The sequence below is a fragment of the Pyxicephalus adspersus genome, chromosome 12 (genome assembly GCF_032062135.1).
Source record: "Pyxicephalus adspersus chromosome 12, UCB_Pads_2.0, whole genome shotgun sequence".
NCBI classification, from domain to species: Eukaryota; Metazoa; Chordata; class Amphibia; order Anura; family Pyxicephalidae; genus Pyxicephalus; species Pyxicephalus adspersus.
Genome location: NC_092869.1, coordinates 6034161 through 6106249, shown reverse-complemented (window position 1 = coordinate 6106249; position 72089 = coordinate 6034161). Strand labels below are relative to the sequence as shown.

Here is a 72089-nt window from a genome sequence, read left to right as displayed (position 1 = left end):
AGAGGACCCTGCCCTGAAGAGCTTACAATCTAGTAGGTGGGTTTACAATGGAGTTGTGTTCATCGCAGTGTAGTTCTGTCATATAGGAAACTTATAATGTGGAGATTAAAGAGAACCTGTTCTCAGTTGTAAAGGTAATACCTGATTTGTGTGTTCATAATTCTATAACTCACCCTAAAATGTTTTATATTTCCTAATGAATGAAATGCTGAGTGTCTAAGAACTCTTTACCTTGAGTGCACATTTCAAGTGACTTTGTGCAATAAGAAGAAAACACAGACCACAAATGAAACTGACACTGTACATGTTTTATTTAATTTTTTTATTGATGATAAGAATATGATTAAAAAAAAAATAATCTGTTACCCCAGCTGATTATTGTAAAGCAAGTAGTGTTGAGAATGTAGACATGTCTATTGAGTTCACCAATCAGACATAAATCTACAAAATCCTGAACCGGCATTGGATCCAGAAGAAGGGGAAAAACCCCTCTGGACCAAAAGGGAAAATTCCTCTCTGACCCCCCCAAGGCGATCGGATAGTTCTTGGACCCAAAATGGGCGGTGTAACATTGGTGTTGTTTTTAGATTGATACGCCTCTGGCTGCAAAAGCTCTTCCTCCAATGCAGCAGAAACACACAGAAACGCACAGAAACAACCAACCCAGTTCTATCCTGAAGTACTTACCTTCATGTACAAAAAGTTCCGTATGGCCTGAACATAGTTCCACTGGGCATCCTCCAAGATCCTGAAACATAAAAACTTGTATAGGCATAACAGGAAAAAAACAACCAAAACTGGGAAGAGATTTAATGGGAGGTTTGGATATGGTGCCATCACTAATTTATAGCAGACATGATTCTGAACTCCATAGAAATAGATATCCTAAATGAAAACTTAGTTTTCAGCCCAGTTCATGGTCAGTCCTGACCCTTGTGCCAATCTTTTCACCAGAGCAGAGGTGAAATGAGGACCACTAAGGTCTCGCTGTTGGTGCTGTTGATAAAAAAGAGTTTATGTGTTAGCAATAGGAACAAAGACCTAGCTTCAAATCAGAACTGACAGACATACACACTAAAGCTACATACACACTTCCAATTATTATCGTTGGAAAACGAACGACGAACGATCCTGCACGATATCTACAAACTGTTATGTTTTGCGGCTCCAGACTATTTTTCTTTAGTGGAAGAGGAGGCAAAATGGCTCTTTTGATAGTAAAGGTTGCTGACCCCTGTTCTAGGCAATCGAGAAATAGGGGGCGGTGTTTTTAAAAAAAGGGTGTTGCATTTAAAAAAATAACAAACAAACAGAATTTTTACACTTTATAAAACAATCGTCTACCCTTTTATGTAAAGTGAAATTTATAAGTTTAGGTATGCTTTAGGCTTTAATTCTGCTATCTCCTAAATTAAATCTCCACTGTCTCAGATATATATACATATATTCGTATTGAAATCATTTTTGGAGTACTGAAAATACTTCTGATGTATAGAGAATCAGTTGGGAAGGGAATTGTTAAACAACACAGATATCAGCTATGCTAGATAACACTGTGGATCAGATTTGGCTGACTCCTTTTGTCATTATTCTCCTGTTTATTATTATAAATATTATTACTAAACAGGATTTATCAAGCGCCAACATATTACGCAGCGCTGTATTAAATAGGGGTTGCAAATGACAGACTAATACAGACAGTGATACAGGAGGAGGAGAGGACCCTGCCCTGAAGAGCTTACAATCTAGTAGGTGGGTTTACAATGGAGTTATGTTCATTGCAGTGTAGTTCTGTCATATAGGAAACTTATAATGTGGAGATTAAAGAGAACCTGTTCTCGGTTGTAAAGGTAATACCTGATTAGTGTGTTCATAATTCTATAACTCACCCTAAAATGTTTTACATTTCCTAATGAATGAATTGCTGAGTGTCTAAGAACTCTTTACCTTGAGTGCACATTTCAAGTCTACTGACTTTGTGCAATAAGAAAAAAACACAGACCACAAAAGAAACTGACATGGTACACGTTTTTTTTTTTTTTTATTGATGATAAGAATAAAAACAATTATCTGTTACCCCAGCTGATTATTGTAAAGCAAATAGTGTTGAGAATGTAGACATGTCTATTGAGTTCAACAATCATAAATCCACAAAATCCTGAACTTGCATTGGATCCAGAAGAAGGCGAAAAACCCCTCTGGACCAAAAGGGAAAATTCCTCTCTGACCCCCTAAGGCGATCGGATAGTTGTTGGACCCAAAATCGGCGGTGTAACATTGGTGTTGTTTTTAGATTGAAACACCTGTGGCTGCAGAAGTTCTTCCTCCAATGCAGCAGAGGGAGTATGTGATTGCTCAGCTGATCATAAAGTAGAAAGACCAGGTCAAATCATAAAGGCAGCTGCTGAGATGTCCCGGGGTGCCTGCAAAACAATGAAAATGAGTTATAGTTGTTTGCTTTCCCATGTTAGAATGCATATATTGCTAATGTCCTAGGATGCATTTTTGAGTTGTGCTGCACTACAATAGGTTTTTTTCAATCATGTTTCAGTGTTGTGTCCTTTTTTTTGCTGCCATGTGCTACCCTTCACCTTAATGTCCTACAACACATCTGTAAACATACACAGAAACAACCCAGTTCTATTCTGATGTTCATGTACAAAATGTCTTGTATGGCCTGAACATAGTTCCACTGGGCATCCTTCAAGATTCTCAAAGATAAAATAATGTATAAGCATAACAGGAAAAAAACAACCAAAACTGGGAAGAGATTAGATGGGAGGTTTGGATATGGTGTCATCACTAATTTATAGCTGACATGATTCTGAACTTCATAGAAAAGAAAGAGAACTAGATATGCTAAATGAAAACTTACTATTCAGCCCAGTTCATGGTCAGTCCTGACCCTTGTGCAAGTGTTTTCACATTTAGGTCTCGCCGTTGGTTCTGTTGATAAAAAAGAGTTTATGTGTTAGCAAAAGGAACATAGACCTAGCTTCAAATCATAACTGACAGACATACACTCTGATGAGTAGCATAGTGGCTCAGTGGTTAGCACTTCCTCCTTTGCAGCATTAGGTCCTAGGTTCCAATCCCAGCCAGGACATTATCTGCATGGAATTTGCAGGTTCTCCCTGTCTGCATGGGTTTCCTCCAACATACCAAAAACGTGCAGTTAAGTTAATTGGCTTCCCCTTAAATTGACGTTAGTCCTTAGACTACAATAATGACATATGACTATGGTAGGGACATTAGATTGTGAGCTCCTTTGAGGGACAGTTAGTGACATGACTATGGACTTTGTACAGTNTCCAACGACTTTCCTCGTTCGTCGGCGTCGTTGGTTACTTTTTTTACGAACGTTTTTTGCCCAATCGATCGTTCGTCGTTCGTTTTAAACGATAAAAATTGGAAGTGTGTACGCACCTTAATGAGCAACACCAATTAGCACTTTCACCTTTGCAGCACTAGGTTTGAATCCCAGCCAGGACACTATCTGCATGGAGTTTGCAGGTTCTCCCTGTGTCTGTGTGGGCTTCCTCCGGGTACTCCGGTTTCCTCCCACATCTCAAAAACATGCAGTTATGTTAATTGGCTTCCCCTAAATTGACCTTAGACTACATTAACGACACATGACTATAGTAGGGATGTTAGCTTGTGAGCTCCTTTGAGGGACAGTTAGTGACCCGACTATGGACTTTGTACAGCGCTGTGTAATATGATGGTGATATATAAATGCTGTATAATAATAATAATGAGCAGTGTCATCACTCTTCTAGCAATAGTAAAACAAAGTACTGGAAATAATAATATTTAACCTACTCATTGAAGAATTCTTGTCTGCCTGAAACACATCAAAAGGCACATTGTGTTAATTAATGAATAGTCATCATGGACAGATGTAAATTTAGAGGCCTATTTATACTCCATAGAAGGACAGACTCCATGGCACGCATTTTACTATCAATTCAAAAAATGCGTTGGAGTAGACCTGATAATCCGTCCATGACACTTTACATGACTTTGGACTTTCCACTCATTTTATTTCTTACAATTCTACTAAATTCTGCTGTGATTTATCATATTCTACCTCCCACTTTGCAGCACAATACACCTGTGTAAAGCACATAAAAAGTAATAAGAGTATAAATGCATTGCATTCCGTGGGAACACTCGAAAGGGAAAGAATCACACTTCCCGTTAATCACTTGACCTTTGCAGATGGGGCTGAGGGTCCCACCATAGAATTTTGTGATGCTTAAATTGATTAAGGTGAATTACACAGAAGAAAAAACACTGCCAGTACCTGACTGATCCAAATTCCAATCACTAGTCTTTGTATTAACATAACACTTTATCTTGACTGCAGGTGTCCAAATGTTTGGGGGCTCTTGTCTATAGGAAAGGAAAAAATCAGGTTGGTTACCTATGCAGAAAATCTATGACATAGTAAATATCTGTGCTTGGGCAGAAGTTGGATGGGGCCCCGAAGCCCTTTGGTGACTACTGTGCAGCTGCCCCATTTATATTCTTTCCATCTACACAATGAATGTTTGTGAAGTATATAAATGGGCCCAGTATGTCCATCAGTAGAGTTAGATTTATGTAGACAAATGGCAGCTGGCACAGCACCCATAGTGCCTTTTATTGGGGTCCAGGGGTTACGGGGGTGTGTGTCCAGACAAATGTTCACTTAGTTTTGAATATCATGAGAAGGATTAATGTTTATCTTAGGCTCCTATTGCTATCCAGTGTTCAGACAAAGACAATAGTTTCTCTGAACAGGAAGCAAAAATCTAGAAGGCATACAGCAGTAAATTTGTTTTATAATGGGAAATGGAAGGCTAGAACCCTTGTCAGTTTTTTATTTCTCTCACTGTTCCTGGTTTGGATTTTTTAGATTTTCTTTACCTCTTCAGCCGTTGTCACCTATAGGGGCTCTGTAATGATGGAAGCACTAATGGGGGCACTATAAAGAAGATAGCACTGTGGGGGCACTATTATGATGGAAGCACTATGGGGGCACTATAATGAAGATAGCACTATTGGGGCATTATATTGGTGGAAGCACTGTGAGGGCACTATAATAAAGATAGCATTATGGGGGCATTATAATGATGGAAGCACTGTGTTGGCACTATAATGAAGATAGCATTGTGGGGGCATTATAATGATGGATGCACTGTGGGGCATTATAATGAAGATAGCACTAAGAGGGCATTATAATGGTGGAAACACTATGGGGGCACTATAATGACGATTGCACCATGGGGCCACTATAAAGAAGATAGCACTATGGGGCCCCTATAATGACGGAAGCCCTGTGGGGGCTCTTTAACCTCTCTCCTGTGTGTATTGGATCTTTAAAACATAAATAATAAAAGACATTTCTGCAAGCCTTTGTGAGATTCTGGAGTCCATCCACCAGGAAGAACCCAGGAATAAAGAGCCATCCCATGAGTACTGCTACTAGCACACAACAATACAATCAATGCATAAAAACACAGTGTTATTCAATAATAGGGGAATATTATCATATACAATTTATACCTTTATTGTATTTTATTGGTGAACGGCATCTGATTTTGGGAGGAGCCCAATATATATTACTGTTCAATATACAGTAATAACGAGAAAGAAAGAAAGGGGGCTACTCTCCTCCATGGGTTATCTCCATTTTAAGCCAGCCCCATTCAAATATGGAATAGGCAAAAGGGGGCTTTTATGGCATAAAGTTAAATAATTACTCAAATTAGAAAAAAAGCATCCAATATACAAAATACATGAAATGTAATATTTTTGTAAACATTGATGGCCATAGCCAAAGTACTAGTTGTTACAGTCTCCTTCAGTAATCACATATTGTGGTCTTTGAACCAACACGTTTCGCCAATTGGCTTCCTCAGGGGAACTTTTAGAGACTCCTAATTGTTAGAAAATCACTTGATAATGATGATGTTGTGACAACAGAAAAAAGGGGCAAAGAGGAAAATTCTTTTTTAGGAGGAGAAGCTTGTGTAGAGGAAGCTGTATGATATACCCAAGAAACCAAAACAATCTTTATAGTGCTATGTCAGGTAGCTTCCACTATGCACTTTGGATGGATGTTTTGTTTTGTTTTTGGATTTTTTTTTAATCCAGGGAGAGTGGTCATAACCTCAGGTGTCTGCTGAATAATTTAGTGAAAATACATTGTATATTCAATATATTAAAGTAATTTTCTTTTTTAGGCTTTAACAGAGCTATGAGGATTGCTAAGTCCTTCTAATACCTGTTACAAATATCACTTATTAGGATCTGTATCTTATTTGTTGAATTATGTTTTTAAGAAAACTTCACAAAGCATTATAGTTGTTTTGTAAATGCCAGCGGAAATACTTTTTTTGAACCAGCATTCGTGTGGTCAACTTAAAACTGTGGTTTACTAGGTAACTGTAATACTGATAAACAGCCACTGGAGGGAGACAAAGCCAAATCTGTACATTAATAGCATTTTAGGTCCTATTAAAACCTGCTTGCATAGGATTTTGCTTGAAAAGTGTACTTCAAGGTTATGTGCTATTGTTGTAGCAGTACATACAGGATAAAGGTTACAATTTAAAGTCTAAGGCCCTTTACCAAAACTAAAAAACAGATACTTCAACATTAATATTATTATTATTATTAATAAACAGGATTTATATAGCGCCAACATATTACGCAGCGCTGTACATTAAATGCAAGCAGCTATTCTAATGTATCCCCTAAGGATGGCAAACCACACTGCTATCCACTACAACTTCCTAGTTGCTTCTATACAATGAATGGGAGTGTTGGGGAGCACAGTTGATCCTGCAATCCAATATTTTGGTCATCCACTATATCATCCAGACTCTAAAAACTCTGATAGTGTAGATGGTTTCATAAAATGTGTGACTTTAAAATGCTGCAGCAATTCACATGCCAAGAGCCTTCTTCCTGTCCAACATATAAAGTACTTACCTGTTATAAGCCATGTTTTGTTGGTTTTAAATGGTTAAATGAACTTTGGTATGATTTTTTTACCTCTTTTTTTAATCACAGTAAATTAGTAGAAGGTCTTCAAGTACTTTGTTTTGGGGTTAACTCTTTGATGTCATTAAAAGGTGGAAATTCAGGGTCATTCAAGGGACTACACTTACAATACATAGGGTTAATGGTGTCATCTAGTGGCAGCTGACTGAATGACACCAGAGTGTAATACAAAGATACAATATAGACAATACCAGGACAAAGCGGGAGAAGATCACCACTGGAAGTCACTACTGTCCTGGTTGAGAAGTTGTGTGCTGAAATTTAGGTGGCAAGAACACTAAACAGTGAGTCTGTGCAGAAGCAGCGTTCACTTGGCACTTCTGGGTATCCTCCACTGCATTAGTGCAAGCAATGACAGCTAGAACATGCACTTCACCGTCTACCACCATCCACTGCACCATCTACCAAATGGACTTGTCTGTTTATTTACTTTTTTGTTTATTACTTTATTGCTACCAGATCTGTCCTCATGGCTCTGCCACAAGAAACAAGCCAACCTAGTAAGACACAGCACCACACATGGGAAGACTATAAAAATGGGTGGCCGCTCAAAATGTATCTTGCTGTTCTACTATAGAACCTTAAAGATGACAAAAGTAATCCCTAAACTGTGAGCCAAGCCCTTCTTTATAAAATAGTTGCTAACACTGAGGCCGTAACTGGGTACCTCAACACTTAGTTACACTGATATAACCAAAGGTATCACATATCAAACCTTCACTCCTGAGTCATTTTACATCCTCATAAGAAAGAAATATAAACCAATGTACCTCTTCTTTTTTTTATCTAAAAATAAAGAACATGCTTTGACCTGAGTATAAACCAGGGACATAAAATGTGGCATCACTATAGAAATGACATTACAATTAACATGAGTAAATACATCCATGGCGTAATAATTAATAAACATTTATTTAAAAAAGGAAAAAAATATTTCATATATCATTTCCCCATTTTTGCAGGTTAAAGTAATTTAAACTTTAAATTATCAAGGGTCACTTGCTCTTAAATTATCTTTTGTGCACTGTTGCAGGCCAACAGTAGATGGCACTGTGTAATCATCTAAACTCATGTCTCTGATTGCAAGAGTTTGTTACACACTTTACTTGAGGACACAGCGCCATCTACTGATGTCATATGCGTATAAATCAAAATTATTTTTCTAATAACATTTAATAGACAAAAAATCTTAGTTTACACTTGAGTATAAAAGTTAAGTAGAATCTAAATATATCCACACATATCTTTAATTTATCAATTAAGACAACATTCTAAAAAACATTAGACTTCAACTGCCTATTATTTTACCAGTGGAATTCTCATGAGAATCATCCAAAACATTATGAAATGATACAAATGTCTAAGATTGGACAGATGGAAGTTTATGTTTTTTGTTTGGAAGATTTCATTGCCATCTGACATGGACGGCCCAGCATAGGTCACATGAGGACTTCGAGTTCCCTACTGTTACAAGCTGTTAAAGCCAAATTCTCACAAATATGTGCAGTGGTAAACTGTGCTTTATATCCTGCTTTAAGAGTGGTAATTGTGTATTTCACATAGGGTATGCATGCTACAGAGGAGAAAAGAAATCCCTTGTGTTTGTGGATATAAACTGGCTCAGGAACAAAGTTGGATGCATGGACCTTGAGGTTTGCTGGGTCACCCAGGTTCTTCCATGAAAAGTCTATCTTCCCCAGTCTCGGAGAGCGTTAATAAATCAGGCACATTATGTCCTTAAACAGGGTTACAATTTTCCTGAAGACCTGCTGAAAGGATTTAATGTCATTGTTGAATACTTTTTTTGTTTTTGGTATAAACATGGTCTTACGGAGTGAACTGCATAGTACAAGATGTTGTCAGTGTCATTTATTTAGTTATGAGCTTCCTATTTATGACCTGAGTGCACATTATGTATAGATGTAGTATAAACTCATAAAGCGTACTTTTGATCAATATTTTTACCTATCTGATCTGTCACATAAGTTGAAAAATCAAAACTCGTCTGGCTGCGTATTTTATTTCAGATTCATGTTTAGAATTCATCAGGTTGGAAATAGGATCAGCAATAAAAATTGATCAAGGTCTGATTTAGGTCTTCCTATACAGGCCAGACAGAAGTAATTACCCTTAATGTTTCCCATTTCCAGAGGCTATCCCTGTTTCAGAGCCAAACTCCCCTGTCCCCGCTATGTTGTCCCTCTTTTTAGTCTAATAAAGACCAATGTAGAACATAGCTAAAAAAGTGTCCTAAACCATCTAAAGATTGGATTTGTTATTTTAAAAAGCCCGTATGAGAAAAAAGCAGTAGCCTGAAGACATTGGGCCTGATTTAATAAATCTCTTTAAGACTGGAGAAATTAGACTATCATGGCAAAAGCTGGGTGATCCAGCAAACCTGGAATGGATTTCTTAAAAATCATTTGCTGTGTTTTCAATGCTGGACCAGATCCATTCCAAGTTTGATTGTTGGTAGAAGGATCGTAGAAACTTTGGATGATTGCATTTGGACACCAGGTTAGGATAAGGATAATGGATAGAAGGAGATGAATATTAGTAATTGGCTATGTATGGAAGGTCTTAGCATGTGATCAGGTTAAACCGTAATATTCTATATTTCCTATAATTTTTAATCGTCATGAAAAATAAAGGAGCTCTTTGGTCTTTTGTAGATACCAGTTGCCTTGCTGCCTCAAATTTTCTTATTTAGTAATCTTTGCAATTTGTTTATATGAGCTGGCGTCCATCTTTATTTTCATCAAAGTCCATGGCTTTTACCAAATCTTTCACTGTGCACACTGCATTGTCATTGTTTTCTCACCCCAGTAAATAACTGATTAGCATTGGTCCTGACAAGAGAGACCTCCCAGTTATTTTTTTCTATTGCAGTGTCCTTTTCCTGTGATTTTTGACAAACACTATGGTATCTTGATCTGCTCTGCGCAGTTGTTACACTCGGAGTTTGGAGAGCAAATATTTACTACAAGAGTACCCAAAACAAAGACGAGAGCAAAAATGCTACATGGCCAGAAGTCTCGGAAATTCCATGAAGCGATGGCAGATTGCACATTTCTGAGAAAGCAATGAAGGACTTCAGAGCCCAGTTCAGCTTTTACACTGCTCTTTTAGGATTTCTTACACCAGATTCATTGGGTATTGTTGCCCAGTTCAGACCCAATACAAGTACAAGGCACCAATGTATTGTTGCATTTGTGGACATCATGTTCCTGGCCACCTTTACAGCCACCTTTAATGAGAGTTTTCAATAAATAAAGTTTATAAACAATTCTTCACTTATTCCCAGCTTCCAGGAGGTGGGGTGAAATCACCAATGGCCCATGGACACCCAAAATCCCGTAAAAATTCTCACATGTACACTAAACAACACTAATAGTATGAATAAAGCCTTGTAGTCACGTATCTTCGCTGTGATGCATAATTAGAAACATTTTAAGTTTGTACTTTCAAGACCCCCATTGTAAATTGGATGATGGGGTCTATTTGTAAAGCAGTGAATCTAACGTTCACTGAAATATTTCCTGCTGGAAAATCTATTACTGCCATAGAAACACATGGACCTGGGAGATTCTCCACCATGGGATGTTTTAGTGAACATTGAATTCACTGCTTTATAAATATAGACCCCCTGGAATTAAATATGTTTGGGGTACAAAGGGAATATATCAATTTCTTTTCTGGCTCTGCATTCCAATATAAAAAATAAATGTGTATTGCAGCTGTTCAAATTACCAATTATATCTGACTCTCAAAATATGATAAACAATATAATGAAATGCACTGCGAAATAACCAATCACGGAAATACAATATGTATAAATATTTCATGCTTTACTGTAATTGGGTGTGTGTCACTGTGCATGTCACACTACAAATCCTTATGTATAGTGCAAAGGCGAGAGAAAAGAGAAATCAGTCCAGATACAGCAGCCTTTCTCAAACTTTTTAACATGGTGGAACCCCCAAAATAAATTTCAGGTCCTTATGGAACCCTTGCTACTCTATGCTTACTATATCCACAGCTCACAGTACTTTAGTGTGATGGTCAGTAGGAATAATTTCTCTTACATTGCTGGCCGGTAGGAAGAATGTCACCCTCATAGATAGTCATTGGTGTCACTTGAACTGACCTCAGAGGTACAAACTGGACAAAGAATCCCTATACCTGGGGGAACCCTGGTTGAAAAACACTGATTGTTTTTTTTTCCTCAGTATAGGTTGAGTGCCTATTTCTTTTTTATATTTTTATGTCTATTAACCACCTGGGAGTTACACTGATGTCTAGATTTCTGTTCCAAAAGCGTTACACTGTTTTTCATGAATTTTTTTTTTTAAATTGTAGACCTGTAACTTACAGAAATATGTCCGAACAGGGTTCTAGTAGATATCATGAATATAAAAAATGTTTGAAACACACAATCATGTAAAAAAAAAAAAATATACTTTTAATAAAATTAAATAAAATACACAAAAATCAGCTTAAACAAGAATACATAAATAAATGAAAAATACTGAAAATGAGATAATTCGGTATACTGTATAGTAATATATTTTTCTAAAACACCTCCCTAGTGTCCGTCACATACCTATAGACAAAACCACATAAATATTATTTCTATTATTTTGTATTGGATTGGATGCAGGACTTTGTATTCAATCCAATACAAAATGAGAACAAAATTCAAACTCTCATTTTGTATTGGATTAACTACAAACTCCTGTATCCAATCCAATACAAAATGAGAGTTTGAATTTACCAATTACATGCTTTGTATTTATTTTGAATTATTTTGTATTGGATTGGATACAGGAGTTTGTATTCAACTCAATACAAAATGTGTTTGAATGAGTTTCAATTTGAATTTCCCGCACACGCGCCGATGTCATCGCCGAGGGACACGCACACGCTACGGACGGAGAAGAAGAAGCCAGCCGGCTTCTTCTTCTCCGCCGACCGGCTTCTTCTTTTCGGTGATCGACGCTGGAGATTGACGCTGGAGGACGGCGCTGGAACACGACGCTAGATGATCGCAGCGGGACCAGGTAAGTGATCGATAAACCCGAACTTTTCTCACTGTATTTTCATACAGTGAGAAAAGTTAGGGTTTATCGATAATTGTAATTTTTTTTAACCCGAACCAAGGTCGGGTTTATTGCTCGGGTGGTTAAGATTAACAGATAAGGAAATGAGTACATACAAAAGAAAGTGTCTCTGGAGTCTTTGAATGTACATGTAGTAGCAGTCACAATATGTGTCACAATAATTTTTATTAAAATATTATTAAACAGGATTTATATAGCGCCAACATATTATGCAGCACTGTACATTTAATTTGTGCACAATTTATGTATTGATGTTGCAATGCCATGTACTCGGAGACCTTTGTCTTATTTTTTTCTGTACTCCAAAAAATAAAAAAAGAGGATACGCTTGTATGAAGCAGTTGCTTGATGTTGTTAAAAAAACTGGGCTGCAAACAGACGCTCTATTTTTATAATTATTATTATTAGACACGATTTATATAGCACCAACATATTACGCAGTGCTGTACATTAAATAGGGGTTGCAAATGACAGATGAATACAGACAGTGACACAGGAGGAGAGGACCCTGCCCCGAAGAGCTTACAATCTAGTGGGTGGGGGAAGTAACACAAATAGGAGGGAAGATATGTAGTAGTGGGAAGTAGTGACTGTATCAAAAGACAGAAAAAGAAGGCAAGTTTGAAAAAATGGGTTTTGAGCATTCCTTTAAATGAGCAGAAAGTAGGAGCAAGCCGAATAGGACGAGGAAGCCCATTCCAGAGAGTCGGGCAGCTCTAGAAAAGTCTTGTATCTGTGCGTGTGATGAGGTTATGAGTGAGGAAGTCAGTAGTAGGTCTTTGGAGGAGCGGAGAGAGCGGCTAGGGGGGTATTTCTCTACCAGGTCAGAAAGGTAAGTGAGCGGTGGGAAGGATGGATGAGTCTGGCTGCAGCATTCATAATATAATGTGAAGGTGAGAGTCGGGTTAGTGGAATACCAGAGAGGAGGAGGTTACAGTAGTCCAGACGAGAGATAAGAGTGGGTACAAGGAGTTTGGTGGTCTCAGGGGACAGGTAGGGGTGGGTTTTGGAGATGTTGCGTAGGTGAAAGTGACAGGACCTGGAAATGTTCTGAATGTAGGGGGTAAATGAGGGGGCAGAATGTCACAATAATGTTACAGTGAAATGGTCATTATTGATATAGGAAAAAGTTTAAGGTGGTGGTAATATGACTGAATAGCGGGCCATCAAAGAGACCAAGAAAAACGTTTTATAGTTCAAAAGAAATGATTAGTTGGCTATGGGTCTCCATGGCAGAAGATATCAGAAGGTCAGGTATCATGGTGGTAAAACCTCTTATGGGTTTCTCCGTTGTGCCATTGTGGTTAGGGGGTTGGTGGATTGTTGAGAAATAGTTTAGGTAAAAATGAGTACATTGGAAGACACGATTGAGTTGTGAGTGTGTGTAGAGCGCTTTAGACTATTTATGAAGTTCTCAATGTGTTGAAGAAACATTTAGGGGGCTATTTCGTAAAGTAGTGAATCTGACATTCAGTGAAACATTCCCCTGTGAAGAATCTTCCAGGTCCAGGTGATTTAATGGCAGTAATTGATTCTCCACCATGTTTCAATGTTAGTTTCATTGCTTTATAAGCAGACCCCTTACAGAAATTTTCTTCAGTCTTTCAGCTCTCAATTCAGTCCATTTTGAAGCTTGATGTGTTGACGTGTGTATGTAGGTCGAAAGGGAGGTAGATGTAATCTGATTTGCAAAATAGTTTTTTTGCCTACAGCTGAAAGGAACAGAGACAATCTCTACCACAGAACGTCAAGAGTTAATCTTTTCATGTCCTGTCACTATACAAGCCACAACAAGGTGGATGCTTGTACCACCCCAAAAATGCAATGGCTTATTGTGACCAAAACAAAACTGTTTTCTGTTCCCATTTTCTCTTCTTGGTTCTCTTATCTTTTTACTATGCACAGTAACAGTCACGGCACTGGTAGCAAAAACTTTCCATTCTACCATAGCTGTAGACCAAACACTGGAGCTGCTGCCTCGCCAATCTTTCTTTTCACTTCTCCCATCACTTTATTTCACTTGCACTATTCTTCCATCTCATTAGAACTGACCATGAAAGGAGAATTTGATTACTATGGACAACAGGCTTTCAAGCCACTCTACATCAAGCTCGGTTTCTTGCCAGAAATAACCAATATGGTTCCCTCTACACTCCTCGGTCATACTAAGACATAATATGCACAAGTGAATAATAATATTTTTGATATTCCTTGGCCAATATCACCAAAGAAGACAAGTAAAATGGACACGTAAAATAGCCTCTAAATAAAGAGTAAAAGGTCTTTGAGCCAGGCTGAGGTCCAGGTTTTAAAAAGTAAGTTTGGTATTGACAGTCTCCATGGTTGCTATTAAAAGGTTTCTTATACATCTTTTAAACTCAAAATTCTCCTGCCCAGGACTTCAGGGTCCAATACGTGAATCCTCAACTGTGCACCCCGTGCAGGGGCTTGTAAAGGACCTCAGGCCGGTACAAGTAGGAGCTGCCCCTTAACTGTAAAATGCCCTAGAATTTCAGATGATAGCCAAGGTACTTTGGACAATTGAGGTTCCTTTAGGTGATTGAAATTACCCTGCCTGGGACTTGGGTTGGTAAGTAGGACCTTATGTTACCCTCATAGTTCAGACACACAGGATGCAGTAGTTACCATAGCTAGAGGAGCTCACCTTTATATGAGAGCCCTTTTGCTACTGATACTGATGAACACCCAATGACACCAACAGAACAGAGCCTCTTCCAATGAACACCCATGTTTGGGCCATTTCACTTACCACTACCACCGAACACCTAGACAATGAAGACATCCACCACTAATATGGACGGAAGATTATTGGTGGCCTTCATTGTATCTGGAATTTACGATCACCGGTGTAATAGATCCATTTACCGCCAATGACCACCAATGTATCTCTGAAATTTACATGGACCATGAATTGACCACCAGTATTTACGCTGACAATGTAACAGTGGAGTGTATTTACCTTGGCATACATTATATTGGAGGCATGGTGGTAGTTTAATAATGTTCCTGTTATGGAGCCGGAACACCCTGTCCTTGTCTTCCAGGTGTGTTCCCGGGTTATCTCCCTGTCACATGGCTTGGTCCATTGTTACCATAAAAAAAGTTATATATACTTTATTTTCATTTATTAATAAGACAAAAAATCAAAATAATTACAAACTTATAATAACCAATATAATATATTACCGGTAATAATAATCAAATGTATATATTATTTAAGCCCTTAAAGCTTGAATTTTGTGTTTTACTTCTGCTTTCTCACCCAGTTAAACTCGCTCAGGATGTAGACTAGAAGGAGCCATATTACACAAGCACGTTCTACCATTGTCACCATTAGGAAACTCGCTCTGACAAGTGCCTTGCAGCTATCACTAACTTGGATATAAACCGGGGGTGTCTGCAAAGGGGCTGCTGGAAAATAGTACATGCAAAAAAAAAAAAAAAGAATAAACAGGGCAAAACAAGTATAGGCAATAAAAAAACAAAAATGTGCACAAAGAAAAGAACAAAGAAAGAAGGAACAATTGTCATTCTCTCTTTTTTTTTCTCGCTCATGTCTCAACCACCATTCTATAAATCTAACATATCTATACAACAGCTCAGACATGCTGCCTGCTATTACATAAGCTAGATTCTAAGAACCCAGAGCAAGTACCTCCACCCCCCAACCAATCAGCTGCACCATAGACCTGTCCATCAATGCAGCTCTGCCCTACACCTGCTGGTATAGAATGAGGCAATGCTTCCATAGGCCCCTCCCCCTCCCTAGCACACAGGTGATGATCCCAGTCATTGTGAAGCACATACAATGTTACCTGCATCTATCAGCTGACTGTATGACATGCAATGTGCTCAGCATCCTGCAAACCCTGATCATTTGATGGGAATCTGATTTTTTCTTTTTAGCACTTTTCTTTTTTTTTTCACTTTGCTATTGCAGTATATCTTTTTTTTAAAAAAAAGTATAGACTGCAAGCATGGAAAAGCAGTATCCCCGTCTGTGCTCTGTCTTCTTAGGCTCAGTGCTGGTCATCGTTATTGCGCTTCCTAGAAACGGTGAAGCGACCGATTGTAAGTGATTCCTATATTGTATTGTTTCATGTTGTGTTTTGTTTTTTTATATATGATGTTTGATTATTCAAAAGAAATGTGCAGCAAAAAATCCTAAGCTTGCCAAAAAATGATTGATCATCATAAATTACAAAAAAATTGTTTAAGGGATATATTGATAAATGATTGATATAAAGTCACATAAATGATTGATCACATAAATGATTGATTACTATGTATTGATCAGTGGTCATGTATTGATTGATGTCTGTGTGTTGCTAATGTTTGAATGGACACATAATGATACTGTCAATTCAATAATCACTGATTGATAAACGATTGATTTAATTATAGATTCGATTGCTTCACAGGACAGCAAAAACTTGGCTGGATTTACACCCAAGCTAAACTGTACAATGTATTTCTTGAATTGATTAAATGAGATCTGATGGTTTCAATCAATCATATGTTTATGGGGATGATCATCTTTCATTGTCTGGTTGCTTTGTTCTTACCAAAGGAAAGGTTTTGGTTACTGCACTTTGCACAAAGCCTTTGTCTTCAGGCTGATGGCGTGGTTTTGGGGACTGGGATTTACCAGCATAGTTCTGCATGGCGCTTATCTGCGCTTATTCTTGGCCAGCTGTGTCTGCTTTTTGTTGTGTAGAGCATTTAGTTGATGGGCATCACAGGTCTTCATTCTGGGATTTTAAAATGCATGAAACAAAGGTGCAACTAAGAGTCATTTTGGTTTGTGCCAGACTCAAAGTTTGTTCTCATATTGGTTTTAGAAGTGAAAAGCCGATGCCAAAGAGAAAATCCTTTTAGGGAGATTTTTTTATCCCCAAAAAACAAGTGTGAAATGATTACACGGTGTGTAATGACACTTGTATTGGTGTCTGCACTTTTCTTTACCCCTGATCCCAGGGTCACAGGAAAGGAAAAGTGCAAATATTCCTGATGGGGTCAAAGTTTGAAATAAAAGCCTGGCAGAAAGGATAAGGCTAGGTGTACACCTGACTGCTGATGGGCCATTGTCTTATGTCCATTAGTGCCTTGTGGGGAATCATATTTATTGGTGTTGCAGCTGGTGCAACTTCCCACTTCCAATGGCCCGGTGAGCTGCGATTGGATGTGATTACTTTGCGGCTGAAAATGGCCAATGAACTGCACTGCAACCACTTGACAAACTATTAGCAACAAACTGTAAAAACTGCTCCCAGGCACACACAGGGGCCCGGGAGTGGCTACTTGGGTGGATTTTGGACTAGGACTGAAAGAAGCCTTGGAGATCATAACTAATGGGGTCTGCAAATTTAAAACTGGTCCCTTGACACTATGGACAAACCCCTTGTATCATACAGGGCAGCACAGTGGCTCAGGGGTTAGCACTCTGGCCTTTGCAGCGCTAGGTCCTAGGTTCGAGCCAGGACACTATCTGCGTGGAGTTTGCAGGTTCTCCTCGTGACTGCGTGGGTTTCCTCCCACATTCCAAAAACGTGCAGTTAAGTTAATTGGATTTCCCCTAGAAGGGGCATTAGATTGTGAGCTCCTTTGAGGGACAGTTAGTGACATGACTATAGAGTTTGTACAGCGCTGCATAATATGTTGGCGCTATATAAATACTGTGTAATAATAATAATAACGAAGAGTACCCACAAAGTGGCCTTGTGGTTTAATATGGTCACTATCTGATCTCTTCCTAGCTTATACCACTGCTTACATTTACCTGCCGTCAGGGAGTTACAGAAACTTGGGCGGTTGGCTAAACAGCAGTCAAAGAAGTTGTGGTCAGTGTGTTGGGGTGCAGGGAAGAACATGAACGCAGTCCTGGCCTGTACAACCCCATTTACAATTACTGGTTAATCCCCGCTCCTTCTAAATATTTCTGACTTGGTGGGACTGATCCTCCTTCAGATTTCTGTCATTCTCTCCTCCTCAGTTGTCCCTAACTTTTGGTTGGATAAATCTATAAAAGTAATTATCTGAAAACATAGTTAAAAACTTGTTTTTGCACATTTATTTTTATGGTTGGGGGAAAAATGGAGCATGGCAGGTGCGTCCTTTCTTTAGCTGAATACTTTGAGCTAAAAAAACATCCCCCTGCCCTATCCCCAAATGTTAGGAGAAATTGTTAACCCACCAGCTAGATTGTAAGCTCTTCGGGGCAGGGTCCTTCCCTCCTCCTGTGTCACTGACTGTATCTGTCATTTGCAACCCCTATTTAATGTACAGTGCTGCGTAATATGTTGGCGCTATATAAATCCTATTTATTAATAATAATGAACCAATGCAGTGTATTCCCCCTTTGTAGTGGATATTTTATGTGCTTGTTTGGCTAGGGGAGGAGAGTAATAACAAATACTTCATTCCTCATTCCCGCTCCTTCCTCTACATGAAACCATCACCTAAAAGCCCAATCATAGCCCTCAGATGTCCCCATGAACAATAAAGCTAGAGAGGGGCTGTAGCTTTCTACATTTTCTATTTTTACCTGTCATCACACTTTTGCCCCATCTAAAGTATGTTCGCATAAATATTTTTACAAGGCCAAGTGTTACAAAAAGAAGAAAAATTGTCTGTTTATAGTGTACACAAAATATAATAAAACAGGGATTGCAGCAGCTCTGAACATTACACTGTTATTTTTTCTGCTTCTATCCCTGGCAATATTTTGCCCAAAACAGAAGAGTTATTTTTGCTGGCCAGGAATGTGTACAGCATTGCATGCAGACCTGCTGCCGTCATTAACTCTTTGCTGGCTGTAAGACTTTCATAGGGGGGTTAACAGGTTGATCGAGTTTGTCTGCTGCAGAATGGTGAGTTTGATACTTGGAGGAAGCCTTGCTTCTTCTTGGTCTTTCATACTTCCAGAGCAGGGAGATTGTCCATTCAGGGCTACTGGAATTTATAATATGTTTTGGCCTAATGCTCTGTAATATACACTTGTCTTTAATAAAAATACCTGAAAATGGCTTCAATTAGTAAATTGGCAATAGAACACTGAAAATTTTCCATCGCAGCCCTGGAGATGTTTGGGTTCATTTTTTGTAACTGCTATAGGAATTTGTTGTTCTGGATAACTCCAAAATGACAATTATTCATTCTTTAAGGTTCTTATCCTTCCCCATAACCCCAAAATTTACCCACCTCATTTTTTTATCCCCAAAATAATAACGCCAAAGGCAACTTCTGCAGCAGGAAATCTGGTGCACAACAATCAACCTTTCACCTACTTACTAAAACAAAAAAAAACTTTTTTATATTTTTATTTTATTCTTACTCAACAATTACATTAATCTAAACATTGTGCATTTTATGAATTGAGTTTGACTGAATATGGGGAATTATATATATATATATATATATATATATATGTGTGTATTAAGTTCAGCATCAGGTCATATGTCAAGGTATATCCGTTGTTTACAGTAAATGTACCTAACAAGTAAAGCTAACCGAGCTTTGCTACTTTATACAATCGTCTGTTGTCGCAGTAAATAGATTGCTGGTATTATGGAAGACTGAAGCCAAGTTAGGGGGGAAAATTAGGTTCTGCATTGTGAGCGATGTAACTAATATAACAATAGCAAAAAATAAAAGTTATAGACTGATAGGGAAAGACCCAGCCATTCTTTCTTTTTCCAAAAGTTTTATTTTCTGATCCAAGTGGGATCAATTTAGGACCGTTAAAAAAAAAAAAAAAAAAAAGGACAACTTTTTCACTGACTCCTGTGAATCTGGGAGTTTTGGGTGCCCTCACCCACCAATGTATGTCCTCCTGTTACCCTAATTATAACATTTATAATAATGCTGGAAGGGTAAAACCCCCATAGTGGGCACAGCAAGTGTGCAGACCTGAGAACTCTTTATGATCATTAGGAGGCGTTCCCTGGTCTGCACATTTGCAGTGCCAATAATGCCCCTTACCATCCCAGCATTATTTTTTTTAATTGCTGCATCTGGGAACTTAAAGTCTGTGAGTTTGCATAAAAAAAATGGTCAGTTTTAGGTAGAAACTAGAATCCTTTATGAAAGTCAAATGTTTTACACTTTGTCTATCTGCCACCTGAGAAGATTACCTTTCTATTAATATTTGATCATATTGGTGATGGGAACAAAACATTCTGCATGCTAAACTGTCCTTTTTTCCCATTTTATACCCCTAAAGCATGATGGCAGCCACCGTTTCAGGTTAGTTAATGAATCCACTATCCCCGTTCCCTCCAGCATATTACTTTTGGATGAGATTATATAATCCAGTGATTAAAAGATCTCATCAGTGTGAACCAAGTTTAGTTTTCCTTGTCTTCTGTCAGCACCAGCTTGTTAACCAGTAACAAAGTGCTCATTTTAGCTGCCTTCCAGAATCAAATTCCACGCATTCTAGTGGCTAAAAAAAAAGTGTTACTAATAAAACAAAACCTACCTACCGTGTGTCACAAACCCCTTTATATTCATGTAAAGCCATTACAGATAACCAAGCTAACTAATTAAAGCGGAAATATAGTTCCACATTCCAGAATTGCGAGTAGGCAAGATTTGTATTGTAGAATGGACAGACCGTGTCTGTCTGTAATAAACAATACCAGCAACAGGTGTATTCCAGATTAAAACATGGAAAGCAAAAACCTTAGGAAACTTTGTTCAATTTGCATGAGGCAATCGGATGTTCCCTGGATCAACGGTCACTGTTATTTTTACTTTAAACCTTAATTCCCTGTTATATTATGTGCATCAAGCTTTTTCTTAAAGCAATCTATAGTAGTTGCTGAAACTACTTCCTGAGGGAGCCGATTCCACATTTTCACAGACCTTACTGTGAAGAATCCCTTCCTTATCCGGAGATTAAACTTCTTTTCCTCCAGACGCAGAGTGCGCTCTTGTTCTTTGTAATGATCTCAAAGTGAATAATTGGGAAGAGAGTTCTCTATATGGACCGTTTATATATTTATACAGGGTGATCATATCCCCCCTTATACGTCTCTTCTCAAGGGTGAATAGATCCAGTTCAGCTAATCTCTCCTCATAGCTGAGCTCCTCCATTCCTTTTATTAGTTTAGTTGCCCTTCTCTGCACTCTCCAATTCCACAATATCTTTTTTGTGAACTGAAATTTAGCAAGCTCATGCTACTATATTATTGCTATTATTTTAATTACAAGGATTATCTGTTTATCTTGGTATCTCGTAAATAATAACTTGTGTGCCAAAAAAAAAAAAAAAAACACAAACTTGGGTGACCTGCCACAGATGTTGAAACAACATAAGCAGGGCGCTGTGGTTTCTCAGCGTTATCTGCCCCACTTGACAGCCATCTTGGTATCCTGGGTGTCCAATACTGATAATACGTGTTATGAAAACAGATGTTTTATCTGCAGGTTGTGGAAAATTCCTGCCCCATCCATTCCATAATACTGATTTGTACCATGATCAAAAATAATAGTGATTGTGTGTACCTAGCTTGTTTAGAGGACAAATGCCTTTTCAATATACAAAGTAAGGCAATAAATCAAATGGCTAATGATATTAGTTACGCAAGGGCATGAGTATGCCATGATTTTTTTTTTTTGGCCATTGTAAGGATGATGGAAAATTTTGGGCTGGGATTGGCAGTCCTTTATGTTTATGGGATTGCACATTGAAGTGACTTTCCCAGTAGAGATCTAGGTATGGTTCTGCTTTAAAACCTAGTCCTGATTTATTAAAACTCTCCAAGGCTGGAGAGGATACACTTTCATCAGTGAAGCTGGGTGACCCAGCAAACCGGAGTTATCATCAGTTATTTGCTATTTGCTAGTTTTCAATCCAGGACCAGATCCATTCCAAGTTTGCTTGATGTGCCAGCTTCACTGATGAAAGTATATTTTCTCCAGTCTTGGGGAGCTTTAATAAAGTAGGCTCCAATAAAAGAACCAAATAAAAAAATTGTAGTTCTTTAATGGTTTTTACCAGCAATACCAGTGGACCTGTTAGCCTTATTCTTATCTTAGCCAAGAAATGAGACAAGTTTGCAGCCAGTGAAGAGTTGAGCCTGACTTGCAGACCATTGGCATGACATTTCATGAGGCTGCACCTTTAAAGTTGCCAACTGCAATGATTCTCCTCTACTCTTTTTATTGCAGAATGTGTCTGTGGAAGACAGATAGTTGGAAGAAACTTTACATAATGGAGCAATATATTGGATATTATTTAGGAAATTAAGCTGAATTCAGTGAGCACAATTTGTGTATAATTAGCATGATGATAAACACTGAAAACTGGCATACAGACTGTAGTATATGAAGGTTGCTGGTGATTGTCTAGAACAGTGTTTCTCAACCAGGGTTCCATAGATCTCTAGGGGTCCCTTGAGTATTGAACCGTAATGACCCCCTGGTCCGTGACACCACTGGGCCGTGACCACACTGGTGGTCGTTGGGGGGAAAAAATGTTCGTGGAATAGAAGAATTCCCATATTGGTGGTCATTGAGAAGAAAGCTCCTTATATTGATGGTCATTGAAGAGAATTTCTCTTACATTGTAGGTCATTGGAAAGATTGATTTTCAAATTGGTGTTCAGTGGGAAGCACTTTGACTGGGAATGGATGTTCTGTAGTATAATAACTGCTTACTCTCATGTAAAGAGTCTAGTTCAGTGGTCGCCAACCTTTTTGGACCAGCGAACCAGTAAATTTACCAGCTCAAGACCGGGCATGCGCGGGGAGCCGGGTGTCACTCAAAGGGGAAGAAACTTCACCTTTAGTGATGTCATGATGCCAGAACCCGTCCACTCGCCCATCGCAGGTCTGAGCCTGAGATGGGAGAGTGGGCAGGTTGTGTCCAGAGACACAATCCACCCACTTCCTCGAGCGTTGGATCCATACGGGGGACGTGGTCCACGGCCCTGACCCTGCTCGGATAGTCTAGTGTATATTAGATTGGATTAGATTGGGATATATGAACTAATATTTGAAGAATGGATGTTGGAGTTCTCTACGTGAAGAATATGGTTTATAAAGGTCAGAAGTTCTTTAGGAATAGTTGATGCATTGGACGAAAACTATGGTATAAAGCAGGGGTGGGAAAACTTGTTGGCTCAGGGGACACAATGAGTTAAAAAAGTTGTTTGTGTGAAATTATATAAACTACAGGTAAAAACTATTACCTAAAAGAAAACCTATTCAATTTCAACGGTAATTTCATTGTCGTTGGTCACACATTTTTTGCCAGTGGACAATTCTTAGGGGGTTAAAAAGCCCAACAGGCCATAGTTTGCCCATGCCTGGTATAAAGCATGATGATTGGCTTTGATTTCTTATCTTTTAGATTGAAGGAGTGGTGCTCATCTAAATATAGAGGGTCTTAGTGTGACTTTCGAAATGCCCTGGGGCTTGACCCTGCGCCTTCTGCTAGCCTCCATGTTTATACCGGAGAGATGAAATTAAAGCAGGAGGAGCATTGTGTGTTCTGGCAGGAAGAAAGAACTGTCATTAATGGGAGAAATTGGGAACAGTCATAGATTGGTGGCACATTACATGTTAGAAATCACTGTTAAAGGGATAAAAAGGAAGTTGGAATGCAATGTAAATCATATTTTGCCCTTGTTGGCCTACAAACTTTCTATAGGTTACCCTAAGGACCACACTAGAAGTGTCAATGGAAGGTAACTGTTGCCAAAGAAAAAAAAAAGTACCTTTTGTTTACTGTATAAACAGCTTTGTGTCCACATATTTTCAAACCCATTGTTGCAATATTGTGTTGTAACCCAAGTTTGTAGTCACTACAAATGGTCAGAACATTTTGTGCTGTGTGTTAAAAGCATAATAAATGGCAAATTGTGTCTTTAAGGTCTTAGGCGTAGAAATTCCAAAACATTTATAGTATAGTCAAATTTAAATTTCAGTCAAACCCATTATGGTATACACCTTTAAACATTAAAGAAATGTGACAACAAGGTGTCTGCTTTTAACATTTTTGAAGCCGTGACTTGAGGCTAAATTTTGACCATCCAGCATTCTACCATTTTGAGCATTTGTTTCTTAACCAAGATTCTGTGGGACTCGAGAGGTTGCCAGATCTTAATTCTTTGACTTGGAGATCTTGGGCCTCCCGGTATCCCTCAATGTGACTTCTTCAGTGATCAGAGAGTTGGCTGCCTTTTTGTTGTACAGTTTCTACCACCTCCTGAATCCCATCCCCAAGTTTGACAGTCTGTAGAAATGAAATACCTTGTAGTGCATTCTTTGCTTCCAGTTTAATATTAGGAGCTTTAGGGTAACGTGGTCCTGTTAGTCATTAATACCAGGACTGAAGTAATTACCTCCTACTCCAGTCAGACTCTTAGCTCAAAGGATATTTGTACATTAAAAACCAATAATTGCATTCCATAGGCACTGTGTAGAGTACATTCTAGTATGCCTGTTTTTATATTTTGCAATGTTGTATGTTTTATTGGTGTACCCAGACAACGATCAGAATAGAGGTGTTTTTGTGCTACTACGGATCTCTGAAAACTAAAACTAAAAAAGGAAAATGTGTTTTCCCTTGGTACTTGGCACAATTCCTGGAACCTCTCCGCCTTGAGTCTCCAGACCCTGACATTATATACTGACCATCCTAGGAGATCGCTGTCTATCGTGATGTGTAAATTTTGCCTCAAGTGCATAGCAAGTACTTTTGTGTTTTGTTGTAGTTTTATCTCCCTCCTAAAGAACCTAGCCATGAAACGCGTTGAGGATTTAGTTCTTCTCCTTCAGATTCCTTCTGCTCAGGGAGAAACCATGAAATCAAGAACACTTTCACATAACATAACCTTAGCGTTTTGTTGAGGCATAACTATCATTGCTTGGTATTTATATATTTCCATCTAACACTGCTAATACAGTTTTATGGTCATTCCGATTTAAAATAAAGCCTTTTGCTCATTTTATATATCCCTGGTGTGGTATTGAAAAACTTTTTGGCCTTTTTTAATACCTTTTTTTGGTGGTGTTTAGGGGATATGTTACACTGAGGAATTGGCCTTTAAATGGAATTGAGTCACTCCTTTGTTACATTTCATGACAACTAAAAAAAATCGACCAAGGGGTCAGATGACAAGTGGGTTTTGATTGCACAAAAAACAGCACAAATTTTACTACTTATAGTTAGTGATTTACTGTTTTTAAATAAATATGACAAAATCCATACATTTACTTTCATCTGTTCTGTTACTTGTTGACCATATGGTTGAACTTGATGAACTTATGTCTTTTTTACAGCCTGACTTTCTATGTAACTATTGATGTCATAGCTTAAAGCCCAGCTGGACTGGTAATGAAGGTTTTCCTCTGTCATAGGGGGTTTTTGGACCCATCAGGGGATCAAGTGGGCATCTGGTATTGTAAGGTTTAGAACCCCTGCTCTAAAAAGTATCGGAGAACCCCATATACTCCTAAAACTTTGGTTCCCCTCTACTTTGGTTCCCCTCTACTTTCCTGACACTATAGTAATACGCCTAAAGTATGAGCAAATAAACAGCAGAACCCCAAAACCTTTGTAGCAGCTGGTGGGTTATAACATCTCCATTACTACTCCCTAGGCCCTCACATCTCCTCTAACTTAGGGCATGAAATCTTCTTCTCATTTTTTTTGGCCTTTTTAAATATTATTCTATGGGCAGTGCAGGAAGTTATTCAGATTAGATTTTCCAGAAGCTCCCTTTTGTTTCTCTGCTGGTGCCAAAGCTGCCTGCCCGGCACTGCTTAGCTAAAATACTTAGTTTCTCAAGAAAAATACAAATTTGGTTCACCAGTCATATTGTCTAACCGATATGTTTTGTATTTGGGTAGTTGTATAGTGGAAGAAATGCCAGTCCTCCAACAGGGCAGAATTTTTTCAGGAAATGAGTGTTGAATAGAGGAAGAAGCATTGTCCTTATGCAGCATACATTATTTCAGAGGAGAATCATTAGAAAGCAAAAGCAGAAGTATCAGATTTATCAGGCTGCACAGTTTTTTTTATAGATTTATAAAGATTGAACGTGCTGATCTTGCGGTGTGAATGTATTCTAATCTTTCATATATTAGTATATATACACTTTTAAATAAATATTTGATCTAACAATGGTTGTTTCCCGTCTTTCTAGTTTGCGGCAGCATGGACATCCGAAATGACGTGTCTCAGCTTCGTAAGTTGGAGAACTGTACAATTATCCAAGGTAATCTCCAGATACTCCTGATGTTCAGTACCAAGCCTGAGGACTTCCGAGGCCTAAGCTTTCCACGTTTAACCATGATCACGGAATACCTTCTCCTTTTCCGTGTTTACGGCTTGGAAAGCCTTCAAGAACTTTTCCCCAATTTATCCATAATTCGTGGCACTGATCTCTTCTTCCATTACTCCCTGGTGATTTTTGAAATGCCACATCTGAGGGACATAGGACTGGTCAGTCTCACCAACATAGTGCGAGGGGCTGTCCGCCTTGAACGCAATCAGGAGCTCTGCCATATTTCCACTCTTGACTGGTCACTTTTGTCTCAGAATGTGGAAAACAACTACATCGTGGGTAACAAACCACTGGAGGAATGTACTGATGTCTGTCCTGGGATCCTGGACTCCTCTTGTGTGAAGACCGTTATTAATGGTGTGGAGGAGCCTCGTTGCTGGACATCTCGTCACTGCCAAAAAGGTAACAGAGTCCCTCTACAAGGGATAATTGAAATGGAGAGCTTTTTCATTTTCCAAAAGTTTGCCAAAACTCATAATTCTGTTGGCAAAATGCATTGTGGCAAAAGGTGAATGTGAAGGTAAAGTGATATCAATGGGCCTTAAAGGGTCCCTAAGTGTTACTGAAGCTATCTTGTCCAAACACAGCTCTCCAAATACTACCCTAATGTATCATTTTAACAGGAAAAAGAAAAGTGAGAAATAAAAAGTAAGCTTTTAATAAAAAAAAAAATGCAAAATGTATACACAGACCAATAAATAAAAAAAAGTTAAAAAACAAAGATTCTCTGCAAATCAAACTCATTTTTTGCAGGTGGTTGGTTGGCAGCATTGCCACTTTTTCTTTTTTTTTCCAGAGGTAGCCTTCAGGGAAAGCTTGCTGCCCCTGCCACAGACTTGAATTGGAACTGGTCATCATTGCTTATGCAAACCCCCCAATTTGTTTCAATAAAAAATAAAAGGGGTGGGGGTCATTGCTTTGTTACTTATGCACCCACTTGCAAAAATCTGCATGGAGCATGCACCACTAAGAACAGACCTAGATACTGGGGACACTGCAGAATACACGAGATCAGTGGACATTTAATGCTGAAGGGGATTGCAATAGATCCAGAAAACATGGCAGCAAAGATGGTGGCTTTGAGCCATGCATCGGGATCCTGGACAGTGTGTGCCATAAATGGCAAGAATACTTTGCTAATTTGCTGATTTATAGAAAAAGCTCACCAATGATTTAAATCTGCTTGAAAATGAAAGCCCATGCAAATCGCAAATGGCCCTAAATAAAGTTTATTATTTCCTGTTGCCACTTCCCAATGTTCTGCTATCTTCTGACTTTCTCATTATTTGCCTATTGTGCTTGTGAAGCCTCTGTTCCTGCTTGGGGCTGATAAAGCTACAATACTGCTGACAAATTTTAATCATTGTGGGCCCTTCACACTCTTCATTGGGGTAGGCGGTGATCCTTTCACACCCCTTAGTCACACACAGGACCATGGTGAATATTGATAGACCCATCTACAGTACTGATAAGAGCAGCAAGGTATCATGTGACTGCAAATAATCCACTAAATTAGGGTGATTTTATATTATTTCCTTTTAAATTTTATGCAAAAAAAACATAAAGGAAAAAAAATTAAATTGTGCCTATTGCAAAAAGGCAGCCAGTTTACCATTTCCTCCCTCTAGTTAATTCTTAATAAATATTCTTTTTATAAACCTGTTTCTTAGATTCATGGTAATCCAGTTTTTCCAGTGCCGACTTCTGCGTGATCGCAGAGCGTGCTAGGAAGGGGTTAAAGGGCAAAGTCAGGGTAACATGAGCTGTTTGTGCCCTGCAGGCAGCAGGTACAACATATGAACGCGTGCCACATGCTGGCTTCTGTGTTTACTGTAAATATTTGGCAGCATCTACAGGATAAACATTCACTTCTCATTTACCAGTTTATCAGGCTTTCACTCCTTCCCCATTATTTTTCATGCATGTGAATCTGAGTGTCAGAAGCATACACAGTCCTCTCACCTATGGAAAATATTGTACGTTCAGAGAAAAGCTGGCATACTGTACCTGTAGTTACAATATGAGTTGTTGAAACTTGTATGCTGTGTTGTTTTTTATTGATGTTTTTGCAGGTTATTGGTCATGTTGATTCTAGAAACAATTTTGAAATATTTATTGTGTAGCTCTTTTGTGTGCTTTTGTTTTTTTTTACATATTCTGCTTTTAAATCTGAACTCCAGACAAACTGCAAATATACAAATAAAATGCCTATCGAAAGATTTTTACCCTGGCGTTAAAACACCCCCTTGCCCAGGGCTGAATAAGCGCGATCCTTGCTCCCCACATTGCTGGTTCTTAAAGAACTCCACTCATTGCCACCCCTATTCTTTCTCTATGGGGCTGCTGAGAGGCAACTGGTACGTTAAGGTGGAAATTGGGGACTACTTAGAAAATTAATAAATAATTATTTTGAGAATAGTTATTGTCTTGATTGACTTTATATTAGACCATAGAATTTTTTTGGAGTTTAATACAACCTATATCAACTTAATAAAAATGACTAAAATAACTTTATTAAAGTTTTTATTATCAAAACCAAACAAGACTTGGACATATAGGCTCAAGTTCATTACCATGAACACATGACTTATAATTCAAGTATTACCTGGGACTTGGACCTTTAGGGCCAAACAAAGATATTGTCCACAATCACCTTGATCTAACCTTGATGTGACTGTACTTCTAGCTGAAAGTGGCTGGACCAAGCCTGGTCAAGTAGGATGTTTCCAATCTGCTTAGACCTTTGACCTGTAAAGCAAGGCTGGGCTAGAAAAGTGTTAAACACAAATAACGCAACTGTGAACTAATTGTTAAAATGGGGATAAAGGTCAAATTAGTGGTGGCAGTTCATAGGCTTTATAAGGCTTTGGCTTATCCACCAATTCCCATTCTGGATGCCCTAGATACCTCTGGAGGAGCCCCAGTGTTCCAAGGAATCCCCGGTGGAGAATGGCGTCTGCTATGTACGTCCCTTGTAACTAAACCAGCTTGCTTTTAGGCTAAAGTCAGTCAGGCCGGGGAATGGTAATTCCCGTTGTAGACGGCTCCCAGCAGTTGGCACCTCAACCACTCAACCCTTTCACTGGTTCTTAAGGTAAAACTAAACCCTGTGTAGATTCACCTGTCCCTAATCCGTCATGGGAACTGTCCTCTTGTTTCTTGTTTAGATCTGTTTGCCTTCTTGATTGGCCGGAATGAAGTAAGTTCATTCAGTTGTGGGCAGCTCAGTGATTTTGACAGTTTAATGAAGCAATCAGGCAGGTGAATGTTTTATTGCAGAAGGGACAATGCCTGATTATACATTTTTAAAGTGGAACTTTATTTTTGCTGTAAAGAACCAGTGTTTCAACATTTTGCAACAGGTGGCATTGGGCCACTCTGAGCCACTCACTACTGCCCCCCCCTGGTGGGACGCTACACTGCAGACACAGCTCAGGGACATGAGGAAGTGGTCACTGCACCGCAACCTTACCAACGTTCCCTAAACAACACTTTTTGCAGAATCTTGGCTGAGTATACAAATGTAATAATTTGTACTACTTGTGAATCTTAACTCACTGATAACCAAAAAATACTGCAGAAACCACAATGTGCCTGCAATAACTGTGCTGATCTAACAATCCAGTTTCTTATATTTGCTTTGAAAATGATAGGCTGTGTGGTTATAGCTGACGTAAAGAATGGTACAGTTATTTATTCATTGGGAGTCAAACCAAAAACCAGCAGAACACTCACATAACAGGGATCCTAATTTTCTGAATCATTACTAGAGAATCTACCGTAATTTGCCTTTACACCTTAAAAACAAAATGATAACCAGTGTTATATTCGTATGTAGTTTGCATGTTTACCTATACCGCATAATAAATTCTTCTATAGGATGGCCCACAATAGATCATTTCAAACTAGATTGTGTTTATTTTATATCTGTATAGTGATGCCCGGTTTCCCGCTTTCCATGTTTTTCTTTGTTTAGACTGTTTTTTATTAATGTTCTCCTATTTTACTTGAATTTTAATTATTGAATGCAGGTAATACTAAGGTTATTTTTATGCTCTTCCCCCACACATATTGCAATTTTTCTTTCATTGAATGTGTAATATCTGCTTTATCTTTCATATATGCTCAGTCTGGATGGTGGGCCATAGAGTGTCTAGAACAGAAAATATCAACTCATACCTAACAAACTCTGGCATGTCCACAAGAAAGCGTTCTCGTGGACGGGGCGTAATAACATCAATAAAATTAATTAATTCTCTCTAGATTTCTTTACATTTTTCAATCCCTTCCTATATTTTCAGCTTTATTTGGCACAACAAAGCCCCAAGGATTCCCAGATCTCTATTAATGAAACCCAAAGGGACAGGGGGTCTAGCTGACCCAACTTCTTCCACTACTACCTGGCTGCATATCTAGCCAGAGTAGTAGATTGATGCCGTAACTGGCAGTACAAACAGTGGGTGCTCCTGGAACAAGGCTTTTCTGTGTACCCACTTCGTCTTCTGCCCTGGTTACCGCCCTCGGCCTCTCCGGCCCTTAGACTGCCCTCCACTTTGGGACACACTTGGGACCTATGCTGAAAGTACTTTCACAAGCTGGACCTCTCCCCTTCCCCTTCACCTCTCTTCCTGATTCTTGGGAATGCTGCATTTCCCCCAGGGGTTGAGGACCCAGTATTTGTAAGACTGCCTACATCTGGGGTGTGCAGAGCTCAACACTTTTTGGAGACAGGAGGGTGGGTGGACAGGGCTACTTTGAGCTCCTCAATGCAGGGGTACGAGCTGGATTTCTGGAGAGTGGCACCGCTCTCCCACTATTTATGGCCAAGTGAGAGTTACGCTAGGGCCCTCACCCCTTTCGAGCAATTATGCTCAGGGCAAGGGGGGACTAGACACACCATATCTTCCCTGTACATCCTGATCCAGGACTCACCAACTGCCTGCCCACTTACTTTTCAGATTAGGAGTTGGACTTGGGTGTCTCCCTGTCAGCAGACCAGAGGGCAAAAATCTTGCTGTGGACTCACAAGGCATCTATCAGTAATGGATTTCAAGAATCCAATTTTAAGACTTTATCCAGATGGTGTCTTACCCCGGAGTTGCACAAACAACTCCCAGAGATATCCAATGGGTGTTGGTGTTGCCAAACAACTTTGGGGTCCTTCTTAAACATATTTTAGGAATGCCCAAAACTCTCACCCTTCTGGTTTGTGGTCAGGAATATCACCCAATGGATGACTGACCCACCGATCCCGGGCGACCCAGCATTTTTTCTTCTCCAACATAACCAGTTCCCAGAAAAGATGTATAAAAATTCAGTGATCAGCCTTCTCATTGTAGCTGTGAACTCTTGTATTGCTGTCTCCTGGAAGGAAGCAGACCCTCCTCACATTAGTTTATGGTTGCAGAGAGTAAATGACATCCAACCACATGGAAGACCTGACCTCGTCCCTGCAGTGCGCGAGCAAGAAATTTTAAAATACCTGGTACTACTGGTCTCAGTTTGCTACGTCCCCTGAGCATGGTCAATACCTGTTCTCTCGAACCCTCACAGTACTTCCCTATTGTTGGGTCCTCTACTTGGGGCTACCCAAATGCAAGAGTATTTCCCCTCGGCATTCTATCACCTACCTCTTATCCCACGAAAGGTTCATGCACGCGAGCCCCCTAGGAGTTCTTTTCTGATGGACTTTAACGCTGGCTCCTTTTTACACTATGTTATAATGTGTTTTATGTATTATCTATTGTTGTTGTGCTCTCTGCTTCTGTTATGATTGCACTTCGTTTTTTATTTGCACTAAGTATTTGTGCCCATTTTACTCGGTATTCCTCCCTTCCTTCCCCCTAGTCTTTCCCTTCTTTCACATGGAAATGTTCTTGTTCTTAATGATGTTGTTTGGTATTTGTAAATCAATGTATCATTTCCCTCTTGTTTTTCTAATCCTCTTAACCCTAAATAAAGAATGTTTTTTTTAAAAAAGTTGTTTCCAAACATTCCATATCCGCAGCTTTAATATATGTAAATCCAATCACTGAAATCTCAGAGGCTCTAACACTCTAATGCAATTTGAATATTTATTTAAAACTGTTAAAATTTCCAGCTTTCACTAAAGTTATACCTGGTGCCTTGGGGCTCCTTGTTCAGTCTTTCTTTCCCTACTATGAAATTAAAACATGTCCCTTGATTTTACTTTTATGTTTTTATCCTGGTGCTTAGCATTAATCTATAGTCACCTCTGAATCCAAAAATATAGTGGCATTTATTTAGTTAGGGTTTTTTTTCATGTGATGATCCTTCTGGTCACACACTTCTTGTCCTAGGCTGTCCACACTTACTCACTGCATTGTATCTATGGAGGAGCAATGTTGGAATCTTAGGAAAGGACTACAATAGCCCTCCCATATCTCCATAACATATAGGAGGTATTCTCGTTAACTTTCAGATAAAACGCATTACCGTTAGTAGGAGGTTGGGGGTTATGGTTTGACATGGGCTCTGGGTCTGTGTATTGGAATGCAGGGCAAGACAGATTGATCTGTGTAGGAGGAAGACATTTCTTGCAAATGGTAAATGACTTTTTAGTCTAAAAAGATTTTGCCTGACATTTCTGTCTGGTTTGCATTTTCATATCAAACACAGGTAAAAGGAGCCAAGATTTTCACCAGCCACAAACAAGGTATTGATGGAGTATAATTAAAGCTTGTTTTTTCTTTTACGTTTTATCTGTTTTTATGGCTGTGTTTAAACAAAAACAAAATAGAAATTTATCTTTTGATGGTGGTTGGGTTATCTTTTGGATCTATGTGCAGTCAGGGAACTCTGAAGGAATTTTTTTTACCAATAGAAAAATGTTGATGCCCTGGTTGGAATTTCATTGAACAAAAAGGTTTTTTTTTTTTTTTCAATAATTGATGAGTTTAGAAGGACACCAGGTTCCCTTTAGGGTAAACAAGCAAGAACATATTTAAATAATTTGTTTTGTTGCTGCTGCACTGTAAAGAAAATCTGACTTCTCTAAAACCTACAAACTCTTCTAATTTATATATAATGCCATAATTTTAGTGGTCGGTAGATGTTCTGGTGCTCGGCATTGGATTCACAGGTTCGGTCTGGGATGCAAGACTACACAGGAATTTGAACAGCTCACATGAGTAGCTTTGGTGTTGACAGGGTTTATAATAGCAAACTGCCTATAGGCAATGTGATGGACAGAATGCCTGTTTTATGGGCCGAGTCTCCATGCACCTTATTTTCTTTTCATCTCTAAATTCAGCCAGTTGTAGGGTCAGATATCTATGACCTTACCACGCACAAAAAAAGGAATAACAGCAAAAGCCAGACTACATTTCCCAGCATCCCAGGATTACTTTATAAATTATGGGCCTGATTTTAAAAAGCCCTCTGAGATTGGAGAAAATAAGACCTGTCATGGCAGAACCTGGGTGATCCAGCAAACCAGAAAAGGATTTCTTAGAACTATTTGATATTATTTGGACCAAACCCATTTAAGGTTTGCTAGATCACACAGCTTCTCCCATGATAGTCTATCTTCTCCAGTGTTGGAGAGCTGTAATTATCAGGCCTTGTATTTCTTCGTGTGAAGTCTGCACTTGAAGTCACCGGAAGTAGGACCTCAATCTGTTAACAAGAAGTCTATTGCAACTAATTGATTCTTTACAGAAACAATTGAGGAGCAAATCTTTTTTTTGTGAAATAGGAGCCCTTTGTACATTGCAGAAAACTTAAATTAAATTAAATATTCCTTCAAGTTGAATTATTAGGACAGTTGTGACCTGATACAGGTGAAGCTTCTATCAACCCTGAGATTGCAAAACCCAAGTTTTTAAATTGGCATCCATACATTTTGATTACCTGCCTTTTATGTGAAGATCGATTTACTTTAATAACTTGATATTTAGGAGTAGACCCCAACCTATACTGCTAACCCGGCACCAAAAACAAGTCTGTACTTGCACTTTAATAACCCATTCCTGACACGTGTGGAATGTCTTCCAGTCATTGGATCGTGACTATGTCTGAGCTTCCAATTAACTTCAATGTGCTCACATAAACATCAGAAGTCTGAATTCTGGTTAGTCGTCTGCTGTCATTAACAACTCCGCATGAAAGCTGAATTAAGTCTGGCCTAGGAATCTCCACCAACCAAGCTTATAAGTCCATTGTCAAAAGCTGCATGGTGTAAATTCTGAAGTTCTGGAGTAGTAATTCCTAATATTATGATTTTACATGTTTAGAAGTTTCCTCTTGTGTCTCCTAAGCCCCTTAAACTAGCAATTCTTTACTTCTCCGTTTGCGGCCTTGTCATGCCTCCTAGGCGATGGCCATCTTGCCTTTCTCATGGGGCCCTTGAGATCACTGTGGAGAAATATATGATAAAACAAAATGTCTGTGCACGGTATAATAATGTTCATAGGCACAGGAGGAAGTTGGAGACCAGAAGGTTGAGTGACGAGCTTTGGTCCCAATATTCACATTTAATCTAGAGAAGTCTTTCTCAATCTTTTAATATGGGGCAACCCTTGAAACAACCTTCAGGTCTTGGGGAACCCTTGTTATTTTCACTATAACCACGTCTTACAGTAGTGTTATGGTCAGTGGGAAGAATGTCACCATTATAGATAGACAAAAATATTATTGGTGTCTTGTAACTGAGAGACACAAATTGGAAGCTCTAGCAACCTTTGAAGGATCCTTAGGATTCCACAGAACCCTGTTTGAAAAATACTCTAAAAATTTACCCTGAAGTATTTTCTGCAAACATTTGTTTCTGTCTTCTGGCCAGCATCATTCAAGCTGTGGTTTCAGACAGGGCCACCATCCATGGGAGGACAATGCTGGAACTTTAAGACATGAGATGGGGGGCCCAGGAAATTTTACTAAGTATGAGGTCCAGAAATTTGATGGTATCCTGGTCTCAAAGCCCAGATTGTCCTGGAACTATCCCTAACCTGAACAGAAGCAAAACCGTAATGAGCTCCTATTGGCGTGATTTATACCAATACAAAAACTGACTGAATCTTTGTGCTGCTTCTTCTACTCCTATGTCAGGTCTTGTATAAGGGGAATATGAGGCGCATACCCAAATGCAGGTTCCTATTACAAAATCACCCCTTGGCGTGACAATATCTGAAGTAAAACTCCCAGTTCCTATGACTGATTTGCATATTATATGCCCTGCAGTTGCCTATAATGTGTCGGCATTTAGGCTTGACATGGCTCAGAAATGTCAGGAGACTTTTACAGAACTAGGACATAAATTTGCATTCTTCAAGGTATATAGCCACATGGATGGCTGCTGTGGACCAAGGACAATAGGCATTTATATAAAAAAAAAAGTATGTGTGTGTGTGTGTGTATATATATATATATATATATATATATATATATATATATATATATATATATATATATGCAACAGCAAATATCATCGGAGGATATAAAGTGTAGCTCCCTATGTAGCAACGCCTTTACATGCTAACTATGTTCTGTGTAGGTTAAGGCCACCTGTAGAGGATATTTAACCATCTGAATACAACAAGACGTGCTTTTAAAAGCTTATTGCCCCCAGAACCTTATCCCTGCCCTAATTTCAGAGTCTTAGCACGTAATATAGTTGAATGGGAGCATTTTTCTTATGGGTGACCTTCAGGACTCAGCCTAGCAATAAGGTGAATTAAAATTTAATCCTGACTTTGGAGGAGAAGGCATTATGTGGTCACCTTACCCTGTTTACATATAGACTGCGGATTATGTCTGTCACTCACTAAATTCTTAAGAATTCCTGGTTGTACACCGTCTAGGAAGATGATGGTAACATTATGACTGTGCCAAGAAAACTTGGGCATGACACTGCACAGAAACAAACCCGGGGACAACTTTGTTGTGGAATCACACGCAACCACTGTAGCAAATTAGCTAATTAATCCAGGATAACATTTCTAGATTACATGCTCAAGCAGCAAATTTTGATTTTGCTTACGCTTAGATTATAAGCTTTATAAGGATCCTCGTCTACTCCTGTGTCGTAGTTTGTATTAGTCTGTCATTTGCAACCCCTATAAAACCTGGCACTTTTTCAATACAGCTTAAATAGAAAATTGTCTAGAAATTATGCTGAAAGTACTTTTCCAACAAGGCAAACAAATAGGCAAGGATGGGTAGGTGACATTTGTGAAATGGCTTTTGCTGTAAAAATGAAATGGAAAACAGTAGCTGACCATTTTAGAGGGTGCAGTTGGGTGCTTCTCTCTCACCCCCCATAACCCGCATCTGTACATAACTTTATTCCCAACAGATATTAGTTTAGACATAAGGAAACTATTGAAAACCAGGATATGATCTGGTTCCAGGGCTGAAAACCCTTGCCAATATAGGGCAAATGATTTTTAAGAAATCCATTCTGGATTTGATGGATCCACCCAGGTTCTCCTATGATAATCTATCTTTTCCAGTACCGGAGTGCTTTTATAAATCCGGCTCAATGGGTGGAGGATTATCTAACTATGGGCAAACACTTGTTTATCAACATTCAAAAAGAGAAACAGTTATTTGTATGATTCTATATTCTGGCAAAGCAGATCACTGACAATGTCAGGGGACTGATGTACTGATTTTATATTTTTACCTGAAATGATCGCAAATTATTGTGCTAAAAAAAAAATCTCTCGTCTGGACTACTGTAACATCCCCCTCTCTGGTATTCCACTAACCTGACTCTCTCTTCTACTATCTATTATTAATGCTTCAGCCAGGCTCATCCATCCTTCCCACCCACCAACCTACCTACCCTATACACAACATTCCCACGGCTCCTCTTCTGCTGCCTCTCTTTGCAGTTCTCTTCATTGGCTTCCATTTCACCTTAGAATCAAAGTCAAGTTCCTGTGCTTTGCCTTCAAATCCTTCCACAGTTCTTGTCCCACTTACATTTCTGACTCGATAGAAAAATCCTCCCCTAGCCGCTCTCTTCTCTCCTCCAATTGCCTACTAATGACTTCCTCACTCATAACCACATCACACGCATGGCTCCAAGACTTTTCTAGAGCTGCCCTGACTCTTCAGATCAGGGTCCTCTCCCCTCCTTCTGTGTCACAGTCTGTATCTGTCTGTCCTTTGCAACTCCTATTTATTGTACAGCGCTGCATAATATGTTGGTGCTATTTAAATCCTGATAATTATTATAAAAATAGAGCACCTGTATGCAGCCTAAGGATTTGGGTTTTTATAACAACATCAAGCAACTGCTACAATTTTGTTTTTTGGAATACAGAAATAAATAAGACAAAGGGTCTCCGAGTACATGGCATTGCAACATCAATCCATAAATTTGCTAATTGTGCACAAAGCAAAGTTTTCAACCACAACAAATCTTATACAATCTGGAACAGAGTTTGGGACTTGGCAGTCAAAGTCTTGTATGTTGGGATACATTTGTTTATTGGGCATGTTTGGCTTATAAACAAATGAAAGAACGATGACTGCCCAGGGCAGAGAACAAAGTTGGTGCCACACTTGTTTTGCTGCCAACCTACATCATCCCTCAGGTACAGTACGTCTTTCAGGTACAGTATGCCGTTTCAGCTCTGGGTTCCATGCCTTCTGGCTGTCTGGACAACTTCCTCAGAAACCTAGGAATCCGCTTATTACCATGCAGCCTTGCTGCTTCATGTGTTTCGTTTGCACAACTTGTGTCAATGTTTAAACATTGAAATCTAATTCAGTGATAGAGACCTACATACAATGCGGTACCATGACAGAGTGTACTTGTCAAAAGATGTTCAATATTTCATCCACATCAAAGGTCGACTTAGCTAAAGTGTATTATTTACCATGAATTTGTGGTTAGCTGGAAGATCTAAAGAAATACTGCCACTTACCTGATATGACCTACCAAAGCAAGCCTTTGGAATCTCTTTGAGGTTTTTTGTTGTGGTCTAGATAATGAGCTTTGACATTTTCAGAAATGTAAAAAGCTGTCTTCCTTTAAATATCCACATTTAAACCTACTGCTTTTTTATTTTAATGTTTAACATGTAATTGTGTATTTCCCACAATGTTTGGGATATTTGCTAACTTTACCAAAGGCAAATTCCAAGGTGAGGGTTCTGGGGATGCAGGTCTACCTCCGATTGTTGAAACTCCAAGCCTTTTTTTTTTTTTTTTAAGATTGCCTTTTGTAGCTTTGTGTAAAGGATGGATATTGAGAAGTGCAGCTGAAATATTTATATTCAGCCTTGTGTCTGAACAGGCCTCTAGGAGTTCTTAATAACTTGTCTGACTTCTCCAATTTCAGTTTGTAATTGCGGCAAAGATATTGCCTGTACCAGCTCTGGAGAATGCTGCCACAGCGAATGTCTGGGAGGATGCAGTAAACCAGGAGACAGCCGGGCCTGTGTAGCTTGTCGAAATTTCTTTTTCAAGGACCAGTGCTTGCCTTCGTGTCCACCAAACACCTACGAGTACGAGGGCTGGCGCTGCATCACGGCGGAGTACTGCACCAGTCTGCGTAAAGTCTCCGAGAACCCACGGGAGTCCTCCAAGTTTGTCATTTACGAGAACCGCTGTCTTTCAGAATGTCCACCAGGATACACCAAGAATGAGAGCAGGTTGGTATATGATCTAGATTGGCCACAAATTGGTCTATCAATCAACCAGATTCTTTGTAACAAAAATAGTAGACAAGAAATTGGATATGATTTTCCTGTCTCTTCAAAAGCAAATATAAAGAAAGATAATCTTTCTTCCATTAGAGACATTAAGCTGATCCTGACCTTTTATACTGCCTTTTATTGGTCAGAGACGTCCCCCCGATCATGATTATTTACTGAAACCATGTTAAAATTGACTGTTTTTCAACACCGGGAATATCAGCAAGTGTTTTTTTAAAAGATTGTCTTTGAAAGTATTTTACAATAAGATTTTATAATTTTCATTATTTTTAATTTTAAAAGAATCAGATTTTTTTTTATTAAGGGGCACTGGGTTCTGGGTACTTTAAAATGGAATTTATTAATTTTTTCCACCCATCCTTAAATTTTAATGGCCCACCCTTGGGTTTTAATGTGTGGTTTAGGCTTGGTCCACAAAGATTTTTGAGCAGGAACCCATCCTGGGGCTTTAACTCTATTGGTGGATTTACATGCTTCCCCACCAAATTGAGCTTATGAGGTCTTGTGTATTAAATAGGTAACTAAAACACAGTTAGTAACTTTTTGCCAGCAACCATCCAGGTATCCTTTTCTGCTAGAGCAAATTAGAACATGTAGGGGTGACATTATTGGGTTACCAGGGAAAAACTAAAACAGATTTATTTAGTTTATTGGATTTAATGAAGGTAAGGGGCATTAATTTTTTTTTTTTTTTTATTAGTGACCTAATAATGCAAATACACCTGAAACCAGTACAACTCATGTTTATGGGGTTTTTTCTTTTCAGCATTGTATGCCACAAGTGTGAAGGCCTGTGCCCAAAAGTGTGCAAAGTGGGAACTAAAGCCATTGATTCCATACAGACTGCAAAGGAACTGACTGGTTGTACGTACGTTGAAGGAAACCTCATTTTCAACATCCGCAAAGGAAGTGAGTGTACTGTATTTAAAGTACTACAATTTGGGCAAAATATGAAAAAAATTTCTTAAAGAGCAAAATGGCAAAAACAGAATGAGAACAAGTTGGAAGAAAACTTTAATACTTAAAGACCAAAAGGTTTCTTCTTGCCTGTGTAATAAGGGCTGAATTGCCTGTTGTGTACACATTTGTGAGCTAGACATTTGATATATCAAGTTGATAATGCAATTATTTCACTTGGAATGTTCTCTTATATAAGTAAGACCCGATGAATATACCAATAGTATAGTCCACCACTACTTTTAGGTGGGCTCTCCACTGGACGGGAGCTATTGAAAAAGTTGTACTTAAAAGTGTTAGGTTGCTTTATGTAACTATAGCTAATTTCAGCTATGCTTCATTTGTCATTTTGTGTGTGTGAATGTATTTAAACATCTTTCTAATATAAATGTATCTTTTATTACAGATAACATTGCTTCTGAGCTTCAAAGAAGTTTGGGTCGAATTGAGACCATCACAGGCTTCTTAAAAATCAAACACTCCTTTGCTCTGGTCTCCCTCTCGTTTTTTAAAAACCTAAAACTCATCAGAGGTGACTCCATGGTGGATGGGTAAGACACAAAATGAAATGATCTTCCTATAAATGTTTTGTGTAGCAAACTTACAAGCTTATTGCCCTCTATCCAACCCATACAACCGTATTATGTTTGACTATGGCCCCATATCTGCCTCTAGTCTAGTAGTTGACGGAACCTTGTAATACTTTTCCTGGACCCGTGTTTTGGATATCTGAGTCGGAGAACAAAATCTGACGTTAGATATTTCTTGTAAATGTAATGGATCTCTTTGAGGTCTTTTACCTTGGCCCACATAGGTTGCTAATGGTTTAAAGGGAGGGACAGGAGAGGAGACTTCAAATAAGAATTTAGCCAAATGTTAAGAAATACACTGCCTTAAATGGATTATTCACTCATTGCAGCTTTTCACATTTTTTCTTGAATCCCTCAGGAATTATACTTTGTATGTCCTGGATAACCAGAATCTTCAGCAGCTCTGGGATCCCAACCACGAAAGACTCTCAATCCCTGTAGGGAAGCTATACTTTGCTTTTAACCCCAAGCTGTGCCTGTCTGAAATTTATCAAACGGAAAGTCTAACGGGAACAAAAGGAAGACAGAACAAGGCAGATATCAATCCACGAACCAATGGAGATCGGGCTTCCTGTAAGTCATATACTGCCTCCCTATCCTAATATATGGCCTGTTCAAATTCCATCTTCAACCAGAGCCAGTATTGACCTTGGATTTGAAGAGTTATTACTTACCTGTTATTGGCAGATTTATATATTTTTTTCTTTACTCTCCTTAGACACCTGCGTTAGTTTTAAAGTTGAACTAAACCCGTGATTACTCACCTGTCCCCGTTCCATTGGAGGGCTCCATCATCTTCTTCCTTTGCTTCCTCCTTGCAATCTTCAGCTATCTTGATTGGCTGTGCTGGAATACTGTAACTCATGCAAAGGCCGGTGGGAATTCATTCTTTCCCGGCAAGTGCCTGGATTGCAGCAGCAAATTTGACAGCTGGATGGCAATCGGGCACAGTTATTCAATAAGGGCAATTACCTGTCCCTTTCTGCAATAATCATCTACCCGTTCACTAATTGAAAAAGTGTGGCTTTAGTTCCACTTTAATTTCCAAGGCCAAAAACAATTTTTGGCAAGTACCCAAAAACAATAATTCTATTCTTCTAATTTCACAATTTCCTTTGCAATGTAAAGTAATTATAGCAGACATGGTTGTATGGGTGTCAACTGGGTGTCAACCATAGCTCCCGCTTACATGAGGTACATTGCAGAAGCATTGCCACCGAAGGACAGGAAATATCTTGTTATTTGCAGCATTGCAGGGGAAAATAAATGGAAGGGGGGAGGAATGCCTCCAATGGAAAATTGCAATTTACTTACATTAGTTTTGGGTTTAGATATACTTATTCATCTAATACCTGTAACATGTTGATGGAACACAGGCTCTCAAATTTGTCAATATTTTGAGTCAAATTCTTAACAGTTTTCATTTCCTTGAATACCATTGTGAGCCAAACATTTTTAATTCTAGGCAACACTCACACACTGAAGTTTATCGCCAACGTAACGGAATCTGACCGCATCTTCCTAAAATGGGAGAGATATAAGATGCCAGAACCACGAGACCTGCTGAGCTTTATCGTTCACTACAAAGAATCGTAAGTTTTTGTGAGGTCATATTAGAAATACACGTTGGCAGACTTTCCTATACTATACCTTGACCCTCCAATAATATATGAACACAAAGTTTTACTCAACATACAATCTAGGTTATATCTCTTAATTTTTAAAATGCATAGTCAAATTATTTAACTTTATTATATGGCTCCTGGTTCCACAGCACCATTTTCTAATTCTTTTATGTATATAAAATAAATGGTGAGTATGATATGGTAAAATCCTATCAAATATTGCACAGGTTGTGACTCTGGGTTGACATGTAGTTATAAATGAACTCCATAGGTATTTAACTCTCATCATATTGTAGAGGTTATAACTTTATATATTTCAAGTATGTAGATCACTATCAATTTGTTACCATTTAGAATACTTTATGATGTACTTTGCCAAAAGCGCAAATCTGCCTTGGCATTTTATCAAAGCGGATAATCCTGTTTGGCAATTAAATTATAAAAAATGAATAACCTTCTATAGGTAATTTTTACCATTAATCAGAGTCTATATTAAACCAGAAAAGCAGATTTTTTCTTTGTTGGATCATTAAAATTGTTGCCTAGAAAAGACTAGACATGAGATGAAATTTTCAGAGTATAATAGTGTACTGGGTCAATTTCTTGATTAATTCTCAAAGCACCCTCTGAGCACGGTGGCTCAGTGGTCTGCATGGAGTTTGCAGGGTTTGTGTGGGTTTCCTCTGGTTACCTCCCTAGTTCCAAAAACATGCAGTTAGGTTACTTGGCTTCCCCCCAAAATTGACCTTAGACTGTGTTTAAGACCTATGACTATGGTGGGGACATTAGATTGTGAGCTTCTTTAAAGGACAGTTATGCTAGGTACGTTAGTTGTACGTACGTTTAGTAGTACGTTTATAATAACTGTGTACAAATAATAATAATTTTAAGTTGACTCCTACAAACAGAATTTTTCTAGTGCAATCAAATATAAAGAATGGTTTTTCCCATTGTTGGATCATTAAATTTGTTGCTTAGAAAAGACTTTACATAATAAACTGTCCTCCAGCTAGTGGCTAAACCTATTCCTTTAGAGGATCTTGAGGCCCAAAGTTGAAGAATGGTACTGTCCTACATACATAGATAGAAGTTGAATGTTACTATTGCATCTTACAGCCATTTTACATTTGCAGTGTTTCCCAAGGAAACTTCATCCACTGCTGTTTATTTTAGTCCCTTTCAGAACATAACCGAGCATCTGGGTCAGGATGCCTGTGGAGCTAATAGCTGGAACGTGGCGGACGTGGAGCTGCCTTTTAACAATGAACAAGAACCGAGCGTCACGTTAATGAACCTGAAACCATGGACCCAGTATGCCATCTACGTCCGGGCTATCACTCTCACCACTGCAGAGGAAGGGGGGGATTTCGGAGCACAGAGTGATGTGGTTTACATCCGCACTAAGCCAGCAGGTAATACTTTTGTGAAGAGAAACAAGAATGGGTTTAATAGGTTCATTTTATTGTAATGCGTACAAAGAAAGGGATTTTAATGCAATTTCACAAATTTGTGTAATTCATATTTTATTAAATGCATTTATAGACTCAGTGAATATATATATTCTTGAGGGCCGACAATTGCTGCCTTCTATAACCTTTTTTTTATATTTCGGACCCCAAGCCACCACGACCATGCCAAGCACAAATCCTTGTGGTTTAGGTTCCCCTTAACTGCAACTCTCGGTTACATCTTATGTTGCTGTGCACACTCAGGAGTTGAGATGTTGGCATCAACTTGACCTCACACCACCTATTCCCAGAGCTAAATAATGATAATTTAGGCACCCATTACAAATAATACCCATTACCCTCTCCCCTGCTAATTACTGTTAATAATTAAAACATACTCTCAATCTTCTTTTACTTTATTAACATACTGCAGAGTATGTTAATAAAGGTGGTTCATGCTTTAGGTACCCATGTCCCTACCTGGGTGACATGGCCGCTTCTCACTGGCCATTGGTGGATTCCTCTCCAGAAAGCTCCAGACCCTAAAAGACTGTTGGCTTTGGCTACAGCACTGGATCGCTGATATCCTCACCCAAAAAGGCTGTGATAGATGTGTAAAAAGAGTCAGAAAAAAAAAAATCAAAGACCACCCACATATGTAGGTCTTTATGACATTTCTTGAGAGCTAGACTCTGTTAGCACTGATGCTGTTGTTATGATAAAGGACATGGAGAAGATGTGACATAAAACTAATTAATAACCTCTATGTATAAACAATGCAATGTTTTATTTTATTCCCTTTTGTTTCATTAAATATTCAGTTGAAGATTTTTGCTATATCTGTTCAATGAAGATACCCTGTAGTTTCTAACACACGTCCTCTCGTAGGGTGACGATTCTCTAATATTAAAGTACAGTGAGTGTTATCACCTTCGGACAGAAAACCTTAAAAAAACAATGTAATCTGCAGGATATTACTATTTGATTTCTCGGTTTAGCTACCCTGCATTATTAAAAATGGGTTCTCTGTACAGGTCTGAAGCTTCCAACTAGCAGTGCTGACACCAGGTTTGACAACGACGATGAAGACAACTTGGATTCTGAAGATAAGTGCTGTCCATGTCAAAAAAACGATGGCCAACTCTTAGACCTGGATGAGGAGTCATTTCAAAAGAAGTTTGAGAACTTTCTAAGAAACACCATTTTCATACCTAAGTAAGTGTTCTGTTTGTCATTTTTATAAATGGACCTAACCAGGCATATTTAAACCCAAATCAAAAACTTCTTCATTATTGTTTTATGTTGTTAGAATTTTTTTTTCCTCTCCTATACCTACCTCATCACTTAGTCCCCAGGCACCAGTCATACTCCTTCCAGGAAGGAGTGCACCTCAAAGGGTGACAATGCTGCTACTGCACTGATATTCGGTAATGAGTGCTAGATGCAAAAGCCTCAAATCAATGGCAGCAGAGCAAAGTAAATGCTCATCTGGTTTCTGCATAGGTTAGCCATTATTGACAAGTGACCTTTTGGTAGAGTTTGCATCAGTAATGAAATGGGTGCTTGCTGGACAATGATCCAGCGCCACATAGAACCATGTGATTATTTGCTCTGCATAGCTAACCCAATGCTGGTGGGATGTTGCCAGTGACAAAATCGTTACATGGCATCACAACATACTTTTACAGCCACCTTTGTCTAGTTTGCACGTAATGAGGCCATAGGTGGTAGGCCAACTTTTTTTTCTCCTAATGATTTGCTTAGTTAAGTAAAGATGTCATTCTTAGCACTTAGCCCCAAACCTCTCACAAAATGTATGCTAGTAATACTTGATTCTATTTATTTATAGGCCTCCTTGGAAGGTGACTTTAATCAACAAGAATAAACAAAGGTGAGCTAGATCGCCTTTACTAACAACGACAGTAACCCTTTCAGTTGTTGAGCTGTCTGTTTAGGCCATGGACTCATATCTGTCATGGCACAACATGGCTGACACTAAGCAGAATAGAAAAGTACATCATAGGAGATTTCCCATAGTTCTACAAGCTTGAGTGTGGCCACCTTGAGATGTGAATGTATCCAAAAGCCACAGATTTCTTCATAAAACCTACCTACCTACCAGTTACAATTATAGAGCATGTAAAAGAAGTCAGGACCGTAAGGATAACAGTAATGTTTAACTAATATTAATAAAATTAGGAGTTTTTTTTTTTCTACCAATGCTGATCCCATTCATTACACTGAAAAAATGGTCAGAAAATGGAGGCAGTGTAATAAAATGCATTTTAATTCAACGCATAAGTAGGCATTCTATGCACCCACCAAACATTGTGGGGAAATAGGCCTTATGGAAAGGGGTCAGAATATATAGTATATATAAAGATTTTCAAGAATCAAGATTTTCCCTCTCTCATTGAATTTCCCATCACTTTTTCCTAATGTCAAATAAAGGGGTTTAGTGCTACCAGTCAAATCACAAACCGCAATAATAACCTAATTGAGGGTCTTAACTTTCCCTACGTTCTCCTTCACCAAAAAAGAATAGTTTGGTTACAGATAAACCTCAAGACAAGGGGTTGCCCTAACCCACTATACTTAGATTTGCCATTCCAGTGTCAAGCCACTAAATTTTCCTATCCCATGGTCTGCACCTATTTATCACAACTGAAATTGTTATCGTTATTACTGTAGCAGTTCTTGTGCTTTGATTCCTGCTTGTTTCTTTTGTGGAGTGAAGGTTATTGGGACAGACAGAAACTCTGTCAGAAATAGGCTTAATTTTTATCTTAAGACAACACAAAGGTCAGTGATGGTGTGGAAAGTGCAATAATCTGGAGCAGATTTCAGCTGTGGCTGCATTCATTGAAAAGAGTGTGCGATCCCCGGGGCACTAGAGGTTAATTAACCTCTAGTGCCCGGGATCGCAGAGGAGTTCCAAGGCTGCATGAGGCAGCCCTGGAAATCTTCCTGTTCAACGAGAGCTCGACCTCTCAGCGAATCAGAAGGCCGTTCTCCGTTACATTTTCGGTAAGCGAGAAAGGCCCGATTCGCCTTTCTCGCTTACCGATTAAGTTCGAACTTAATATTCTCACACGCTCATCCCTAGTGTTCATTTAAGGGCAGAGGGATTCCCCAAAGTAGGTAATATTCTATTGTCCAAGATATCCTCATTGTTAGACATGGTTGGCTTGGACAGCGTGATTAGAGTGCTGGTATAGCCGTGATGTGGAGGCTTTTTTTTACCTACCTTGGGGAATCCTCTGCTCTTTATTAGAAAACATTCCTTAACAACCTATCGGCAAAACGCAATGTGAATAGAGACATTATACCAGCTTTGTTAATTGGTTGAACCAACCAGGGTTTTCTTTGTATAGATAGCAAGGCACCACTTCCTATGATATTGCAAATGGGCATGTCTTACCTATGTAATATGTATTTTTCCGAGAATGCTAATTTGTTTCACTATATATCTCCTTAACATTGATTATATGTTAAACTGACGAAAACCTAAGCCCGGCCTTTTCCGTTTTCTTTATTTTCCAATCTCAAATACATGGGGTTAGCAAAAAACTCCAAAACTTGGAGGAAGTCAAAGATTAGGAAATTAGTCCACAATCCAATGCAGGTGTTACACACTCCTAATTCACAACCTTTATTTCACATGATATAGATATGATTTTTTGTAACACCCATGTCAGTTATGTCCGTTATGTTTGATCCTACATTTTTGTACATTTCCAGCCACCTCCCGACTTCAGCTTTTGCTTTTGAATTGCCAGTGTTTAGTGCTAAATGCATACTAATCCGATCTGCTTTCTGCTATGTACAACTACTAAGTAGCCTTTCCTTTATGTATGTGAGCCCATACACATTCCTACAATTGGGTGAAATTATTTTTCTCTTTGATGAGTTCTCATGTTTAAAGAGAATCTGTCATGACAGCTGTTAATGGTCAGGCTTACCGTTAAATGGTTGACACTGATTTGAGTTTTGGTTACATTAGAAGTTTTATGGTGAGCATACCATAAAACACGCTGCTATAAAAGTGAATTTCTATAATATCTAGCACAAAAGTGAGCCTATAACAAAAAAGCCATCATAATATAAAATAGTAGTAATCTATTATATGTTCCCATGATTGTATATTGGCCACTATATGTTCTGCCTTAAATGATTTCATTTTGTAAACGCAAGTTGTCTGGCTTTTAAGAAATGTTGCTGACCGGATAATAAACATGCTGGAATTAAATTAAAACATTTTATCTGCAAATCCTGTACATTTCAGGTCAGTGACATAGTACTAAAACAAAGGGGTCAAAAAGACAGGCAACCAAGAAACCTAAGTTCGTTAGTTTGTTCCACCCGAAAGAATAGCCCCAATGGATAATCAAAGAGCAGTAGACTCCTATTTGCCCAGCCTGTGATTACATATCGTGTATCTGTGGGAGAAAGGGAAGAAGAGAAGGGAGGGAAAGCCAGGCTTTTGAAGGGCAACCAGAGTTAAATTTAAAAACACAAAATGATATTGTTCCAATTTATTGTCTCTATAAATGAATCCTAGGCTAACATATAACCACTAGTTTTGCAAAAAATAGCAATATAGTTTAGTATCATACTAGGTATAGTGATGGCGGTAAAGTGTCCCACCTGACCCGTTTCACCCGAACTGGGCCTCCTCAGGGGTAAGGGGAAACTTAGTATTATTGCTGAGGCTTTACCGCATTAGGAGTCTTGTGATACTGAATTGCTACTTGTAAGTGATTTGATAGTAAGATCGATATCAATTTGGACGTACTTGGTAGAAGTAAATGACAGTGATCCAGCAGGGGATGATATAGTGTTGTCTTCTCATATGGAGTATTTTCGTTGTGGTATGTGGGTGAGCTGCGGGCAGCCGTCCAAAAGGGGTTTGGGCGAAACGCGTCGGGTGGGACACCTTACCGCACTTACTAACCTAGTATGATACTAAACCATATTGCTATTTGTTTTGCGAAACTAGTGGTTATTTGTTAGCCTAGGATTCATTTATAGAGACACAGCTCTTAATCTTTTTAATTATGTTGTAGGAACAATAAAATTTTGTGTTTTTTAAATTTAACTCTGGTTCCCCTTCAAAAGCCTGGCTTACTCCTCTTACTTTCTCTTCTTCCTACAGATACACGATAGGAAACCTAAAGCCTGAAACCAGGCTTTACCTTACAAGTCTAGTGAAAATTAAAAAAAAAAAAACAAAAAAAAAACACACATGTAAATGCCCACTAGGGTTACTGTCTGTCCTGTTCTTCTGGGATAATTTACTTAGGGAAGGGCTAGGCAGGCCCCATGAGCTTCCAAAAAACATTTAATTTGGACTGTTGGATGCTCACATTCTCCCATTTAGAACACTGTAAGAACAAGACCTGCAGTCACAAGGCCAGGTAGAGGGAGTTCTTCTAATACAGACTTTATTTTGAGATGTTATGTGCAATGTGTTCTTCCTACTTGTTAAACCTAAAGTCTGGGATAGGCAAAAAGCAAATTTAGCAAAAGCGAACTTCTCAAGATATTCAAAAATTTGTATTTTGAATCTTGACTTGCTTTGTGTATTCCAGTTCTATGTAGTAACCCAGTCTAAAACAATGGGTCGGATTAAAGTTCTTAAGACAGGAGAAGATAGAGTATCGTGGGAGAACTTGGGTGATAAAGCAAAGCTAGAATGGATTTCACCCAGGTTTGAAATCAGTTGCCAACTAATGCCATATCCTTTCTAAGTTTGCTGGATCATCCAGGTTCACCTTTTTTTGGTCTCTTCTCCAGTCTTGAAGAGCTTTAATAAATCAGGCCTCAATGCAGCAGCTTCCCGTAATAAAGACCAGTCACTGCTCTCCTTCGTCCTGTGCAGGTTGATCAGTCTTTTTGTCCACCCCCTTTAGATTTCAGCAGACAGCCAATAATGGATGGTCTTACCCCATCTCTCCTACACCTTTGCTCTCTGCACAGTCTATATACAGCACTGTGTTGATGTCACTAAGTGAATTTATATCAACTGAGGAATACATTTCAATTTGTTTTGCTTGGAGTTCCTATTCTGGCCTGCCCTGGTTTCCCAAAGAGCCTAAAATTGAACAAAAGATGTAAAAGGTCAACATTAAGAAGACCTACATAATTGATCACTCCAGATTTGTAAATGACTGGTCTTTGCAGGTCTCCTAAAAAAAGAAGAGATCTATCCGGAATAAATGGAGATAACCCTGGAAACTCTTCATTCCCAGACGGCACCGTCAGTCATACCATCAACAACACCGGTACAGATTTCAAACCGTACACCTACAAGGATAAGATCTTCCGCGACAGAATGATTATATCTAACCTGAGACATTTCACAGAGTATCGGATTGACATCCACGCCTGCAACCATGCAGCTGACACTGTTGGCTGCAGTGCCGCCACCTTTGTGTTTGCTAGAACAATGCCAGACCGTACGTATTTTTAAAACCTTTTTATGATACAAAAATCTTTTATGGGGCATATCCTTGCATACAACATGATATAGATGATCTAGATATCAGAATAACCTGTTAGGGTATAAAACCAACAATCACTAAAGCAATCCATCACAGGTAATGATAGCTAATAGATATTGGCTGCTCACCGATTTGGGTGTAATCATCTAATCGGGTAAACTCCTATCTCATGCCTATGGCTTTCTTATTTTTACTATTGAATTGCGTGTTCTGTGGCAAAACTGACAATCGGGGGTTTTGATAAAAAAAAACACCTCTAAATGCCATATTTCCTTTGGAGATCTCCAAATATCCTTAAGAATGGGAGATTTGGTCTGATCGCTACTCTACTACTTTACGGCATATTTATAAATCTGTATCACCTACATTTGTAACAAACTTATTGAGGACCATTCTGGTCTGACGCAGCCTTCTCCAGGCTTATAAATATTAAGATGTCCATTCTATGAAAAAGGGAGAAAAAACAAGAGGTGCCCCGCTGCATCCTCCCCATTCAGAAATGATTGTTCCTGGCAGTCAATAACATTGAGACCGCTATACAGATGGTAGATTTTTTTTTTTCCCCAAGACAATCATGAATGTTCTGTATGAATCTAGCATTTGTATATAGTTTAATAATGATAGTATGAGCATAGAGAAGAGCCAGGTTCAATAGATAACGAGTCAGAGAATTCAGCTTTCAACAGCCTAATGTCTGGGTTAGCCAAACTGTCACCCTCAAGTGATGGTTAAAAAAAATTTGTATACTATCTCTCGTGACCCTTTACACCCTTTGTTTTACCTACCTCAAACTGGAAAATGACTGCAAAATATATACTGTTTACATACACTGCACGATACTCCTGACATTGCTATGCCAAGTGAGTGAACATTTGAATTTTTTCCATACAGCCCTTGCTGATAACATTGCTGGTAATATATCATGGCATGCCGCTGGGCATAATACCATCTTTATGAAGTGGGAAGAGCCACCCAATCCCAATGCATTAATCCTGAAATACGAGATCAAGTACAAAAGTGAAAACGAGGTAAGACTGAGTTGGACTGGGGGGAATTAATAATGCCAGGAATTTAAGGTTTTCCTAATCCCCATATATATTTACCTGTAGCATTTTGTGTTTTTAGTTCTGTTTTGTAGACTGTAACTATGTTTAGATAATGTTTATTTTCATTGCTCCAGCAAATAACCCAGCTCTTGTCTACTCTTGGCATAGGACAGTATTATTCTTTCTTCTTCCATGTATTGATTCCTGTTTCATTGAAGTGCATAAAACTGTGTATGTGTGTGTATATATATATATATATATATATATATATATATATATATATACAATTTAGTCTTCTAGGTTTAATAAAAATGTCAAAATCTGTTATTGGCTTCCCTAACCCCTCTACTGGGGGACTGACTGATCCAAAAATCGGGTCACTTTTTCTCCATATGAACTTGACCTGGGAGAAATGGAATCCTATTCAAGCTTTGTCAAATAAATGTTCATCATATCTAGACTAGACATGACACATTTAAATAACTTGAAATAATTCTATGCCAATGATTTAGTGAGAAGAGTACCAGAAATGGTTTAGGTATGTTACTACATACATTTTCAAACGTAGAATTTTGCAAGATCATTTGGATAAAAACTTGTCAAAGTAATCAAAGTACATCCATGTTGTTGTTTTTATCTGTATACGATTATAAGGGTCACACTTTTTCAGGAAGGTCCATCGACAGTCGTGTGCGTTTCCCGCCAGAAGTTCAAAAGGAACAAAGGCGTGTACATCAACGTAGCCAAGCCTGGCAACTATTCTGCTCGGATTAGAGTGACATCCCTGGCGGGCAATGGGTCGTGGACAGAGCCTGTTGTATTCTCAGTCCGGCATCCAGGTAAATTTATTGTATTGGAATGGGGATAGATTTTCAGGATGACTCATAATGTTTTCAGTAAGTGGTGCCAAAATGTTGTGTGGTCGCACATTGGTTCCTCTCCGTTACATACATCTGGAAGCAGCTGTATTCTTTTTTCCATAAGATACCCAGTGGCTGTACAGAAACAGCACCAAATAAAAGCATACACTTATGTTTATAGTGCTAGTGGCACTTTCAGATCCAAAAGATGGCTTTAATGATCTGCAAGCTGGTCAGTTAGGATCTGGCTTCCCTGATTGGAGCCCTTATTTTGAAACAAAATTGAGTTTGAAAAATGTTTCACCACTGCAGTGCCCCCTCTTACTGCTGGGTCCCTGAATTCCTGCACTTCTGTCTCTCCAGTTACCAACCTTACATAGATTTTTTTTTTCTACGCTTGTTTGCTGCCTACCCTGATTTTCAGTCTCTTCGTTATATTTCTTTGTGCTGCACTCCTTGCTTCTCCCATCTGTACAGGTGTGTCCAAAGGCTACAACCTGGTGCATGGAGCTCTGGTGAACGTTTTGGTGTGTGGCCCTTTTAAAGGCTCTTATCTTCTGTGCTGAGGGTCCAATACCCAGTGTAAATTTGTCTCTCCAAATGTTCTCTGTGCATTTCAGTGACACTGTTGCCATCACAACTGTCGGCACTGCCCTCAGTGGCAGGTGCATTTACTAACCATACCCCTTAATATGTGCAAATGTTTAAAATAATCAAAATTATGAAGCAAAAGTATTCGATGTCCCATTTAAGTGTGCCGAAACAAGCACCACAATGCAATCCTTTCCAGACTACAGGGGATATTTATTAACATTTTGCATGAGAAGTTTTAAGATAAATAAGGTGGTTTATTTTGTCTCCACAGAGCAAGAATCCTCAGAGAACTTTTATCTTCTTCTCAAAGTTATGCCGATTATTCTCCTGCTAATCATAGCCTGCCTGGCTTCCTTTATCTTCCTCTACAACAAGAAGGGGTGAGTCCATCTTCTAACTGTCTAAAGCACTTTGCACTCCAACACAAAAGGCCAGCAAGTAACTGCATTTCAAATATCTTTTGCATAGCTTTTTTTAAATATAGGAAAAAAAATCTTGTGTTTTGGAACTTATCACTTAAATTTAGCATTAAAGTAAGGCTTAACAGAATAATACCAGGTACTTCCAATTATGGAAAGCATGTGGCTCTCCCTCCTATCCTGCGCTGTCACATAAGTCTAGGAGGGGAGTCCATAACCAAAGAGGTAAGGTAGTCCATTCAAAGGACTGTGCATGAAAAGAGGTGAAAAAACTTTGTTCGCCATCACACAGCTTGGTCAACAAACAAGGTGCATTGGGGTGCCATTGAGTGCACCTATGCTTGTTACACACTTTATTGTACCTCGCATGGTATGACGTGGACATTTCTGTGGCCCCTGCACCTGATATCTGTGCTGGCAAGGGACCAGGATGAGAAATTAGGGTGAGTTTGGAGGAAGGGTGCTTGAAGTGACAACCACAGATGGTGCCATGTACAACTCATGAAAACTGAAGTCAAAGTCACCGGTACTCGGAAGTACAATATTATTGCCTTATTGTAAAAGCACTGTCACGACATATCAAAGTTATTGTTTCGGGCTGCGCAGGGTCCCTTCTTAAGTCACTATGTTGCCTTGAGGTCTAAAGCAAGAATCTTGTATTTTGGCGTGCAGGTGACTTCGTCTTCTGTTTTCAGGGGTATATATAAACTTCTAAACTCTGCAGATTACCGTAAATTGAGCTTGCTCACGCCCAGCCCCTACCAACATCCTTTGTGTTCTGACACATGTAGTTTGTTGTCAGTAACCATGTTTATTTTCCTAGAAGAATGTTACAAGGCAAGTACGTGACTATAAAACCGCTCACCCCTTCCTAAATAGTTATTCACAAATAATAATAAACAGAAGCTGTTTACACTTTCTGATCAGCTTCGTTTTCAGAAAATAAATATGAAAATGCTGCCAGGTGGGGAGAAAGTGAAATGATTTTTGTGTATGTGGTTCTGGAATTAGCTGGAACTTTCCCACCTTAGGTAGTGGCTGTGTTTTTATGTTTCTATTCTTGTAAATGTTAAAAGTTATAAATCTACCAAGTCCTCTCCAAGTTTTAAAATCATTGGGTTTATATTGGTCATAAAGAATAGGCAATCACTAAAATTTCATATCGGCTTAAACATGTTTATGAAATTTTGAAAATAATTTTTAATATTTAAAGATTGTTCTCTTTTATTGAAATATTACCTAGTGTCTGTCAACTGATCTAAATTGTCACAGGCTTTCTTTTTTTACTCTCTCTGTTATTATACATAATTACACCATAGTTGCACCACTGCCCCATACAGATATCTTGTATGTTACATACCTGTTCTCTCCCCATAACATGGGTGACCTTAACACCTGTGAAGCTGCCACGTGTACTTTCTGCACCCATAAGTATAACTACATCACCACATTTCATATATTTTATCCTACAGCGCAAACCTTCTCAAACCTTTTTAACCTGGGGGAACCCCTTAAAATAACATTCAGGTCTTCAGGGAACCCCTACTATAATTACTATATCCACAGCTCACAGTAAATGAATATGGTATTCAGTAGGAAGAATCCCTTTTACATTGCTGACCAGTGGAAAGAATGTTACTTGTACAGATAGCCAAAAAGATCAATGGTGTCACCTAAATTTACCTGGGAGACACAAACTGCGCATTGCACTCTCTGTAGGAACCCTGTTTGGGAAACACTGCTATAGGGTGTTCATTTACCCTAGTTTTCCTAGGTCTTACGGGTTTCCTAGGTCCTATAGATAATATGGAGGATATTTCATTGAATGGTTGTTTTGCTTTTCTTTACAGAAAAAATGATGGCTACCCAAATGGGACCTTGTATGCATCAGTCAATCCAGAGTATTTCAGCGCTGCAGAAAGTAAGTATGGGAATAGAAATAAATGCACAAAAAATATTTCCTTCCTCAAGGTGCCTATGTGCCAAGCTTCCAATCATTAAACCTCTGAACAACTTTATGTAGTCTGTTAATAGCCATGTCTATTACTGGGGTTCAAATCAAAAGCAGCATACTGCATCTTGAAAAGGATGCAAACGATGTGTAAATCATCAATTAGAAGCTTAACTTTACACCCAAATTACATTTGTATGAACTCACTAAAATATTGGCTTTAGATCAGTGCTGGGATTCAGGTTCCTTAAGATCTGAACAAAGGTCAACACCTGCTGGGGAAGTATCATATTTTAGGGCATCTTTGAGTCACGTTAGTATTAGGTTGAGTTGCATGCTGTAGTACTAGCCGGCCTGTATCTGCTGACAATGCTGACATTGTTTCTATGCTCTAGTGTACGTTCCGGATGAATGGGAATTCCCAAGAGAGAAAATCACGATCATCAAAGAGCTCGGACAAGGTTCTTTCGGCATGGTATATGAAGGCATTGCCAAAGACATCGTAAAGGGTGAGCCCGTGACCAAGGTAGCCTTAAAGACGGTCAATGAGCTGGCCAGCATGCGGGAGAGGATAGATTTTCTGAATGAAGCATCTGTAATGAAAGCTTTCATTTGTCACCATGTGGTAAGGATACTAAACCCTTTGCATCTGTTTCATTTTACTGTTAACATGAAAGTCTCTATTTATTGAGGAAAACACACATTTCCGTTAGCTGAACCAGAAACAATCACATTTTTGTCAGAAATCACCTTTTTGAGTTTGAAAATGGTCTGGAAAATGATTATAAATGGTCATATTATTGCTTTCTGGGTCTTTGGGGGGGATTTTGCCTAATTTCCGGTGCTGGTAATGTCTGTCACTCGGTCAGGAAGTGAAGTGGAATTTGCCCAAGGGGTGCAAAGACCTGACAGAAAATGCAACCTTTCCATACTCAAAGGTCACAAACTTAAAACTGAAATAAGCTTTTACCTATGTTTAAAAAAAAAAAAGTAAGCATCAAATGTTATTTACTCTATAAATAATTCACCAGTGCATAATCGGTACATGCACAATACGATGACTTGGTCTATTCCCAGATGTCGATCCTTTACTTCTCATTCAGTATAAAGGGAATGGAATGGGGTTATGAAGTTACAGTCCACACATTAGATATTTAGGATGTCTAAAAAATGTGTTTTTGTGCTTGGCAGGTCCGTTTGCTTGGTGTTGTGTCCCAAGGGCAACCAGCCGTAGTCATTATGGAACTGATGACAAGAGGGGACCTGAAGAGCTACCTGCGTTCTTTGAGGACGGAGGAAGAGGTACAGTTTAGTCTTGTCCAAAGGTTGTTGCTTTGTATTAAATTGGATATAGTTGCTTTTAGCAGAACTGTTCCGGCCATAACCATGTAAAACATTCAAAAATTATGATCAGCTCATCCCAAGCATTTTAGCCATTGATGATTGAAGAATTCTCATCAACATTCATTCTCATCACAGGCCAATCAAAATGTGACTCCGCCATCCTTGAAAGAGATGTTACAGATGGCTGGGGAGATAGCGGATGGCATGGCCTATCTAAACGCCAAAAAATTTGTGCATCGAGATTTGGCGGCTCGGAACTGCATGGTGTCTGAGAACCTCACGGTAAAGATAGGAGGTAGGTCGCTGGAAAAAGAGAAGGTCTACGTGAGTTTGATCCATTGCATTATTGATATATAGCCAAAATGTTCACTATGTGTTGAAATAAACTTGTCATTACAAAATCCCCTTTTGGAAATGTTAGGTACTTGGCTTTCTAGCTAATCTGCTGGCTTTATTCTTTGAAGTCTGTGAGCCCCATTAAGTTTGCAGATGAGGTGTTCTGACTTTTTTAGCTGTCCACTTGTTTCCAGGCCAGCGATTCAAACCAGAATACCATCCAGGCAATTAACATTTCTAGAAGTAAGTTAATAACAATGGTTCTAATTATATTTTCACATGACTGATTCCTTATAATAGCTAACCTAACAAAAAATATACTAGTGTATCTGTGGATCATTTATAGATGGATAATGTTAAAGAAAAACAAAGCTGCTCACAATATTTAACAAGCAGAGGGGAGACTATACCCTGTTATTGCATATGGTCACCTTGCAGATGATCTTCCTCCATTACTGATATACCAGGTCTTGGTCTATGCATAAAGATGGCCACCCTGATAGAGGCAGGGCATTTTTTCCTCATTTAGAACCTGCAGATGGGAACAGTAAGGTAGTAACATTCAGTTAGGAGCAGCAGTGATCCCGCTTCCAACCTTAATATATTGCTTGCTTCATTTGTGTGTAGGAAAAAAATCATGTATTTCCTACAGCTGGCAAAAGATTTTACATTGAAGTTTTTAGTCCGTACAGCTACTGATTCTTTGTGCTGATTTACCTTCTCCAAGGTTGCCCATTAGAATCAGAAAAGCATGTACTGATCTTTTTTAAAGCAATAGAAGAACACTTGGTAATTGGCGGAAACATTTATGATAAACCTGAATTTGTTATCCTAGATTTTGGTATGACGAGGGATATCTATGAAACGGACTACTACCGGAAAGGCGGCAAGTCCTTACTTCCTGTACGATGGATGTCTCCCGAGTCTCTTAAGGATGGAATCTTCACTCCATGTTCAGATGTTTGGTATGTATGCTCTGATGACTTATTAAGGAGATGGTTTTAGCATCATTGGAGAAAAGTATTACAGGACCTTTCAAAAAGATCCATGCTTACACCCAGGTATTTTGTACGGACATGTACACCGCTTTTTGCCTTTTCTTCATTTCTGGTATTTTGCATGCTGTGATATGCAGATGGGATTTTGGATAATTATAAGGACAACCATAGGTAATAGTTTTCAGTTGCTGATTTTGATATTTAAGTTCTTGCAAAATGCTTCCTCTGCTGTCCACATACGTCACTGTTTGGCATTGCACCAGAATTGGTAATACAAAGTCCTTTGGTCAGGTCTATAAAATATCCATCTTCCTATAAAGGAACTAGTGAAAAAAAATAACAGGGTCAAGTGTTTTTTAAGGTAATTTCTGCCATGAATATCACAAGGAATATGTGGAATGGTTGCCATTAAATTAGGTGGACACATGCAACAAGTTTCCTGTATGTTTGGTAGTAGGGTGTAAAAGAATAAAACTTTTAGGAGATTTCCTTTGAGAAGGCTGGGGGGCATCTCAAATATGGACAGATTTAAACCTTTCTCCAACTCAATGGAAAACAAATAATTTGGTTTGACTTGAGTTTGAGTTTTAGAATGTTAACATGTTTGCTCGACATGATTAGCTCTAGAGTTCCTTTGCTTTGTGTCACGGTGCTAAAGGTTCTTTTTTTTTCTTTGTAGGTCATTTGGCGTGGTCCTGTGGGAAATTGCTACTTTAGCAGAGCAGCCATACCAAGGCATGGCTAATGAGCAAGTCCTACACTTTGTAATAGACAACGGAATACTGGAAAAGCCAGAGAACTGTCCTGAAAGATTGTGAGTATTCTAAATCTAAAGTAAATATCTACTGGAAAGATCCATAACTTAATCATTTTGGCAGTCTGTTAAGTGCTGATCACAGGTAACTCCAGAAAGAATAAAGTTTGGTTTTTGGATGAGAATCATTATCTGGAAAGCACTTTAGGTTTAACAGTCCCAATGCTAGGACTGCTATTACAATGATTTGGTTCATTCCCAGTTGAAGTTTTCATTGGTTTCCTGAGCCAACAGATCCTCGTTTTAGCTCCTAACTCTTGTTGTGTTCAGCAGGATGTTTCCATCCACCTTTGTGTGTTCTAGCTTTTTCTGTTACATATACATAATTAATAAATAAACAATCCAGCATAAATGGTGGAAACCTGTTGTAATAGTCTTAACACAGAGATCTTAGCAAAAGGATTTCCTGGAAAGAGATGAAACTATTGGGTTGTTCAACTTTCCAGCATTTGCTATTGCACTTAACAATTTTAGGTTTGACTGTATGTATTTGTTTTTTCGTTTTCTTTTAATGGGATGTTGATTACATTTACACCATTACTGTTTTATTCCAGACACAAATTAATGCGATGGTGTTGGCAGAAGAATCCTAAAAACCGTCCGTCCTTCATTCAGATCCTGGAGAGTATTAAAGAGGATCTGAAGCCCTCTTTCCAGGAAGTTTCCTTTTTTTACACCGGATATCGCAAACATCGAGAGTCTACAGAGGTCTCAGACACAGAAGCTGACCAGTGTCAGAAGAACCTTTTGGAAAACCCACCTTCGCCATCCTTCTCCAACTTTTCATCATTATATCGTGTTCAGAAAGACCATGCCTTACAGGTCTTAAATGCCAAAAGGGATTCTAGCTCAAAAAAGAATTTTTACCACATAAATGGAAACGCAAAGCACTGAGCAAGTTTTAATGGCCTGTATACAAACCCATGTGTGTCCCAAAGAAACCACATAGGAATGGCATGCCGTCTCAGAAGATTTTGAACCCTAAGATCTTCACCACGTACATACTTTCAGCACATGAATGCAAAATAATCATATACAAATTCTCACAATTGCAACTGCCAAGTGAAATGACCACACTGACACTCGACAGACTGCTGCTAAGCTGATTTTTTTTATTTTTGGTTACTCAGAGTGTGACGTTTTATTGTGTTTCTATCACATGGACATTTTACCTAGATTCTTATTTGTATTTTATTTCCGAGAGTTGGAGAATAGGTGAACCTCATAGCATGAATTTGCTGACATAGTATTTTTATGCTGTTAAATCAACCGGCACTTTCCGTCTTTAAAACAAGCTGCACTTGTTTTCTAAGCTTCGTAATGAAAGCATTTCATTGTCGTAAGGACCATGGCCAATGTCCTGGAGCTGGGCGACTGTGGGCGTAGGTCCAATCTTTGCACTTGTCCAAGTTTGTTGATTATTTTTATCTCAGGGATGTTGTGTGTTTTATATTATCCAATATGATAATCCTGACTGTCTAGAGTGATTGGTCTGTCCTCGTTGTTTTCAGATCACTCATGTCCTTAAAAAGTTGCTCTGCAAGCAGCTATAAATGTACCATTGACAACATCAGGTGTCATTTTTATATTTTGTGTACATATAGAAAGCTGAGGCTTGCCAGTTAAGTCAGTAAAGGCATCGGTCTTAGCGGGAGTGATTTTAAATGGGCGATGCACACACGTTGAAAAAGAAAGTTGTATCTGGAACTGTGTGGGGAGACTCAGTCTTTATAGGGCTGTCCATTAAATGATTACTTTATTTCCTGTGTATATTCCCACAAATATTTTTTTAAGTGCATTATTTTATCTTGTTGGCTCATAAAGCTTTACAGTGCTTTAGAAATCTTATGAGCAGATTTAAACACAGTGTCAAGAATATCCTAAAGAAACGTCATTAAGTTTGAAGCCACGGTTTGAAGCCACATTCTTTTTATTAGATGCCCAGCATAATATAAAGGTAATGTAGGAGCTTGGCATTCTGTCTAGAATTTTCAAGAAAGACATCATTTTGTCACATAATTTGTGTTGCCACCTCAATGCTGCCAAGGCACTTGATGAAGTTAAAATTTTGCTTTTTGGGTGCAAACCTGGACTGGCAAACCCTAATAACCAACTATGGAACAATGAGATGCATGGTCACCTGCTCTGCTTTAGTAGTTTCTAAATCCAAAAGCAAAGTTACTTTATTTTTAGTGGATCTCTGGACACTTTTTGGATAGAATGGTTTGAATTCATATTCATGTTTTATTGCTATGTGCATTTCATGGGGTGACTTTCTTTACTTTAGGAAAAAAACCCTGATTAGGGAGTTATCACTTAAAATATGTTCTCATTGCAGTGCTTAACCCAGAACTTATATTAAACTCGGTGGGAAGAAATTGTTGGTGGATGGTGGCCCCGTATTGTGACCAAAGTTTTCAGTAACCACCCATAAACAGCCGGTTGGTTACTGAAATGTGCCCCGTGGTGCACCCGGCTAAAAGGGGCCGAGGAGAACACTGCACTGGAAGATCTTTTGGATGATCCTGATGGCCAGCAATGTAAGAGGCATTCTTCCAACTGACCATCATACTAATATACTGTGAGCTGTGGATATAGTAATTATAGGTGGGGTTTCCTGAAGACCTGAAAGTTATCTCAAGGGTTCCCCATGTTTAAAACATTGAGAAACACTGCTCTAACTTCCCCTCTCTATTGACAGCAAAATGTTGATGAAATATGGTGCCAGTTCACATTTACCATCCAGCTAGGATTTCATGTGAACAGATGTTGGTTTTTCATACCTGGGCAGCACCGTTTTAGGGAAAAGGTCTGATACATCTGTGACGTTTAGTAAATTTTTGTCCAAATTTTTTTTTTTGTCAAGGCCGGGGTCCATTGTTGGCTTTTTTTTTTTTTTTTGATCCAGCCCATAGGGTTGCCTATACATGATAGAAAAATGACTGACTGCTTAAACTGCAGTGACAACTATCTAAGCTGACCTGAAAATAATTGAACTCTTCATAGATGTCACGGCCTGTTAAAAAAAAAAAAATTGATAGCATGTCCAGGAATTGAGGAATTGTCTTGGACATCGTTGAGATTGCTGATCATTTTTATATTTCCAGACTTTTATGGTGCTTTCCTAAAGGAACCGAATCTCATTGTTGTTATCCATTTTCTGATATTGTATCGGTTTGAACACTGTTGAACTTTACCCATGCTGTTCTTATTTCCATTGTGATATTATGGTTCTGTTTTATGAGTGCAGCTAGCACGTTTTCCTATATGTCATCATCAATCACGTTAAACTAAGATATTGTACTTTATGCTGACTTCATGGGAGGAAAGAAATATATTTGTAACATCAAATGGCTTCTCTGATACTGTGATCATTTTATTAAAGTTTTAACAACTAACCGTGTAATGATGTGTGTTCCTTTTAAGAAAAAAAGATTTGGATTAAAAAGAAAAATATGTTGGGATTTCCAAAGATTGTATTTCAATGGTTCTCATGCTGCTTCAGTGAATGCATTTTGTGTGGACAGTCAGCTACATCGTTATGCTTCCTTCTTTCTACCAGCGGCCCCAGAATTGTAACCATACTGAGGGCCGACCGGCACCTAAAAAGGAAAAAGGGTTTTTTGTTTATATTTTCAGGATGCGTCTCTCATGAGACTGATGTGGGATCGGGTGACAAAAGAAGACCTAGGAAGAAGAATCCAGAAAACGGCGGTGCTTGCTGTCCAGTCTGGGCCAGGAAGAAGGTAGGCAGGACGGTGCAGGATGGACTGAACTAGGACTGCAGACGGCTTTACACCTATAGGTTAATTTTTTTTTTTTTTTTTTTTTTTATGTATTTATTTTTTTGAAAGTTCCACTTTTGCAAAATGCTAAGTTTTTAACCCTTACATGTTCTTTGAAAAACCTAACTTCTTTTGCTATAGCAAAGATCCAATTCATGGAGTGAACAATGAATCATTTAGGAACCCCCATCCCCATTACTGACCCATAATTTGTGATCGGATGTCCCAACTCTTCACTGACTGACAGCTCAGAATGCTCAGTCCAAAGCCTTGGATTCATTCTTGAGAGAGCTCAATAAGGCAGGTGTTCTCATTTAGGCATGAGATGGTTCCAAAGGAGGAAGAAATACATACAACATTGCATAAATGAATGTTCATACCCTAAAGTGTTGTATTAACCAACAAGAAAAAGAACCCCAAAAAATCAAATATCTTTTTTTTTTTTATTTGCCACTGGAACAGTTAGAGGGGAAATCTTCCAATGGGGCAACTGTCCCAGTAACCACTGTCTCCAATGGGAGAGAAATTTCCCTTTTAATAATGTATTACCGTTGCATCTAAAGGGTTCAATAAATAACAGGGGTTTAACCTTCACCCTACCCTTTCCAGAAAGATGTTTTGGATACACCTAAAGGGCACTTGAAGCATGAAAAAAACAGTGAATATGTGTTTGTATATGGGTAGCAGGTTGAAAAGGGGTCCCTTTTTAAATCTTTGCCCACCACTCTTTCTCTGTGTAGGTTCCCTTTCATTTGAGATATTGGTGGCCATGGAAGGAGTTGTTGTGCTATATAATAATAGCCATAACACCAGGCCACCTAGATGACCCCCCTTTCCAGATAACACTTTCATTCCCGATGTCCATCTGGAGCTGTTCTTTCGGAAGGGAAGACCATTTTTTTGTGTTTCTATCCTTTCTAGGTAATAAAAAGTCAACAAAGGTGCCCCTTGACCCCAGCCATGACACACCATCTCTGTCTTTCTCCAATGTAGACAAGATGACTAATGTTCTTTAGGCCCCGATAGACGCATTCATGGACACTTTTTCCACTGACGTGGCAGCATTTATCCTATAGAACATCACACATGTGCTGATTACTCCTAGGAAGAGGAGAAGAATGGCTTCGTCCCTGATAAAAGCTCCGTCTGTTTGCCCAGCACTCAGAACTCATTAGAAGCCATCCTGTCCACCTTTTGTACTGCGCCGCCCTTTAGAGCGGAGTCATCCGACCGTTCCTAGCAACCGGTCTACGAGCTGAACAAGCAAGTGTTTACATTATAGACTTTCTGACAACTCTGATCTATTGGGCCTATTATTAACATTTATTGTGCCTGTGATTTATTTATACCGGCTAAATATAGTATAAGATAATCCCTTTATTCGTTTTATCTAAACCTGTGTCTTTGAATTAATTGTTTTTCAGTCAGTTCAGTTTTTATGTAATTACATTTTAAATTGAAACTCCAGCCAAAGCTTTTTCCAGGTATGGAGGAAGAAGTGAAGAGTTAGAGCCTCCGACAGGTTTGACTTTCCTTTGCTTCTGGCTTGCTGACCGCAAAGAAAACGAGGTGACATTTCTCCAAAGGTAAACTAGTCATTAATAAAATACCTTACAAATATTCTAACTTTTTTCCCGAAATCTGCTAAAAAATATTTAAAAAAAAAAAAGTGCTGTCCATGTCCCCAAAGGGTATGTATCACTTCCACTTCCAGCATTTAAATGCTGTCTGTGTCCCCATTCAAAGGATTCTTTTCATTTCCTCTTCCAAAGGACTTGGAAGACTTCAGAATTCTTAATAAAACAAGGCTGCTAGACATGGTAATGTAGTCAGTCACCTGAGATGACCTACAGCCCCAATCAGAGATACAAATGGCAATAAAGTGCAGTCACTCCATCTAAAATTAGGTTCAATTTAACCAGCCAGGCAGCATTAGAAAAACAGCAGAGGTGTTAAAGTGAACAGAAGCGGATTTATCACCTGAAAAGAGCAGATCCAGCACTTTGGTCCTGGGTCATGTGATCTGGGAAACAAGGTGTGTTAGCTGACCTGTAGGTAGATGAGAGGAGCAGTATATTGGGGACTGGGGGTTTATGAGAGGAATGGAGCAACTGGGCATGAAGAGAAATGGGAAAAAGAAAACCGTACAGAGGTAGATGAGAAGAGAATACGTGGGGCGATTGGGAGTAGATAAAAGGAAAAAAGCAAGAGGGGGCTGGAAGTAGAGGAGAGGAGCAGTACCTGGGACGTTGTTCAAAAGGAACAATGCAAGAGGGTGGCTGGGGGTAAATTAGAGGAGCGGTCCAGCGGGGGCTGGAGTTAGGTGCATCGAGCGGTCCAGCGGGTGCTGGTGGTAGGTGCGTTGAGCGGTCCAGCGGGGGGGCTGGAGGTAGGTGCGAGGAGCCGTCCAGCGGGGGCTGGAGGTAGGTGCGTGGAGTGGTCCAGCGGGTGCTGGAGGTAGGTGCGTGGAGCGGTCCAGCGGGGGGGCTGGAGGTAGGTGCGAGGACCGGTCCAGCGGGGGCTGGAAATAGTTGGGAGGAGCCGTCCACCAGGGGCTGGAGGTAGGAGTGTGGAGCGGTCCAGCGGGGGCTGAAAATAGGTGCGAGGAGCCGTCCAGCGGGGGCTGGAGGTAGGAGTGTGGAGCAGTCCAGAGGGGGCTGGAGGTAAATGCGAGGAATGGTCCAGAGGGGGCTGGAGGTAAATGCGAGGAATGGTCCAGCGGGGGCTGGAGGTAAATGCGAGAAATGGTCCAGCGGGGCCTGGGGGTAGGTGCGAGGAGCGGTCCAGCGGGGGCTGGAGGTAAGTTCGAGGAGCAGTCCAGTGCGGGCTGGAGGTAGGTGCAAGGAGCGGTTAAATCCAGCGTGGGCTGGAGGTAGGTGCGAGGAGCGGTCCAGCGGGGGCTGGAGGTAGATGCGAGGAGCAATTTAGAGATCTAAATACAGCTGAGAAGCGCAGTGAAAGGAAACTTAAAATACTGCTATGTGGTGCGGTGAACAGGGAGCTACAATCGATTCGAAGAGTAGCGGAGGGGGGTTACTGATAGAAGAGCAGTGGGAAGAGGCACATGCCATACTAAGCACCCCCAAATCTTCAGAGGACCTCAGCAGGCACCAGTACATTGTTCACTCATTGCTCCTCTTTATGTCACTGACTTGTTACAGAACTCTAACAGATGCAAACAGATTGACAGAAAAAGAATGACTAAGTGATTCAGAGACATTGTGCAGTCATTACATCTTCTTACCACTAGATGTCAGTATTTATCAAGCTAAACATCGTCCCTCCATGCAATAAATAAAATGTACATACAAGTGCAGCCCTATACTTTATGTGGACAAGACAAAGTAACAAGATCACAATGGAGAGGGTAATCTGTACAGCAGACATTAGTGTATATAAGCATTGATAGGGGGAGTTCATAACCTTCTAGTAAAAGGGTCACATAGAGCACATCGTCCCCTTCTCTTGGTTCATGGCCTGCCCTTCTGTAAAGGGATTCTCTTCCCCATATAACTAACTCAGCACAAATTTGTTTTATGTGGTTGAATTAAAGATGATCTCACTTGATCAAACATAACCAGAGAGAAATAAAAAAGAAGAAAAGCCACACCAACAAGATCATATACGCACCGCACAGTGAGAGACATAAAAGTAATAAACAAGTAAACTAACAACAACCATGTGTGGCAATGATCACGGAAAAGAGGAAAAGAAATTTGTTTTTGTTTTGTGCAATTTAAAGCGATATGTACCATACAAGTAAAAAAAACATATGGCTCCATAATAAAAGAAAAAAAAAATATTTAAAAAAAAATTTTCTAGCTGCCCCATAAAATAATACATTGAATGTCATGGCCGGTAAGTGAATTAGTCTTATTCTTGTAGCACGACAAGTGCTGCTTCTATCCCACAAGGGCTGGATAATGTGTGTCCTTCTGATCGATGAGGTTCTTACCATTGTTACCATATGTTACTAATGCATACAATAGGGGCATTGGGGCCAATGGGAACAAAACTTTTCACTGTATGAAACCCATAAGAGAATTCACTTGCCACCTGCTGCATATAAATATATGCATTTTTTTATACTGTAAAGACTTGGTACAGTTGGCTCAGTGGCTAGCACTCTGTCCATTACAGTACCGTGGTCCCAGGTTCAAATCTTGGCCAGGACATAGGTCTGCATGGAGTTTGCATGTCCTCCCCCTGGTTGTGTGGGATTCTTCCCACATCCCAAAAAACATAAGGGTACATTAATTCCTTTCTGCTCAAAAACTGCCCTTTTCCTGTGTTAATCACATATGACTATGATAGGGATATTAGAATGTGAGCCCCCCTGTGGGACAATTACTGACAAGACTATAGACTTTGTAAAGCGCTTTGGAATATGTTGGTGCTATATAAATTCAAGTTAACAATGAAAATGTAAAGAAACCTTTTTTCTAAAACAGTGTTGGCCAAACAGATACTGATTGACAATTTGATCCAGTCCAGCAAACACATTTCTCTTTTAAGTAATTTCACAATATGAAATAACTGAAAAATCTAAATTGCTTTGGAGACTATTGAATGAATCATGAGATGTAAGTCTTCTGTCTTTGATGTGATTGGATGCCATTCAGAGACAAACATATTGTTTTTAATTTGTTTAATAAATAAACTTTCATGGATAATATTTCTGACTGTTCAGTGGAGGGATCATTTACGAGAGGTTGAGGGAGCGGAACCACCATCGTCTGGCTCTGTTTCATCAAACAAATACTTTGGCACTGGTGTGCTCCCGGCACCTTTTAGCTGGGTGCACCACCTGGAACTTTTCAGTAACCAAGCGGCTGTTTTTGGGTGGTTAGTAAAGATTTGGGGATGCCACCCGTCTACAGCTTCTTCCCATCTGGCTTAACAAAATTCTGCGTTGAACACTGAACTGGTATACAATGTTCCACATTATTGGTGCCAACCAACCTGAGCCTGATGTCCAGGCTAGATACACCCGGTCCAGTTAGCCTCCTGCCCTCATGGGCCTAGGGACCATAATGCTCCTTGGTTTAGTTTGCCCTCTCCAATCACTGGCAGTATTACAGGCATGTACTTGCCCCTCTGTAGACCACAGGTCACAAATCCTGTGGATATCATCCAGTCTACCCCATTGTAGAAGAAAGAAGGATATTTCCCAATAAAATGTATCTTGTAATTCTAAATCGTAGATTATTTCTTTCTTAAGACTCCATGCTTTGAACATCTATTGACCTGCTAATAAACATAATTACCCTGTAGTATTGATTAGCCATTAAAGACCCTTGGGGGAGGGGGTAATTAAGGTTTCTGTAGAACATTTCCTGTGCTTTTTGTACTTTCATGTCTTTGTATTATAAGATTATGTAACATGAACCCTACACATGCATAAATATACAATATGTTGAACCCAACACCCAAGAAAGAAATGGATCACCAAATGGAAAATTTTTCACCATTAGAAAGTTGAAATGATGTTATCCATTCAAAGTGCCAACCATCCTAAAAGTATAGGGCACATAGACAAAACTTTTCACAGATCTGCATTGTATGGACCTACCTGGTGCCGCCTGGCATGTACAGGAAATGTCCTGGCCCCGTTCTACTCATTGAAGCTCCAGGCAACCAGTATGGACCAGCACAACACATGAGGGCAACACCAGGAAGGGGCCACACAATGAAGTCTGAAGGATCTAAAGGATAGCATTTTCCAATGTGGCTTACTCTTGGGTTAGTTGGTGGCTTTACATCTATGTTTTTTATATATTTTATTCTTAAATTTGCACATACGGAAATAAATAACACTATTTCAGCTGCAAAACTAACTAGCTAACACACTAGGTTTGCACTTTAAAGGATGCTTTACTGAAGCCCCTATCTACTCATTTCAGGTATATTGCAATTGTAACCTCTAAAAGAACAACATTTTGTCAGAGATAGTTGAAGCTGAACTTTAATTTGTATACAAAAAGAATCTTTAATACATTCATAAATGCATTCTTTATAAATGGAAGCAGTGTCAGCACAGGAATTAGGAATGATAGAACCTATCATTGTACTGGTACAGCAGTGCTATAGTATGAGAGAGAGAAGCAATACAAATAAAAGAATCAGAAGCATACTGATAGGAGGAGAAAGTACAGGAACAGAGGGAGAAGCTGATTGCTTTGCTTTTATCAGTCTGGGCCCAGGGGAAGTGGATTGGATCCACATGGCCATCAGGCTGAGGGCATCTTGTGGTGAAAAGAAGTAGTGCAATGACGTTTAAACTAAATACTCAGCTTGTTTATGTATTCTGGCCCAGATGGGATTGCTGCTGGATAGTACTGACTATACAATGATAGATAGTCAAATGATTGAGCTTCCAGATATTGTTCTCCGGGTTACCCCCATACACCATAACTATTCCCCATTCTAAAATAGGGAATTTCTGAATTTCCTTTTTGATCGAACATTGATTGTATGTTACTCATCTACCTCTGACTACCAATATGCATGAGGAGGTTCCCCCACTATTGGTGGTCAGAGCAGGGAAGGGTGGTGATTTGGCAAGGCGCACAAATTCCTGCGTCCAATCAATATATCGATCAGAAATACCGTACTGAAATCTAACGTCAAATATAATAAAATTACTGACCAGTAAAAGATCATTTTCTATGTATGGTAGGCAGTTTCCAGATCTTGACCCTCCAGCGATTAATGTCCCTGGGGGAGCTCAGCTTGGCCCTATAACCCGGGGATAATATTACGCATATATTGGCACACGCTCCCCATGACTGCCCGTAGTCCGCTCATCTGATCAATATTTAGCAACTTAACGCAGTCACAATGTTTTAATAACAAATACTGATGTATAGAAGTTGACAAATGGAGCTGCGATGAGTACAAGAAACTCAATCTGCTTTCATCCACTCAAGATGCGGACAAATTAGATTTGATAGATGGCAGCCATCCAAAGCAAGAGAGGCCGACCCGCTGTTACAATACGAGCACAGTGACAGTGATCGGTGTCAGATGGAACATTATCAGTCATTTGACCTAAACACTAAAAGAGATCATAAAGAAGTCACAGAACTAATATTAAAAGCAACAAGTACACAATTATATATGAGGAGTATATTTTGTATTAGATTATGCATTCAGTCTGTGTAGAGGCTGCGCGTGGTTTTTCCTATTTCTGGCTGAACACTAGAGGGCAGCAGAGCAACTGCAATGCCAACTACCTGCTTTTAAGAAAACCCCATGTCACATGATTCCTTGCATTGTGTATCATGGTTGTGGGGGGGTTAAACAGCCTCAGTTCTCTTAGGTGGGGTGGCTACAAATGAGGACATTTTGAATAGAGCACGAGTTGTAGCCACTGGAATAAAGAATATTTAGAGCTAGGCAAAGGACTGAAGGATTTATGAGACAAATATTTTAGAGAAGGAAGGAATGTTACACAATTTTTTTTTACTTTAATGACATTTTAAAATGAATCTGTCACAGACCTAAGCAATTCAAACTAAGCATATGATGGAAAAATAGCAGAGGGGACCTTTGATTTCAGAGACATAGGCAGCTAAAGATTTATGCAAATCTTGAAAGTTAAAGGGCCCCTCCTATATTTCACAACCTGGGCAATTTACGCATTTCATTACCAAATGGTCCTGCCACGAATGCTTCAGGTATTTTCTGTCTCTTCCTCCAAATTGTGCTCTTTGGTTGTCCACATGGGACCCTGATGGAAACTACAAGCAGATTTGCACATAAAGATCACCCAGGCATAGATTATAGGAACCTGGTCAACAATGATATAGAGCCAATCTTGAAGGGGGTGCCCTAATGCAAATGGCTGAAGAGGTCACGGAAGGTCATCAATATAAACAAGAATTAATAAAGATATATATATATATATATATATATATATATAAACATATGGTCAAAAAATGGGAAGGAGAAAAGTCAGGCTTGTATAGGCAAAACATATACTTGTATAACAAAAACTCTTATTTATTAGATATCTTCTGTTTCACTAAAACTAAACTAGGGTAGGCCTGCTGTGCTAGACCTTTGATAACACTGTCCTGCTATGCTATAATTAGGTTCATAGGTTACAGAACATGTCATTGAGAATACGCCAATACATCAGGAATTTTCCAGTTATGAGTGGGGTATATTCGTATGCTCTTCAAACACTTACAATCATCCATCCACCCAGTCTACAATTGATTAACAGCTAGTTTACAAAATATTTAAACCATCCAGTTAGTCTTTTTGCCATTAGGTAACATTTGCTCTTACTTACTGTGTTTTCTGTGGCTAATAATCTGCAGACACCAATTCTGGTCTCTCAATCCCCTGAGGAAGCCCTTTAGGGCGAAACGCGTTGGGACCGAGACAGGGACCAGGTTTAGGCCTTTGGCTGTTTTGATTGGCCAGGTTTGAATGACATAAGTCCTGCCCATGTGTGCCCCCGGTGGTATGCCAGCACTGTACAAGCATGCCCAGCAGCATACACCTTGGTGCACATGTGCAGCTCAGTGTACATTACAGAAAAGATTGTGAGCTAGCAGGTGAGTATTTTTTTTACAGATTAGACGTCACCTGTCCTTTCCCTAATAAACAACCTACCTGATCGCAACTTTTTATTGTGAAACTATAGTTCTACTTTAAGGCAACACAAAAAAAACAACAGGCAAAGCATTATCTAATTAAACCTAATTGCATTCTAATGAGGAAGCAAGTTGTATTAATGTTCTGAGTTACTCTCAGTGTCCGATTTCCATTCCAAGCAAAATCACAGCTTAAAAAAAAAGGAAACTGAAATTTTGACCTCCAAGGATGATCAATGATCAATAGGCTCATAAAGATGCCAATTTTCCCTTGGTGACACATATGGACATCTTGTGTTGGATCAGAAGCTCGGATTCAGGTCATCCTAAATATATGAGTAATATATCTGCATTAATGGTGACGTAAAAACAAAAAAAATCCAAAGAGCCGGCCATTTATCTCCTGCTAGAGGGATCGTTAGGCGGTGATTTGTGACAGGGTGTAAGACAAGGGAAAAGTGATGTTGGGGGACCTCTAGGGTGTCGTGAAATCCCTTCTATGGATAGAATGGAGACCTGAAGGGTGATTTATGAGCATTAAGCCAGAGCTGCAGTTTTGGCTGTGACTGCACACTTCATAGAACGATTCTTGGCCTCCTTCCGGGGATGGTGGCCCCTGGGGACCCAGCGTACATAATGACAGCAATTTATCCCTATAGAGCTCTGTCAATAGGAAGGTATTTAGGGCCTGCAGACGCAACACTATACTTTTCTGAATGGCCAGCACTCTTCCAATTCTACATCAGGGAAATAAAAGTTTACCAAACTTGTAATCGCCTGGGTTTGACCTGTATTGTAAAAAACGTTATGCCTTTTACAACCAGAGGCCGTGGATTCCAAGGGGCATGGGACACATTTTTGTTAAGAATGCTGCTGTATTTTTTTATTATATTTTGACAAAATGCAGACAGGTTTAAAGTATTTTTTAATAGAGACCCCGACCTATCATAGCTGCCATTGATCACATGATATAGAACCACTCTGATTGGTTCCTGATCACCAGTGGGAAACCATGGACCAGAGTGCTACTGGT

The 72089-nt window shown here is 39.2% G+C and overlaps 1 protein-coding gene across 1 annotated transcript; it reads left to right on the top strand.

Annotated features, from left to right (window-relative positions):
• Positions 1-16005: 16005 nt before the first annotated feature.
• On the top strand, positions 16006-62063 carry INSRR (insulin receptor related receptor). Its single transcript, XM_072428682.1, has 21 exons — positions 16006-16265; positions 26351-26893; positions 38805-39117; positions 39947-40089; positions 40544-40688; positions 41086-41300; positions 42193-42319; positions 43526-43764; positions 44832-45015; positions 45650-45691; positions 49984-50258; positions 51195-51331; positions 52020-52188; positions 53075-53183; positions 55073-55143; positions 55569-55798; positions 56365-56475; positions 56653-56812; positions 57689-57818; positions 58531-58665; positions 59220-62063. Exons 1-21 carry the CDS (start codon positions 16172-16174, stop codon positions 59557-59559), a joined length of 3912 nt encoding a protein of 1303 aa, XP_072284783.1. The 5' UTR covers positions 16006-16171; the 3' UTR covers positions 59560-62063.
• Positions 62064-72089: the final 10026 nt, after the last annotated feature.

Excerpts from the sequence above, each read along its gene's own strand:
- INSRR (XM_072428682.1), top strand. The coding sequence starts at position 16,172 with ATGGAAAAGCAGTATCCCCGTCTGTGCTCTGTCTTCTTAGGCTCAGTG. Across the intron at positions 43,765-44,831 it reads CATCCGCACTAAGCCAGCAG|CAGGTCTGAAGCTTCCAACT; the intron begins GTAATACTTTTG and ends GGGTTCTCTGTA. Across the intron at positions 50,259-51,194 it reads TGCTAGAACAATGCCAGACC|CCCTTGCTGATAACATTGCT; the intron begins GTACGTATTTTT and ends TTTTCCATACAG.